At 45.5% G+C, this 64548-nt stretch overlaps 6 protein-coding genes and 2 non-coding genes across 13 annotated transcripts; 4 read left to right on the top strand and 4 right to left on the bottom strand.

Annotated features, from left to right (window-relative positions):
• Positions 1-2483: 2483 nt before the first annotated feature.
• Positions 2484-5401, top strand: LOC117840580 (ethylene-responsive transcription factor 1). The gene is made up of 3 exons (XM_034721104.2): positions 2484-2868; positions 4193-5079; positions 5157-5401. The coding sequence occupies exons 1-2, from the start codon at positions 2607-2609 to the stop codon at positions 5032-5034; spliced, it is 1104 nt and encodes a 367-aa protein (XP_034576995.1). The 5' UTR covers positions 2484-2606; the 3' UTR covers positions 5035-5079; positions 5157-5401.
• An 11419-nt stretch (positions 5402-16820) lies between these two features.
• On the bottom strand, positions 16821-18534 carry LOC117839916 (probable calcium-binding protein CML24). The gene has a single exon (XM_034720355.2). It carries the CDS (start codon positions 17498-17500, stop codon positions 16913-16915), a length of 588 nt encoding a protein of 195 aa, XP_034576246.2. The 5' UTR covers positions 17501-18534; the 3' UTR covers positions 16821-16912.
• Positions 18535-20355: 1821 nt separating this feature from the next.
• LOC117840564 (phosphoinositide phosphatase SAC2) lies at positions 20356-29667 on the bottom strand. Its single transcript, XM_034721084.2, has 16 exons — positions 29132-29667; positions 28042-28246; positions 27797-27962; positions 26094-26319; positions 25766-25842; positions 25494-25675; positions 25289-25386; positions 25067-25194; positions 24865-24987; positions 24336-24744; positions 23477-23598; positions 23245-23346; positions 21885-22088; positions 21598-21726; positions 21102-21177; positions 20356-20972 (listed from the first exon to the last, which is right to left on the bottom strand). Exons 1-16 carry the CDS (start codon positions 29210-29212, stop codon positions 20886-20888), a joined length of 2415 nt encoding a protein of 804 aa, XP_034576975.1. The 5' UTR covers positions 29213-29667; the 3' UTR covers positions 20356-20885.
• Positions 29668-35788: 6121 nt separating this feature from the next.
• Positions 35789-36989, bottom strand: LOC117845070 (18.6 kDa class III heat shock protein). The gene is made up of 2 exons (XM_034725958.2): positions 36400-36989; positions 35789-36294 (listed from the first exon to the last, which is right to left on the bottom strand). The coding sequence occupies exons 1-2, from the start codon at positions 36643-36645 to the stop codon at positions 36019-36021; spliced, it is 522 nt and encodes a 173-aa protein (XP_034581849.1). The 5' UTR covers positions 36646-36989; the 3' UTR covers positions 35789-36018.
• An 8297-nt stretch (positions 36990-45286) lies between these two features.
• LOC117840556 (uncharacterized) lies at positions 45287-49522 on the top strand. Its single transcript, XM_034721075.2, has 6 exons — positions 45287-45656; positions 46218-46311; positions 46500-46570; positions 46647-46709; positions 47497-47799; positions 49138-49522. The coding sequence occupies exons 1-6, from the start codon at positions 45516-45518 to the stop codon at positions 49285-49287; spliced, it is 822 nt and encodes a 273-aa protein (XP_034576966.1). The 5' UTR covers positions 45287-45515; the 3' UTR covers positions 49288-49522.
• Positions 49523-49695: 173 nt separating this feature from the next.
• On the top strand, positions 49696-49768 carry TRNAA-CGC (transfer RNA alanine (anticodon CGC)). Its single transcript has one exon. It is a non-coding gene; the product is annotated as a tRNA-Ala (tRNA).
• A 1223-nt stretch (positions 49769-50991) lies between these two features.
• LOC117840517 (probable NOT transcription complex subunit VIP2) lies at positions 50992-63559 on the top strand. 6 transcript variants are annotated; one of them, XR_011898979.1, is made up of 17 exons: positions 50992-51200; positions 51993-52092; positions 52748-52853; positions 52943-53106; positions 53283-53643; positions 54246-54452; positions 54527-54628; positions 57461-57546; positions 57621-57698; positions 57806-58225; positions 58500-58552; positions 58645-58686; positions 59122-59266; positions 59351-59436; positions 59520-59607; positions 59718-59965; positions 60227-60473. XR_011898979.1 is itself a non-coding variant. In XM_072295657.1 (12 exons), the coding sequence occupies exons 2-11, from the start codon at positions 52075-52077 to the stop codon at positions 58372-58374; spliced, it is 1557 nt and encodes a 518-aa protein (XP_072151758.1). In that variant the 5' UTR covers positions 50992-51200; positions 51993-52074; the 3' UTR covers positions 58375-58412; positions 58500-58552. The 6 variants fall into 6 exon arrangements, 3 of the variants coding, with proteins under 3 accessions (XP_072151758.1, XP_072151760.1, XP_072151759.1); XR_004637025.2 differs by lacking the exon at positions 59718-59965; XR_004637030.2 differs by lacking the exons at positions 54246-54452; positions 59718-59965.
• Positions 52776-52853, bottom strand: LOC117841799 (small nucleolar RNA snoR35). Its single transcript, XR_004637381.1, has one exon. It is a non-coding gene; the product is annotated as a small nucleolar RNA snoR35 (small nucleolar RNA).
• Positions 63560-64548: the final 989 nt, after the last annotated feature.

Raw genomic sequence — 64548 nt, 5'->3', positions numbered from 1 at the left:
GGGCTCGGCTAGCAGCCGTGATCGTCGATCGGGCAGTTCGGCACGGGTTGCTTTCGCCGCCGGCCGACAGGGAGATAGACGAGAGAGGACGGACGGTCTAGCGGTAGACTCACTCGACGGCCGAAACGTGGGCGAAATCGCCAGGAAGACGTCGAGAGCACGAGGGCTGCTGCTTCTTCGCTGCAAAAGATATTTTTGATGGATCTTTTCTCCCTTCTTTTTTCCCCTCCCGAGGGAGGAACGGAGTCGCTGACGTTGACTATACGGTACGGCAACATCTGACTGATGGGTACGGTACGGTAGCTGTTGTGACTAGTCGTCGTGTCCCAAGTACGAGCAAGAGTTTCTAGCTTTGGTCGAAAATTTGAAATATTGACACGACGATCAAATTTTAGGGGAGATTCACGGACCTCGAGATCTTACCTATTGCTTAAAGGGTATATATGTAAAATTACACATTTGCAAAAGAGGGAAACATGCAAATTTCACCCGCTACAGTCACCATCCATACTTTTTTTTTCGTTTTCACTCCGTACCCTAGTAGGCTAGTAGCTTTCGCTTCACGCTGCTTTCCGTCGACTAATGTGGGACCTCACCGCGTGTCCAAGCCCACCCAATTCACGCTCTCTAGCATTTCACAAGTAAGGGCAAGTACATTGTTACACGTCAGCGGTCTCATAAGTCGTTTCATGCAGTGTCACGTAGGATTTTTGATGATGGTGGAGAGGAGAGAGCGAGGAGAGAGAAAGAGGTCGTTGCTTCGAGCAACGACCACTTCATGAGCTAAATTGTAGGACTACGAGACAACTTAACAACTATTGTACGAGTTATTGTTGCCGCAACTCATAATATTTTATTTTTCTTATACACAAATTAAGGAATTATATATCACTACCAGACAACTTATAGGACAACTCATTGTACAGGTTACCTGTTGAATCGTCTCAAGATTACATGTCAATGCATGAGATCACCTATTAGATGACATCAATGTACTTGCCCAACCCATTTACCTGACCTTGCCCGCCGCAGTTTCGTTGCCGTCGCAAGTTCAGTTGATGAAATATGTGTTAAGTTTTTGGCGAGAAAATCGAACGCCAACGCTATGAAGATGTCTATACGAATGCGGCATGCTGAAGGTACAGTTAGAAAACTAAAAATAATGATCAAAATTAAGTACAGCACACTTAGCTTTTTGGCTCTAATATCGGGATCTTGCATATTGCTTAAGAGCAATATTCGTAAAATTATACGTCTGCAGAAGTGGAGAAGCATATAGATTTCAGGCCCTGCTGTTCACTAGCACCATCCGTACCTTTTTTGTTTCTACCCTGTTCACTTTCACTGACACGCTTCCACTGGCTGATGTGGGGACCTCACCGCGTGCCGTGCCCCACTTAACGTTTCACCTAGTACCTTGGACATGTTCGCTTCAGCTTATAAGCCGGCTGAAAAGTCGAAACGGCTAATTTATTGTGAGAGAAAAACACTGTTTGGTGGCTGATAAGCCGGCTGAATAAGCTAAAGCGAACAGGCCCCTTGCCTCGCCGCGGTTTTGGTACCACCGCAAGTGTTGGGACGCCAGGTCATAAAGTTTATGACATGTCACATCGGATGTTTAGATACTGATTAGAAGTATTAAATATAATCTAATTACAAAACTAATTACACATATGGAGTCTAATTTGCGAGACGAATCTATTAAGTCTAATTAGTCCATGATTTGACAATGTGGTGCTACAGTAACCATTTGCTAATGATGGATTAATTAGGCTTAATAGATTCGTCTCGCGAATTAGTATAGGGGTTCTGCAGTTAGTTTTATAATTAGCTCATGTTTAGTCCTCCTAATTAGCGTCCGAACATCCGATATGATCCCTCCTAAAGTTTAGTACCTTGTATCCAAACACCCCCTAGCAACATGAAGTACTATGCGTTAAGTTTTTGGTGGAAAACATCCAACGCTTTACGCTATGAAGATGCCTATACGAATGCGGCATGCTGAGGATACAATCCGACAAGCTAAATAATTGCCAAAGTGAGGACGGCGCACCGAGTTTTCGATGTGATGATCTTCATATGTGTTATGAAGATGCCTACACGAATGCGGCACGTTGAAGATACAATTTGAAAAGCAAAATAATTGTTAAAGTGAGGATGGCGTGCTGAGTTTTTAGCGTGATGATCTTCGTACGAGAACGAAACATGCCCTCTAAACCTCGGAATCTTGCATTCTTGCCTTACTGTTTGAGGGATATGTTCATAAAATTATATATTCACAAAGGGGCGACACGTGCAAATTTGGCCTCTACAGCCTACTAGCACCATCTACTACACCTTCTCCGTTTCTCTTTCTACCCCGTCGCTTCCGCTTCACGTTTCCGCCCGTTCGGCTGACGTGGGGACCCCACCGCGCGTCCCAGCACCTGCACACTGCTCCGAGCGGCGGCCAGCCAATATATATATATAGGGCCCACCCAGTCCGTGCTCTCCAACATTTCGCCCAGGTAAAACTCGTTTACCATTTCGCTCTCGCGACTCGCGATTTTTTTTTCACTGTGCTCGTTCCGGCGCGCGGCGGCGGAGCTCCCGACGACGACTGAGCCATGTGCGGCGGTGCGATCCTCGCCAACCTCACCAAGCAGCCGGGCCCGCGCCGGCTCACGGAGCGGGACCTCTGGCAGGAGAAGAAGCCCAAGAGGGGCGGCGGCGGCGGCGGGAGCCGCTGGTTCCTGGCGGAGGAGGATGAGGACTTCGAGGCCGACTTCGAGGACTTCCAGGGCGAATCCGAGGAGTCGGATTTGGAGCTCGGGGAGGGGAAGGACGACGACGTTGTCGAGATCAAGCCCTTCGCCGCCACCTCCAAAGGTATCGGCATAGCTTGGGGCACCCTAGTTTCTGTTCTTATGTGTGCCTTTTGTGCTTGATTGATGTAGACAATTGGAATCTAGGGGTGGATTGAGGAATTTCAGGCAGTAGGTTGCGGGTCTGACTGGCGATTTGGTGGTTGGATTGGGGAGGAAGAAATTGGGGGGTTTGGTGTTCAGAGGTTGGATTTTAGGGGGTTGGTGATTATGGAGCTGATTGAGTGTGCTGGAATGGTCCGATTTGGGATGAAGCTGAGGGATTTCATCCTTGTACGTGCTAGGATTCTGAAGCGTGTAGCAGCGTACGTTGTCTGGGGGTTCTATCACCTGGGATTCCAGTGAGGACAAAATCGGTTTTTTTTACTGTTAGATCTGGGGTTTCTTCCATTTGTGGGCTTGAATGGTGACGTTCATCGATGATTGCATTAGATAGAGTTTTCCATTTGTTGCGTGCCATAGTTTCAAGCTCCTGGTTAACCGGTATAGCTGTTGACTTGCGTCATGGTTTTTTCGGACTTTGTTCACCTCTTCGTCTACAGGATTTAGGTGTTAGGCATAGAAGCATATTTTCGCATGCATCTAGTACTTCACATGGCTCCGTGTATGATTTTATTCCTTGTGAAATTGATCCGGCAATGTTTGGGGTCACTGTCTTTGATTGCATTAGATATGAGTTCTCTCTTTGTTGCCTGACATAGTTTTGTGCTTCTGGTTTCACTGGTATAACTATTGATTTGCGTGAGGGTTTTTTCTGGACTTTGCTCACCTCTTTTAGCCTACAGGATTTAGGTGTTGAGCATAGAAGTATATATTCACATGCATCTGCTTTTTCACATGGCTCTGTGTATGATTTTATTCCCTTCAAGATTGTTCCAGCAATTTTGGGGCCACTGTCTTTGATTGACTACCAATATTGTAACTATTAGGTAATGGAGAGTCAAATTGCGATTTTTTGTTGTGACTTTAGGTAGTCATATTTCTAATCTCTTGCCTGGAAATGAGTTTGTTTTTGTTGATGCGGCATAAACCTGAATGTAGATTTTGCATCTATCCTTTTGATGTGACAATGAAATATCTTATTTGCTGCATTCTCTACAGTGGAAGACTGGGAGTTTTAGATATGAATGTATAGTGATGTCACCAGGGTTGTTATTAATATTCCTTGCCTTTCCTATTTATTGTGACTTGAGCTGTGCCTTCTGCAAATATGAAGGCGTTATGCACATGATGAATGCGATTTTTGGTTGTGATCTTTGATGTACAAATCAATATATATTTGACCGAAGAGATGATGTTACTTAGATAAGCCGTGTTCCCCTTTGCAGATGGCTTAAGCATCATGACTACTGCTGGTTATGATGGCCCTGCAGCAAGGTCAGCCAAAAGGAAGAGAAAGAATCAATACAGGGGCATCCGCCAGCGCCCTTGGGGTAAGTGGGCTGCTGAGATCAGAGATCCTCAGAAGGGTGTTCGTGTCTGGCTTGGTACTTTCAATAGTCCTGAGGAAGCTGCAAGAGCCTATGATGCTGAAGCACGCAGGATCCGTGGCAAGAAGGCCAAGGTTAACTTTCCTGATGCACCGACAGTTGCTCAGAAGCGCCGATCTGGCCCACCTGCTGCTAAAGCACCCAAGTCAAGTGTGGAACAGAAGCCTGCTGTCAAACCAGCAGTGAACAGCCTTGCCAACACAAATGCATACTTCTACCCACCTGCTGACTACACCTTGAGCAAGCCATTTGTTCAGCATGAGAATATGCCATTCCCTCCAGCAATGAACTCTGCTAGTCCTATTGAGGACCCTATTATGAATCTGCACTCTGACCAGGGAAGTAACTCCTTTGGCTGCTCAGACTTGAGCTGGGAAAATGATACCAAGACTTCAGACATATCATCCATTGCTCCCATTAACACTATAGCTGAAGGTGATGAGTGTGCATTCGTCAACAGCAATTCAAACAGCTCACTGGTGCCTTCTGTTATGGAGACCAATCCTGTTGATCTCACTGAGGGGCTGACAGATTTAGAACCCTACATGAGGTTTCTTCTGGATGATGGTGCGAGTGAATCAATTGATAGCCTTCTGAATGTTGATGGATCTCAGGATGTTGTGAGCAACATGGATCTCTGGAGCTTTGATGACATGCCCATGGCTGGCGATATCTATTGAGGAATTCAAAGCCCTGCAATAGGACTATGTACATAGGGACTAGGGGTAAGCATTGTGAGCTGCTAATTTCTCTGAAGATACATGCTGTTTTCACTGTTCTGATTTTTTGTTCTGTGTTTCAGGAATAAAGACTATGGGAGATTGGGAAGCACCTGCTTGGCACCTTGGGATAGCATATGCTTGTGTCTAGCTCAGATGCAAAAGTTGCATTCTGAAACTCTTTGGTTATGGCACCTGTTCCCTATTTAACCGTGTTTGTATGACAGCCATTTATGAGACTGAAAACCATTTTGTCCACCTTTCTATCGTTGCTACCATATATGGTTTTAACATTATGGATTTGTGGCCAAACATGCCTTAATATGCATTCGATTGTGTGTTCCTCCTGTGATTCCGAATTGGGAATAGTAGTACTGCTGTGGCGATTGGTGTCTCCCGGCAAAAAGACTACCATACCTTGTTATTGATCATTTGTTACATCTGAGTTAGCTAGCTATGTATTCTTTTATTATTGCTATACATAGAACAAAAAATATTAAAATTTCATCTTCGCATTTGGCAAGGTACCAGATTTTTTTATGCCTGCATGTTTCCGCATGCTGATTTAGGATCAGGTTCTATGATCATACATGAATCAAGATGTCTGATGTAATGCTTTCGTGTTGTATCTCATGAAGTGCAAAAGAAGATGGCGAATCAATTTTTTTTGTGTATTCCCTACCGTTTTCAACAAACGCTGCAGCCTTGGGTCTTCAGAAATTTCTGGAAAAATAGGACGGAGTTCAATGAAAAGACCTCCCAGTTTATTCAGATATTTTTAGACCAGGACGGATTGTACAACTACATGACCTTCTGAAATTTCAGTGGTGGTTTCTCACTCCACTATTGTAGAAGGTCTCGATAAGAGTCAAATATGATTGCTTCTCATTTGATTAGGTCAGTGCAATTACAATCTTACCAACTCCAGTTGCTTGATTGATTCTTGATTTGACTAGATTAGTGCATACCACCACCTTGATTTGGATGCTCCACTCATGGCCTCTGCTTTTCTTTTTTGATATCGTTCTCTCTTTTCTTAGTGCTCGTGATGTCTTCCACCTAAAGAAATCAGTTATGCTGTAGTATTGAAGAAAAAAAAAATCTTGTGCAAGCAGTGCCTATGAAGATTTGCGAAATGTGACGGTGAGCGCTGACATGGCTTGTGCGAAGCATCTTTCTTCGGTTGCACCAACCCCAGTTCCAATCCCATTTGATCAAGTAGATTCTCAGTTTCCACTGCTTAACCCTCTTCCTTTACCCAGGAAAGCTCGAAGTGGAAACAAACATGTTCGAAACTCGTATTTGCTGTGGTTTTGGACCCCTATGTTGCACCATATCCACATCCGACACTCCGCTATGATGGATAGGATGTTGGGAGGCTACCGACTACCTACACTATCCATGGTACACATGGAACTATCCTTGTGGTGAAAGTTTTGAAGGTTTTCCTAATGCCTACCAGTCCAAAAAACAGAATGCACTCAACAAGGTTCATGGTCTTTACAGATTTCTAGTTTACATCAACCATAATTTTCTATAGACGATGGACACTAGAGGTTGCTTGTTTCTGTCCAGTTATATATTGCAGAACTCACGTACTTGTTGTTTCTTCCATTTGAAGACGAATGTGTAAGGTTTGGTGCAGTGCATAGCCACATACGTGGTCTGAAACATGTCCCACCTGAACAACCCTCATTCAATTTGATCAACAATCACCCCAAGTAAAATTTCAGAGGGACATAGAATCTTTGGTAATTTATTTCTATGGCTACAAAATATTGATTGAAAGGGATGATGCTACTTATTATATAAGCTGCATTCCCATATCCGTGTTTGATGAATAAAGACTGGGAGATTGGGATGCACCTGCTTGGCACCTTGGGATAGCATATGCTTGTGTCTAACTCAGATGCAAAAGTTGCATTCTCAAACTCTTTGGTTGTGCACATGTTCCCTATTTAACCGTGTTTGTATGACAGCCATTTATGAGATTGAAAACCATTCCGTCCACCTTTCTGTCGCTAGCGTATATGGTTGGCACTATGAATCTCTGGCCAAATATGCCTTGATATACCAGCAATGCTGGGTATAGTAGCATACTATAGCATGATCGGTGGCTCCTAGCAAGATATCACCATTCCTCTCATAACTGTTCATTTTTTGAATTCGAGTTTTGCTAGTGTATGTAGGACTCTTACTGTACATGTAAAGAAAATATTCACAATTTCTCCTTTTCCTTTTACATTTGGCAGCATGTCAGAGATATTCTTGGACCGGGACGAATTTTACACCTACACAACCTCTGAAATTCCTGTGTCTGTTTCACACACTACTATTCTAGATGGTCTCGACGAGAGCCAAATATGCTTTTGCTTCTCATTTCATTCGGTTCATTGGCTCTTGATTTGACGTAGATAGTGCGTATCACCACCTTGATTTGGATATCCAATCATGGCCTCTGCTTTCCTTTTTCTATATATCGTTGTCTCCTCTTTTTCTGAGTGCTCGTGATGACACATGGTTTCACCTAAAGAAAACAATCACGCACAGGGTAACTTTCATCAAGGGGCGATCAATCCATGATAACTTTAAGCACGTCGAGCAGGCTGCCAAGTTGCTCTACAGAAAGAAAAAACCATCGCTGCTGTTGAAGCTTGACATCTCCAAAGCTTTTGACACCGTGGACTGGGTCTTTATGCTACGGGTTCTGGAAGCCATGGGGTTTGGCAGACGATGTCGAGACTGGATTGCTTCTCTAACCTCATCTACTTCCACTAGAATCCTTCTGAATGGGGAACCTGGGAGGACAATTCACAATGCAAGAGGGGTGAGGCAAGGGGATCCATTGTCTCCAATGCTTTTCATCTTGATGATGAAGGTGCTGCACCGTCATATTAGGAAGGCAGCCTAGGAAGGCATTCTGTCGCTGCCTGCAAGCCCGGCCATACACCACCAATGTTCAGTGTATGCCGACGATGTCATGTTGTTCCTTGCACCGAAAGTGGGAGATGTGGTGGCAATCAGGGAGCTGCTGCTTTTCTTTGCCAACGCCTCCGGCTTACACGCAAATCTGCATAAAAGCCTCATTGCTCCGATTGCATGCTCTAAACTGCAGATTGGCAGAATCATTGCCGGCTCGTCTATCAGACTTCCCAATTCAGTATCTCGGTTTGCCACTGTCAACAGGCCGGTTGCGAAAGGTGCATTTCCAACCTCTGGTGGATAAAATCTTGCGCAGCATGCCGGCCTGGAGAGCTCCTCTTATGAACAAGGCAGGTAGGCTCACCACTGTTAAAAGTGTCATGAGTTCAATTCCAATTCACACCATCATCCCCTTGAAGCTGCCGGACTGGGTTATTCATGAAATAGACAAACGCCGCCGGGGTTTCTTGTGGGCGGGGAAGCAAACTTGCCAAGGAGGACACTGCATGGTGGCATGGACAGGGACTTGCAGGCCGACAAGGTTTGGAGGATTGGGGATCCAGGATCTCAAGTTGGCCTCCTATGCACTGCGGCTGAGATGGCTTTGGCTGCAACGCACTGACGCCAACCGACCATGGAAATATCTGCAAGTTCAGTTTGCAGACGATCCGCTCCTCCGTCAGATGTTCCAGGCGTCGATCACTGTGCGACTAGGAGATGGCAACCTAGCGCTGTTCTGGAAAGATAGATGGAATGGAGATGCTTTCCCATGCGACATCGCACCTGATCTCTGTAGATTGGTAAGGCCGAGGATTGCCAAATCGCGAACGGTTGCTGAAGCTCTGATGGACAAACGTTGGGTGTCTGATGTTGTCGGACAGCCAATAGTAGAAGCTTTGTTTCAGTATATTCAGTTATGGCACTCGGTCAATTCAGTCGTCCTTCAGCCGGGGGTTGAGGACACTTTGTCATAGAAATGGGAAGCAACAGGCACTTACTTGGCCAAATCAGCTTATAGATTCCTATTCCTCGGAGCCACGACTTTCCCTGCAGCCAATGCGATCCGGAAGACTTGGGCACCATTGAAAATCAAGTTCTTCATGTGGCTAGCAATCAAAAACAGGTTGTGGACTGCAGCAACGAGGCACAAACGAGGCCTCGAAGATAATTCAAATTGCGCACTTTGTGACCAAGGAGTGGAGACCACCGATCACCTCTTCATGGATTGTTGCTACACCAAGGAGGTTTGGTATGCAATCAGCAGACTACTCAACATCCAAACTCCTATTCCAATAGGGTCGCTGGTCGACTAGTGGATGCAGATGCGTCTGGGTTTTAACAGGCACAAACGAAAGGGCCTCGACTCCTCTTTCATGTTGATCTCTTGGACCATTTGGCGAGAACGGAATGACAGAGTCTTTGGACGATTGACAGCGCAGTCAACTGCTCAGATCACCATGGCCATCACCCAGCAAGCACAGCTCTGGATAGAAACCGGTGCTACTATGATGTCAGTTTTAGGATGGCCGGCTGCAGCTGAACGAGCTTCAACACTTAGCACTTTAGCTCCCTGATGGTGCCTGTGCTCTTTTCTAAGTTGTTTTGGTTTCGCAATGTAATTTCACAACATGTAAAATAACCGCGTGCGTGCGTCCGGGAAGACCCGCGTTGTAAGAACTATGTTCATTTTTCTTCTTAATAAAAAGATATGCAGTTCTCCTACGTATTCTCGAAAAAGAAAACAATCACGCAGTAATAAGAAATATGATTTTATTAAAAGACATCAAACATGAGAGCAAAGCGATAACTGTAAGATTTGTTTTCCGGCAAAATTCTACCTCGCCAGTTTGTATGAAAGCACACCAATGCTCTAGCTGAAACCACTTTTGCTCGAACTTTCATTCTTCAGCCGCAGCAACCTTAACACAACTTCCATCCCGCTTGGCCAAACAGATTTGCAGTTGTCACTGCTTAACCCTCTTCACCTTATGTTGCGGGAAGGGGAATGGAACATGTTCGAGAATGGGTTGTGGTGGTTGTTTTGGGGCCTATGCTTCAAGGCTACAGGAGAATGCAAAGCTGCCCGATTGCTGAAGTTGGACACTGTCCATGAGACACATCGAACTATGCTTCCGGTGGAGGTTTTACTGGTTTTCCGGATGCCTCCCGATCCTAAAATGTACTCCACAAAGTTCATGTTTGCAGATTTTGTTTCTCATCTGCCACTTCTCTCTAGACAAGGTGTATGTTTTTGTCCATTTCTTTTAGAAACTTTCCAGCTTGTTTCTTCCATTTGAAGGAGAATCAGTTAGTTTTGGTGCAATATATAGCCATACCCACATATACATGATCTGAAACACGTCCCATCTGACCAGCCCTCTTTTTTTTCTTCCATCTGACCAACCCTCATTCAACATGATCTGCAATCACCCCAAGTAATTTTCCAGAGGGACATAGAATCTTGGGCAATTTATTGCTGTCTACAAAAATTGCATAGTTATTGCTAGTTTGCTGCTTAGTGCAGTCTCTGCAAAACATCCTCAACAGCAAATGGCTTATTGTTGCTGAATGCCGAATCAAGTGAAAACAACATCTAGAAGTGCAGAGCATATGCTTCGTGGTTCAAGCCTTTTTTAAAAGATAAGTAGAGAAAAAAAAGAGTTTTGGCCTTTTTGCACGTCTCGTGCTTCATAAATTTTTAAAGATAATGGAAAAAAAGAGTTTCACAGCCTTTTTCATCGTCTCGTGCTTCAGACCTACGTGGTCGTATATGGTTGCATCGATGCTGCTGCCTTCTCTTTCATAGTCAGTGTCAGTCATTTTGGTTAATTTGTTTCATCTGCAGTCTACTTCAGATTGCTAGATGGAACCATATTTCTTACCAAATTATTGTGCAGTTTTTCCTGCTGAAGGGCTGGAGATAACCATCTCTGTTCCATAATTCAGACACTGCAGTCTGCTTCTTATTTTCCATGGAGTAGTATCATCAGAAGTTCAGAACCGAGTATACGCTACGGGTTCTGATGTGCTTGCACGGCTCTGTTGCCTCTGGCCTGTGAACCTCAGAGAACCCGCCCCTATCCACTACTTCCGGCGAACTGAACAAGGAAATGGTAGCGGCCGCCGCGGAGACATGCCATTGCCGGCAGAGGTGGAGGCGGTCGGCATACAGAGACGAGCGCAGTTCGGCCCGGTATCATTCTGCAGAAAATGCAGAGCAGAAGCGAGACCAACCGCCGGTCGTAGTTGCCGCCGTGAGGGCGGAGACGCAGCGCCCACCTGCGGCCTGCGACGGACATTCCCGGCCTCCGCGCGACCTCGGCTGCTCGCTCATCTCGGATCCTCGGCTACTGCCGACGAAGCGAGCGCCGGAGGCCTTTGCTGAGGGAAACAACGAGGAACGGACCGGAGCGCTTGTGCTAGGGCTTGAGAGGGTGAAGACAGAGCTTCCCGATTCCGGCCGGGGGCACGGTGGCGGTGGCGGCTGGCGTCTAGTCTAGAGCTCGGCGGTTGCCAGAGACGGTGAGGGTGCATGGAGCCTGTAGCTCTCCGATGGCGCGGCCTGGCAGAGTGGCAGCGTGTGTTCCTCTTCTTCTCAGGCCAACGGCCAACCCCTTCGGCCCTTCCTCTGCCAACTCCTGAACTCCATGATCCGCCAACGCCACAGATATTGGCTAGGATTTTGGATTCCCTGGGCCTTTGGTGGAAGCTGAGAAATGCTTATTTGTTTTTCACGGGCAAACATGAATGATTCAGAGGATACTCTGTTGCCGCAGACGTCTTGTGTCAGGCAACTCTGAAGCTTTCCCCGTTCACTTCGTCAGTTTCGTCCGTCAGCCAAGAGCAACCAGAGCAAGCCGGCTTCTTCTGCAGCCGTTGAGCGACTTCAATTGATGCCGGCGTCAACGTCGTGAGAAGGAACGCGCGCGCCACGGCGACAGGAAGGGAGGCCGTAATGGCGGCCATGAAGACGACAACGACGACGACGACAGGGGGAGCAGCGTCTGTTTGGGTGCAAGCAGGCGTCGACGCAGCTCCGGCAAGGGCAAGTGCTTCAACTGTAGCGTCCGCAGTCACTTCTCGAGGGAGTGTCCCAAGCCAAGGAAGGAGGAGGCGTTGTTCGCTGACGCCGACGATGAGCCGACGCTCCTGTAGGCCGGGACGCGCGGCGTGTCGTGGTTTAGGGAGAGTTCGTTAGGAATAAACCACGCCATGGTGTGTGCCTAGCGTGCGTCGTGTCGCGTGCGTCCACGCTGAGTCAGTTAGTTTGTTTGGGTTTGATCGAGTCCAGGCGATCGACTTGTGCGGCAAGTCCGTTGTGCAGCTGGGACGGAGTCAGTTGGCGTGCGTGTGGCGTGAGGATTGGGCGAGTCGTGCGTGAAGTTGGAGCTGGTGCATACGACGTGCCGGATCTCGCAGATCACAGCTTGAACACCGGGAGAATGGAGTCCGGGCTCTAGGCATGTGTGTGTTCCCAGGTCTATAAAAGGCCACTGTACTCTCAGGTGTTGGCGTTCGAGTCCATTTTGAGTTGAATAGCAGGCTAAGATTCAGGCCGTTCGGCGGCCGCAGCGTTCGTCGCCGGAAATTACTGTTTATCTTCCTCCTTGCGTCTGTGCGTGAGCGTGAGTGATCTTAGGGCTAGTTCCAACACCTCTTCTCTGAACTATTCCTCTTTTGCATTCCTCATGGATTGGAAGCATTGATTCGAAAAAAAAAGGATCGGTGCAGAGCCACATATATCCAATACGGAGTAGTACTGATACTTTCAAGCTTCTAAAATTTTAGTGTCTCTTTTTAGCACTCATGCTAAAAATAAAAATCACACAATAATTGTGAAAAATGTGCCTGTATCGAGACATCAAACACATGATTGCTAATCCAGTCGTCTGAACCTGGCGTCAATTGTGATACCGCCCTGGCATTGTCCAAACATCTGGAGCCATGAATCTCAATACAACAATTTTGTGGTGCGTTGCTCTTATGCCGGAGACGCCGTGCATGCGCACGGAGTGGTGGGCTAGCAAGCCATCTTCCTATCCATGCGGGATATATCGTTTCCTTCCACGAAGTCCACGAACATTTGTGGACAGTCGCGAACCCGCAAAAATACGCTAGCGGCAAGCTTTGCGGGGTTGCGGCCAGCCCCGCCTGCACGCCTAGTAGCTCACAAAGCTCATAACCTTGGGGCTTGGGGTTGCGGGGGTTGCGCCACGGCCCCATATGGGTCGAGCAATGTGGATCGACGACCAAAGGCAAGGTGGGTCCGTCCCACCTGACGGGTCAACACTCCAGCACAGTCCACACCGCCGTGCCGCGGCAGTGCGCACTCGTGCAGCCGCAGCCGCAGTCGTGGCCGTGTCTCGGCTTGGTCTGATGGTGGCGTGCCGGCCGGGAGGCACTTCCCGGTGCTGATGGTGCTGCTCCGTGCGTGTTGCCGTTTGGACACCGCTTCTCCGTCCGGCGTGGGCAGAACCGGCACTTCGCAACTGCTATGAGGGAATGGTTACAGAACGAGTGAAAACGAGATTTGTTTGGTTGAAGCATGTAACGGTATCTGATAACGGGTATTAATACGACCCCTGCGCCTGGTCCAACACTAGCCATACGGCAGAAATCCCTTGCAGGGACACCGCACAAAAAATTGAGTACACAAATTGAAGCAATGATTTCCCTGCACAGCAGATTGAATTGATCAGTACTATCCGTTATTTCAACTTGCAAAGAGAATCAGCCATCGACGCCAGGATCAGTACTATCCATTTTGAAGCATAAAGAATTGTGGATTTATCAGTTGACGTTACAACTACACCAACCAAACGGCACCTGAAGTTTAGTAGCTTTAGTCAAACGGGACACATATTTTTCGGGTTAATCGTTCACTGCAGGCTGCAGCCCAGCCATCTAACATTGGCCACATGCAAGATACACTATCTTGAAAACAGTGTAGATGGTTTCATCCCAATTTGTACTTAAACAGTGAAAGACAGATTCTAAAACAGCTTAAACCCACTCATCTTCGCTGAAGGTATCTTTTTCTGCAAAACAAACAGTTTGTACACGAGTTAGCGATTGCCACTCATCCCAGCAGTACGGTAGCACCGCGAGATGCTGCTCAAAGTGCAGTAGAAATTAACTTTACCGGCACTAGCAAGGACTGTAACCATGGCCCCTACATCTGCCTCGGTCCGCTGCCATCCCTGCCAAGGTATCATGTCTACGGTTTAATAACCAAATGGTAACAGCAATGGTGCAGAAATCAGTAGAGTACCAGAAGAAATATTAAATTCATATTACCTACTACGCGGAGTGAAAGCACCTTTTGGGGCAAACTCGATTTTAACAACATAACCCCCGAGATCCTTGCCATTTCACGACGTGCCTTCAAGAAGACAAATTTGCATGATTTGTATTAGCGGGCACTTGGAGGACAGAACTTTAAGCAGGAAAAAAACTGCATAATTGCTTGGCTCTTAAGACCACAAAATACCAGAAACAAAGTAAACAAAATTAACTTCTTGGCAGCTTTCTTTGTGGCAAATGCCACATAGCAAAAGCCTTTACTCTGTCCAGCATCATCGACAGGAAAGTCGGCGTCAATAACCTCACCATCAGCTCACAAAAATCTACCCTAAAAACAAAAAAAAGTGTTAGCACACCTGCTGCACCACTAAAAAGGCTAAGATAATGTCTCCTCCAGACAAAACTTACACGTCATCAAATTCAGCGAACGGGTTCAGATCTGACACAAGAAGGATTTTGGACTGCAAGAATGAAAGTGTAAAATGTTGCATCTATGAGACTTATAAAAAACTAATGGTTCAAGAGTTGCAAATCGATACTTTTTTACTTGTAGATAGCTTTTCATTGGGGCGCACAGGAGCTTCCTGAAGTTTTCATTGAAACAAAAGACTGTAAAAACCATTAAAACAAAAGATACCATAATTAGATTGGTGCAGTGACAATTGAGAAAAGATCCGTGGAGATTTTGAAAGGTTCTCATAAACCTCACATCCACTGCCTGCCAATTGTTTTGGTGGCTGATGTAGCATTTAATTGATATTAGATAACATAAAAAATGGGTCTGCCTATATCCTGCTTGGGTGATTTGGAGTCTTTCATCACTTAGGTGATTTGGAGGTTCAAATCACTCAAATCTGGTGTTGGAAATTGAGGTGGTCTTAATACCCACTAATCTGAGGACCTACACCTAGGACACCAATTTACTTTGAAGTCGATCAGCCCTTTTAATCTTTAGTTAATTAGTGCAATGGGTTCTTTCAACAGCAGAGCCGCCTTCTCACTTTCGGGTGGCAGAGCCTACCAACAGATGAAGCTAACTTTCAGACGGCGGAACCAACCTATGATGAAGTTCAGACCCTTGTGATCCCGGGTGATAGAGCCAACCTTTGATGAATCACAGCTTATACACTAAGTACTTAGAAACTATATAGCCCAACTGGGAAATTAACACTTGTAAGAAACATAACTTTATTACAATACAACAATATTACACAAGAGTGTACAACATCTTCTCTTTAGTGGCTAGCCTAGCACTCACCCTTTACTTCTACCATACTCCACTCATCTACCATGCTCATGGTTGAATGGCATGGCAAGGAAGGGGCCTCTATTTATAGGCTAAGAGAGTTCGTAGGATGATGACATGTGTCTCCTTCTAGAGTTTTCACTAGACAAATCTTTATGTTCTGCACTATTATACTTTCTTCGTGGCAACAACATTTAGTGCCTTCATGGAAAATATCATGGATCATGAGTTGTGGGGAAGGCTATAGAAGTTTGTATTGCTTTCCTTCAATAGTTGCAAATAAAATTGTCTTATAAACCTACTTTCAACATTCAGCAAACAGATCATGTAAAAGGTATAAACATTATGTGCTCAATCAACTGAACTGCAACCGCGACCTCACGGTCAAGTCTACTGTGCATAATTAGAACATCGTTGGCTTAAAGAATGATGTTGTGCACCATATTAACATTAGAATTTAGAATCACTTCCAATCTAAATGCTAAATGGTAAAGAAAAGGCAGTCACATAGTAAAAGCATATTTCATCAAAAGAAAGAATAATTAAAAAAGTAAATTTATCAGCCAATGCCAACAATGTTCAACAAGGATATTCACAACCCAAACGTATTTAAACTTAATTCGGCTGCATAAATAGCATGGTACCAACGACAAAAGACATTACTAATACAATTTGTTATCACGTAACAGATGACCTTACAATATAGCAGACAGCAAAGAAAAGCCCGATCTACAGCAACTTAGTAAAGTCACATTTAATAACACAAGGAAGCGCAAAACATTACTCGAAATTCCTATTTATGTATTTGATTTTTGAAATTCCAGTTCAGAAGAAAGGAAACTGTAAGGTCATTAAATAATTTAAATTGCAGAACCTACTGTGCTGCATACAGATGAACCAAACATAATTCCTGTGGGAGTTAAACTTATATCTTAAATTGACATAATTAAAAAATTCGTGATAACTATATAAAAGAATCGTTAATCTTGATTCTCCTTAGAGATGACGGCCACATCATGAGATTGTCCTTATTGAGATGATTGCCTCAACTTTCTTTTCTCTTTTTTTATTTTGTTACGTGCAGCATTTTTATTTCTCCATCCAAGTCTCATCCTCCATCCACATGACTGTCCTTTGACAGGGGTATACTTTTCGGTGAAGTAAATATTTTTTTTTAGCACTCTTCAAACAACATCCAAACCGCTTCAGGCATTTGTTTGCGAATGTCCTCATCAGTTACATATATGTATACAACATCACAATGCTTGTGAATAATATTCAATTTGTTGCGGCAGAAAAGTAGTGCTATTGCATAATCAGTTAACTCCGCGGGCAAAGAATTAAACCCATAAGAAAAGAGTTGCTGAATTAAACCCAGACGGTGATCCCCTGCATCATGCACTTGAACTCGCTGAAGTCGACGCGGCCGTCGTGGTCGCGGTCGACGTTGCAGATCATCTCCCGCACGTTGGCCATGCTGCTGGCCTCGGGGAGTCCCAGCTTCTTGAGCACCTCCTGCAGCTCGGCGGCAGAGATGAAGCCGTCGCCGTCGACGTCGAACACCTTGAAGGCCTCCCGCATCTCCTCCTCGTCCTCGCCCCCCTTGCCGCCCTCCGCGGCGTCGTCCTTGTCCGCCAGCGCGCCGAAGAAGGCGTCGCCGAGCGCGCGGTGGAACGTGTCGAAGTCCTCGAAGCGCAGCCCCGCGGCGCCCTCGGGCACGTAGGCGCCCACGGTGGCGGCAAGGCTGGCGCGGTCGGCGTCCAGGCCCAGCGCGTCCAGCGCCTGCGCCAGCTCGTCCACCGTGATCTCGCCGTCGCCGTTGCGGTCGAAGAGGTCGAACACGCGGCGCAGGCGCACCGCGTTCAGGCTGCCGTTGCGGAGCCGGAACGAAGCCGACGGCGTCCCCTTGGCCAGCGTCGGCTTCACCGCAACCACGCCCTGGTTCATGCCCGCCATGGCGTACGCTTGCTGGTTCTCTCCTCTCCTCTGTTGGTGTCAGAATATTTCGGTAGGGAGGACAGCGCGGGGAGAGCTTTGGCTATTTATAGCAGGGAGGGTGGAACGCGTTCCAGTGGCGTACGCTTGCTGGTTCTCTCCTCTCCTCTGTTGGTGTCAGAATATTTCGGTAGGGAGGACAGCGCGGGGAGAGCTTTGGCTATTTATAGCAGGGAGGGTGGAACGCGTTGCAGTTGCAGCCACCCTTCTCTTCGGCGATGGGACGAGCGCGTCCGGGGGACGCGGAGCAAATCGGTGATTGCTTGCCCCTCATCTCGTCTCTGTTCCTGGCAAAGAATTAACTCCGCGGACCATCACAGACTTGGTCATTTTATCCTTCTAGATCACAGATGTGCTTCAGCAACTCTTCATGAGAGAATCTGAAGTGAATTATAGCTACTAACTTTAGGATTTAGAACCCACCCATGCAACACAGTTAAACCCAAAATACGACATAGCAAGTATGACGCATTAGTCACAAAATGCATGTGACCGCTCAGGCGTGGTTGTATAGAGAAATCAGTACGAATGTTAGAAAGCACATGTTTAACTTCCATTGCTTGAGCGACTGAGATGCCTTCTACTCCCGGGTGACAGAGCCAACCTTCGATGGATCATAACTTATGCACTAAATACTTAGAAACTATATGGCTCAACCGGGAGACTAACACTTGTAAGAAACATAACTTTATTACAACACAGCAATATTACACTCTTGTGTACAACACCCTCTCTTTAGTGGCTAGCCTAGCACTCACCCTTTACTTCTACCATACTCCACTCATCTACCATGCTCATGGTTGAATGGCATGGCAAGGAAGGGATCCTCTATTTATAGGTCAAGGGAGTTCATAGTATAATGACATGTGTCCTTTTCTAGAGTTTTCACTAGAGAAATCTCTATGTTCTACACTATTCTAATTTCTTCATAGTAACATCATCTAGTGCCTTCATGGAAAATATCATGGATCATGAGTTGTGGGAAAAGCTCTAGAAGTTTGTATTGCTTTCCTTCAACATCTAGTATGTACCATAAATTGAGTGTGATATGATGGCTTTCTTCAGATGTGTGAATTGACCCATCAAATCACCCAAATCAGAGCGTAGGGGATAATTAAAGGATGCAAAGAACAGTATTGCCCAAATTTGATTAATAGGAATCAAATACAACAAAGTAAATACATAAAATAATAAATGTAGTCTAGTTATTGCAATATAAATTTACATTGATACTAAATCCTGGAAATAAAAACATCTAAGACCACAGTTTTTATTTGAAAGGAAGACAAAGTTTACATATGAAATATAATTGTCATTTCAGTACATGATTACTGTATTAAATTGAATTGATTAATGCAATGTCTTACAAGATCGCGTGATTTTTCAGAGCAGGTGAGTCAGTTCATATAACATGGACACAAAGTCCAGGTAAAAAGGAGAGATGTAGCATGTGTAGCAATGAAATGGATGTAACTAACCTAACATCTAGCATATTATGTAATTTACCACAAATAAATCCGTAAACGGAAGTATATTAAGCTAACATAAATGAGAGTAAACCAGCATTAGAAACACATCATACTAGCCAAGAACACATAATGCATAGTCCCCGCACAAAAAAAATCGGTACCTGCAAAAATTTCAGAACTACAAAGAAAATCTTCATTAAGCTTACTAGGGCTAGTAAGGGGCAGTAGGCTGCCACAGCAATCGCCACCATGTAGCTATACAAGAATCTCATTTCATATTCCCACATTACACACGGCATCACATGCCATATTGGATAGGAAAAAAATCGAGTGACAGTGAACTCCAAATCACCTAAGTGAGCCGAATTTGTAAACTACCTTGAGGAATTTGTTTCTTCGTTTCTTTCTTTCTAGCTTCTTTCTTTGGGCAACAAGTGTTCTGAGCCTGCAATGCTGACAGGGTGTGCATTTTGCAGATGGTTTGATACACTACATGATCTAGGCTACTCATTGGACGGTGATGTGAGGCTAGGGAAATTTGGAGTTGATGATATTGGCTTTCTGAAGGATGATTACTGTCTGTTATTCAAAGTCAAGACTACATGATCTAGGTGGGAACAGAAGGGGGCATGACATGCTAGCTTTAGCTCAAATTATTGAGCAAGAAATTTATGCAAGGCATGGGAATGTTGGTCTCCCAGAAGATTTGATGGAACTGTTGCTACTTCTAAGAAATTATGGAAAAAAAATTATCCTCCCTTATGAGGAATCATTCTAGTCACGAGGTCGAGGCAATAAAGTCTGTCTTGGTGATCAAAATGTATGACAGGCTGAATGTCATAGAAGTCACTAACAAAAACCGTTAAAATCAAATCATTTAGAAGATTGCCTATGGAAGTACTTGGTTCAGTGTTGCGTAGATAAACGGCCACATTCAGAATGTAATGAGGTTTAGTTACACCCGAAAACTCAAAAAACCATGAAACCTCAGCACATTCGTGCAGAACTTCCTTCTCACCAGTATTGGCAACCAATATGTTCCAACTGCTAAAAGTTTGCTACATTGTCAATTTGCTACATTGTCATAGAATTGGTCAGGCCCATCCGGAGGCTGACTATTCCATTGACAATGGCAATGAAGAAGCGGCTTTGTTTGGAGCGTGTGCAGCGCTCGTAGTATACAGCCAAATTACAGGTTGCCTCGAGATGGAATGCCGCCTAATGTGGCCACACCTGTAGCAATTGCTATAAGTCTTGCTCTTAGTAATAAGACTTTTGGACAATGGATAAAGGAAGCCAATGACCAAAGGCGTCGACAAAGAATATAACATTTTGGACATCAGAATATACGCTCGCAATAAAGTTCACTGTACATGATAAATGATAACCAAGCAGTTTTTTCTTAACAGACTGTTCCGCGAGACCAGAACAAAAAAGGAGGGGAAAGATGTTGGGGGAATAAACGGTGGTTTGCTCTCCACCTCCACTAAAGGCACCTCAAGCATATATATTTACACATGAAAATAGAAGTTCCCTGAATAATGATACAATTTCAGATGAATAATAATCACCACGCCTATTTCTATTTTCATTCAAAAGAAAAGGTATATCTACCTACTCGCCCATAGTAAAAAGGATGTGACCAAATAAACAGATGTTATGCTTCCCTAAAGGACTCTTTTTTTTCGAATCTTGCCTAAAGGACTCTGGAATGGTGCGGGCATACAGCAAGGGAAATGCCTGAACTGCTGTACCATCATCTCATTCTCACCTCCTAATCTCCTACTCAAATCCGTCCAATGAGTACCCAGGAAGAGAAGCTGGATATTCCAGGTAGCCAGAAATACATGAGAATATGGGACAGCATCATTGTAATCTTAAAACCAAAAGGTGTCCCCGTGATTGACCCACTGCACAAAATCCTCAGGTAACTTCTGAGCCTGAATCTCAGCAACTTGGTTTTCCTGAAAAGCACCACCACAAAAAATTATACATTTAAACTTTCTAGAAAATTGTGAACAGATTCCAATGCACCAAAATACTCAGAAGGAATTGTTTTATAGACAGTATGGTTTTTTGAGCCATATCCTCACCACCACGTCAGGAGTTATGCCACTAATTACATTCTCGGTTGATAGGTTTGCGTCTGGTGTGCTAGTTGCAATAGACCTGTTCAAGCACAGTTGAACAAAAAACTGTAAGGAAAGAAAAGTGTTTCTGTTGATGTCTACAAAGCAGCAGCAATAAGCGAAATGGAGCATGAAAAACAAAACATGTCCAGCGTGGTTCTCAGGATATAATATTTTATTAAATGGTACTGAAAAAGGTTGTACAGATCTGTGATTAGTACTGAAAAAGCTATGTGATTGCAAGAGCAAGGAAACTTTATATAAATAATAGCACAGACAAGTTATAATTATCCTTCAAATTTTTTCTCCTTTCCCCCAGTCAGTTTTCCTAGCTCAGGTCCTAAAAGAAAGAAAGGTGCATACAACATTACAAAGAAAACTTTCTGCTGAAGGCTACGATGGTATTATGCATGAGAAATGAGAATTATAGATGATAAAGCAAAAAAGTTGAAAAGTTGACCTTTCATCACTTGAGTTGCCTGAAGTAGAGAGCCATTCAAGATCCAGGAAGTTTGAATCACCAGAATCATTGACATATTCAGTTTCAGCCCTTGGTACATGAAGTATATCAGAGGCTGTGGGAGTATACCTAAAACAAATATTAGAGAACAAAGAAGCTGTCAAGTAAACAGGAAATCTCATTATATGAATTCTAAACCACCACATTCTCACGATCTCATACTAAATTATTCTGGTAACTGTAAAGAAGATAGATGAAGGTAAAATCCTAAACGAGCATAAATCTACCTTAGGTGTGATACCCCACTTTCATAGCCTGATGAAACTTCATTCTCATGAACTGAATCAGATTCCAAATTTGGAACTTGTAACCCACTCTGAACATCAGGCTGTGATTCACTCAACGGTTCATTATGGCAATGACCCGAGCCAGATATAGATGCATTGCTTTCATGAAGAAAACCTCCATCTGATTTTATTCTTTTCAATGTACTGTAACATCAAAATAAACAGTCAATGATAAGAACGATGCTCTAAGTTACCACATGCATGCTTCATTCAAAGGTTCAAACTTTGGGTTATCTTCAGATGTGCTAAGGAGTTCCTCGTGTCTCATGGTGTTCATCAGAGTGTTAGACATAAATAGAAACAGTGCTTCAAATTCAAAAACATTCTGCAAGATATTTTTTTTAAGAAAAATACAACTCAGGCCTCAGCTCTACTGAAAAACACTAAAACCTCCAATCAGTCACTGTATTTTTTTTAGTTACTGCACAGCAGTACCAAGCCTTTATCATGACAAGTGCCGCTTGGACGGTTGCACTAAAAGTTAAAGCACCCTTGTGTACTCTTTAGTAGGATATCATTGTCAGCTAATTTCAATCAATACAGGAGGATACTTAATGCGCCATGAAAAAAGATACAGACTGTTCAATCCAATCAACTAAGCTTGCCGAAGGAGGCCTTGATCTATCCATACTGTGACCAAGAAGAGTACACACAAAATGGCCAGCATGTAAATAGGATCAGAAAATGGTGGTCTTGAGTAGGATTAGCTGTAAAGGAAACATCTTAGTAATATGGGTCCCTGGTGCCTCTAGCTTTTATTTTATCTAGTCTAATTCACAAAAGGATTTTAGTGCCATTTATATTGATTAAGGACTGAGCCAGCCTTTTTCTCAAAAAGAAAAGTAACTCGGCAACAGAGCAACGGCTGCAGATAATTTGTAATGTTTCTTTTAGAAAATTAAATCACATGAAGTTTTTCAATCCTACATAATGAATCAATGAAGATATAGTTTCTTTTATTTTACAATGATAACAGAACATTGAAATTCTGCTTGTCAATTACTTCACATGTGCATATATTCAGTACAACATGAAGATACTCCAACATAATAAAATAAAAAAGTACAACCTCAAGAAAGAATATTAGATCTAGTTCATTGAATACAAATGTCTTTAAATAAACTAGTTTTACTAGACATCAGCATAGGCTCATATTCCAAAATGCTATAGGCTGCAAAACACATGAAAAGGCATTACAAGAACCATAGAACACGAATATGAGCCACTTATGTAGTCACTGTGCATCACTACACTTAGGGCTTTAGAGGTACTTATGTTGTCACATATAATTTTAATTTACCTTGGGTGGTCATCAAAAAGTTCATTGTTATGCTCCCCAGAAGATGATTCTAGCTCCCAAAGTGCAGGTTTTTCCTGCTGCGGCTGAAAGTATCCCAAAAATCTACAAGAAGGGGAACACCAGGTGATAAATAAAAAAAACATCAAAACACAGTTAACGCGCACAATACAACACATTAATAAAAGGAAAGAAACTCTCTGCTTAACACACATTGATACCCAGTAAAACATACAAGTTTATGGCAGCCTGTTTGTTAGCATCTATACAGGTGTTGCTGTAGTGCCGTTGTAGTGTCCTGAAGAACTCTTGTGACTGAATAAAAAGCTTCAAGTGACCTCTCTTTGCAGAGAATATCTTCAGAAAAGGACAAATCAAAGAAAAAATTAGAGCAATGCCGAAACCAAACAGCTAAACATGAAACAGCACATAGGATAGAGGTAAAAAGAAGACTTGCCACAAAGCAATGCAGATACATTTTCATTTGAGGAAGAGTAGCTTAGCTAGTTGAAAATATGGGATTAAAATTAAATGGGCCCTTTTGTTTTAGCTTGATCATTGAACTGCTAGGTTATTAGGAGATTTGAGTAATAAAAAGATGTTCATTATTTTATGCATAACTTTTCCCCTTTGCATATAGAGTTATGTTGGTGCCATGATCAGTCTTCATCAAGGTTTAGTGAACAGTTATGCGTTTAAAAACTGTAAGCATATTATGTGCTTCCAACTTAGTGTCAGTATTTATAAGTTCCAATTTTATATTCCTCCAAAGACCAGCTGCCGTGGCCCCATGAGAACACTTCGTGTCTAGCATCTTGAAAGTCTGTCTATGGTACAAATTACAGATGTCCATTAAGCAGATAGGGCTCTAGTGTGACACACTATTTTTCTTTCCTTACAAAAGCAATGGTATCAAAACAAGCAAACTCATCCATGATTGGTTCTAGTGTATGCTGGTTCTAGTGCAAGCATCTTTGTATGCTCATGTGTTATACTGCAATTTAAGCTAATGAATTAACCAGTTCTAAATCCCCCAAACCAAATGTTATATCTCATTCCTGACATTACAACCAAAGAACATGCCGCAAAATTACCTTGTTGTGAGCAGCCGAACCACTGTACTGTACAGCAAGTGTGTCCCCCATACTCTCATAAAAGTGCATCAAGTGATGGGCCAAGGGAGCTTCTAAACCTAGCTCTGGAGATTCTATAGAACCAAGCGCATGCAGTTGATGTCCAAGAGCAGCTAAACCATACGCATACTGAGCAACATTTGTACGATCCAAGCAATCTATACAGTTTGTCCGCAAAACACCTTTTTGGAATTTTGGAGGTTTTAGTGGTGGCAGTTCACTATTATCAACTTTGTCTTCTGCAGTTGCATTACCAGAGGAATCAGAGCTGCCAGAGATATCCTCTTGGGATATATCACCAACAATCTCAGTGCATTCTGTGTTGTCACTATTGCTGTTGTCATCACATAAGTATGGATCAAGACCACTCCTATAAAGCACGAATGAAAAAACAAATTAAATTTTTAAAGAACAGTAGTACCAACTCTTGAGGTAGCGCAGCAGAGGTGAACTGTATAGTGAACAAGCTAGTACTGGGAAAAAAGCTTACAACAGAGTCGGCCAGTGACCAGCAGTCTCCGAACTTGGTGCAATTTGACAATAAAAAAACTCGGTTAAACTTAGAGCCCGAAATGCCACTTTCAGTAGAACATCAAGCACATTTGTAGGTTTGCTGAAACAGAATACTTCGATAAAACACACCACAAGACAATGACAAATAGGAAATGAATGAGAAATATAACAATGAATACCCTTGAGAGTTTTGATGAAGATCCCAATGTAAGAACCTTAGATGATTCTCCTCTGATAAGCCCTTGTTTATTATCTTGATTGCCTTATCAAATTCACGGCGAAGTATAGACTCTCGCCTCTCACGTGTCTTCCAATAAACAACAAAGACATGGAGAAATTATCATTCATGCACAGATATAATGAAAAGATGCTGCTACTCCAGAATAAGAAGGTAAACTCACCTTAATCAAGTTTAAGATAATGATAGGGTTTCCATATCTTGCTCTAAGATTTTCAAAATGAAGTTTGGTGGCTTCATAATCGCTGTCCATTTCATGCACTGACAAAAATGGGAAACTTTTACACGCAAAGTTGATAAAAGCGTTGGTTTTGATTGGTAATCTTGAGTTGGTGACGGATGAATCATAGAAAGGTTTTGGAACTTACAAATTATATTAGGTTTAAGATTCAATTTTGATGTCTCCTGAGACCAGAATAGTGGGATTGAACCCCTGTTCTGCACAACAGAACTTACTTCACTAGGTCCTGGCACAGCTTCATAGACAATTTGCTCAGTCTCAACATCATTTGCTACTCTGCCCTTCTCATTCACCCCCCTTTTTAAATATCTGCTCATTATCCATTACAGTAAGCCCAAACATCATGCCAAACTAGTAAGGGGAGACAATTTATTTAACAAATAAGTTTCAAGCACAAACCTGGTCCCAGCATAATGTCTTGAGCGTCTAGCAATGAGTGTGAGCATGATATCCTTCCCAGAAATTGAGAATTTATCCTTAAAACATGTCAACAGGACCTTTTTTAGTATTCAGAGGTAGAATCTAAGAATGTTATTTTTGAAATGATTGCGGTACAGAAACTGAGGGAAGAAATAAATGCTAAGCAATGTGATTGTGTTAGACAGGACAACCAGATGTAACCCAGCTGATTTGTAGCACCTCTTTTTTGGAATAAAAGCATTTCTAGTATCTTCTCATTAAAAAGTGACAATCTGATTCAAAGGAGACTAATTTATTAAGCATGTACCTGCTTAAAGAAACCATGGACCAATGCAACGGTCCACAAAGTATTTCTGAGACAGTTACGGATCCGACGTGTCAGAAACTCATTCCAGACAAACATTGTCTCATATAAGGTCCATCCTTCCTGATGTGGATCACTCAAGTTCTTCTGAAGACTTCTCATGATGTGGTATGAATAACTGAAAAAGAAATCCTTCCTAAGATCAAGTGCGTTCAAGATCTTCTTGTATCTGCAGGATTAGATAAAGAGATAGATTATATTATGAAGAATTGCAATAATTCAGTGTCAGCAGAAAAAAAAAACTTGAAAGGATGATTCACATTTCTTTTATTTGGTTCAAAAAATAGTACTATACGTAGCTAGCTGTAGATCTGGAGAAATTGAATTAAAAAAGAAATAAGCTGCCTTTGGACATAGTTGATGACAATAAAGTTTTCTACTGCCAAGCATAGTTATTAGGACCGGACCGGTAAAAGACCGAACCAGAGCCTCCAACGGCTTGGTTCACTTAAAAGACCGACACCGCAATCGGACCGGTAAAAACTGAACGAACCGGCCGGTTTTCTACTGAACCGGCGAACCAGACGGTTTTGATTTGAACCGGATGGCTTTTGACCAGTGAGATGTGCATTCCAATTTTCATCTGGTGGACTCACACGCTAACCTTATCTTTTTGACTTCTCACTTCAATCCTTCCCTTGAGCCTGGCGGCGTGGAGCAGGAGCCATTTCCTCTTCTTTGCCGATGCAAGCGGGGTGGCAGCGAGCGGCGCGACGGCGCGGCCGTGAGTGGCGAGCGAGGCAGCAGCGCAACGGCGCGACGACGCGGCCATGAGGAGCGCGCAAGGCAGCGGCCGGTGGCGCAACGAGCCGATGACGAGGCCCTGAGCAGTGAGTGGGGCTGCGGTGTGGCTGCGCTGCCATGAGCGGCGAGCAGGGTGCGGCATAGCAGCACTCAGTGAGCAGGCATAGAAGGCAGTCCGCAGGCTGCAGCAGGGCCAGGCTGGGAATCGCTGCTGCGTGCTACCTACCTGATGGTACTGCTTTTTGCCAAGTTGCTATTGCTAGAATGTAAATTCCTTTTCCTGCTATCTGCTACATATTTGTGATTGAAATTCCTACGATGATCTATAAATGGAATGCGGTTATACTTGAAATTGCACGGGAATTGAATAATTTGCACCAAAAGATTTGAGACTTGATATAACGGAGCTGTAAATCCTCAAGTGTTAAGAGAAAACAGTTTTAGTTTACATGCGGACAGTGGTGTAAAGTGATTTCTTAATCTACTGTTTTATTTGAGATCGACTATATATTGCTAATTGTTAACTGGATATATGCTCCGGTTCTTAAGTATTCGTGGGCGGTTCAATTAAACAGTCCAAGATTATTGAACCGGCGGTTCAACCAGCTCGTAATGGTTGGACCAATGAGCCAATGAACCGAAGCTCTTACCGGTTCGATGACCAGTCCGGTCCTAATAACTATGCTGCCAAGTTGAGTTAATAAAAAGTGTAAACTAAATAAGCTAAAAAACAATGGCATCCACAGACTTATTTTTGCACATTGTTTTTTTCCTTGATTGATCCAACCATTTTAAGTTAATGAAGAAAATAGTAGACGTCTACAGCTACTATTTTGATACATCTAGTTTTCCTCGATTGATACAGCATTGGTACTTTGATACTAAAATGAGGCAAACCAAACCTGTTCTCATCCTTGGAGCTTTGAAAGGTAGATCTTGTCTTAGAATTTGCTAATTCAACCATTGCAGTCCTAGTCACCTGGTACACTGGATGACCAAAGATCTCCCCAATTTTTTTCTGCTCAGTAATAATTAGCATGTAATATGGTCCAAGGAACTTGATGAAACCTGGGAACAAAATTTATCATCAAATGTGTGTATACAGATTAAATGTTTCTCAGTTTGTAAAACAAAGAAGTAAATTTACCAATTATGCCGTAAAACTTTGCAACAAATTTTACTCCGCCAGTTGACCTGTGGTCTTCATCAAGACCTTTCAGCAGGTCATAATGTTCACTTTCAGTATATACAGTAGAACACTCATCTATAACAAGCTCTGATGGCTCTGATCTATCAATCTTGAGTAATCTCCAAAGTGTTTTGTCAGAGTTAGTTCCAAGAATATAAAGTGTCTGCAAAGCAAAACATACTTAGCAGTTAGCACTAATGTCAAATGTGATAAGGAAGTGCATCATTTGTTGAACGGATAGATTAATCAATTCAATCAATGGTTTGAATACTGATTTGCAAACACGGTGACTAACAGGTGATTACAGGTGGAATGTTCAGAAAAAAGGACAGAGGGAAATTTCAACAAACTCCTAAGCCTTAGAAGTTTTCCTCCTTCCCACTTGATTCTATCCAGCACCACTTAAACTCTGTACCTATTATTGCTAATAATGGCCTTACAAGGCATATATATATGCAGATGTGATCAGAAGTAAAAACTAATCTGCTTTGTCCACCACTTTGGAAACTGATGATCTATCGTGCTAGAAATAAGGTTATCACGGAATGGAGGGCAGATTCTAAAATATGAAGCAGGACAATTTTGCATTACCTTCAAATAAATTGCTAAATCTAACGTTTTACTATATGTCAGCAGATCAGAGTACCATGTGAATTCATTACATACACACAAGTAGAACAAAAACAGAAAAGGTTCTGTATGATAAACATTTCCACACATGTTGCCATACCCATAACATGCGTGAGAACTAGTATTCTAATCATCACAACGGCGGATAATATGGGAATAGCATAGTTTTGCAGCGAAGCTTCGACACTATTTGACTCAGAAAACACTAGGCAAGAATCGATGAGAAATAGCGATTCCCAACGACATGAATACTAGAATTCATAACTGCTGGATTCGAATGTGTACTCTGGGTTTCTGGTCCATCCGGGATCAACCGATCCGAAGGCCCGAATACTTCCCTCAGCACGCAACGGCAACGGCAACGGCAAAGCAGCAGCTGCTGCAAACACGAGCTGAACCAGCGCATTGGTAGGCTTACCGACTCGCTCTCGTGGAGCTCGAAGCTCTGCAGGCAGGTGGCCTCCGCCTCCTGCTCCATCGCGGCAGACACCGCCGCCATGGCCGGCCTCCGCCGGATCACCCGCTCGCGCCACCTCAGGCCCCACCACCGCCGGATCCCCGCCGCGCCGCCCCTGGACGGAACCCTAAATCCCCCGCCGGCAGCTTGAGGTAGAGCATTCCCCGCGGCGCCCCCGGCGAATCACAGCAGCTCCCGCGCCGGCTCTGAACCCCCACGCAACCGCAGCAGCGCCTCGGGGCCAAAGATCCAGGCCTCGAACCGCGTCCCGGGAAGCTTCTAGAGCAGGGAAATTCGTGGGAGGACGAGGTGGTGGTGGTGGCGAGGAGAATTTCGCGAGGCGAAGGAATCCGTGAGCCGGAGGCGGGGAGGGGTTGGAGGAGGAGGAAGCCACAGGAAGGAGGAGGAGGTTGCGGCGAATACAGCTGCTGCACAGCACAGGTAGGCCTGTTACGGCGTTGCGTTTTTTGTTCCCCGTTTAAATTTGGTTGGAATCCGTTTGCCCTTGGTGCCCTGCTGGGACGGTAACACCAACCAGATAAGCACAGGCCAGATGGGTGAGGAGGAGGCATCTTTGGAAGGTGACATTAGCATGGCAGGCTACGCGACGATGATGGGAAACATGATTCGGGGCAATTTGAGTGGTACGGGTCGATTTTCTGCTTGCAATTTTCCATCCAAAAGCTTTGTTTTAGCATCTGACATTATTTGCTCTATATACTCTGACACAAAAAAAAAAGGTAATCATTTGCTTTTACAGTGATCTTGGAGGAAGAGTAGTTAGCTGCTGACTAGCTAGTGAAGGCTAATGTTATAATATATTTTGCTTATTCGTCTCCAAGAAAATATCTTTGCTTAGGGATCACGTTTCGTGTTGTAGGGAAAGAAAGAATTTAGCAAATTGGGAATTCGAGGGACTGCCTTTGTTTATTCAATAAAATAGTCCTGAGACTTGCATTGAGGAGCAAACCAATGCCAGCCCAAGCAAAAAGGATGCAAGATTTCCAGTAGAAACCAAAAAAAAAATGCAATAAGGTTGCACACTCAAATGGTGTAATATTCTACACAACAATTGTGTTACAATGTTCTGTACACAATTAAAGCATTTTATAATTATGACCAAAAGTAGTGATCCTATTTTTTTCTATTAAAGCACTTAAGATTAAGAAGAATTTAAATAGAAGTTGTAGTGCTTGGCCTTCGAATTACCTTCGCTGGCCCATCCTACATTCTTCCACTGACCAAAAATGAGTTCGTGTTGACAAAACATCCTCCGGTCAGCCACAAATTCACATGTGTTTTTGTTTACAATTTACCAAGCCAGAACAGTTTTTATAGATAAACCACGTGAAATTGAGATCGCATAGTTTTCATGACACATCACACCAGTGTATCACGGCGAGAAAACAATATCATAACAATGTCAGCGGGTGTGAGTTCAATAACATGCCACGAGCTACTGCTCCTAATCTCCTACTCATTGACAACTCACAAACTCACAATTCATCATCTCATGTCATTGATTACGCAACCAAAACCCGTGCACGAAGGAAATCAGGGCTGACGAGATGGCGAGACATGGCCAAGTCAACTCGGCGGGTGACCAGCAGACGTGGCGCCATCCTGTTGGGCTCCTCAAGGTTTGCGTGTCGGGGGCACTTCAATCATTGGGCCCTCGACGAGAGCACCCGCCGAGCCCGAGCCGCACGTTCTTCTGTTGCGCCACCCGCTGCCTACAAAAAGGTGCACAGCCTTGTTGTTGGGTGCACACAGTGCTAGCTACTTCTCTTGTGCTTTTTTTTTCTTTTGCTAGTAGATTGCCTATGTGAGTATGTGACTCGTTGGATTACAGATCGTTTTAGCTTTTCTAGATATATAAATTTTATTATGCATCTAAATATAGAGTTATATCTAGATGCATGGCAAAACTTATGTATCTAGAAAAGGCAAAATGACCTACGTTTCGAAACGGAGGGAGTAAAAGAATGTGAAATAATAGCAAACGTTTGTGAGGATTTAAACAAATGTTAAACACAAAGGACTTGGGGGTGGCGTCAGCATGTAGTTGAATTGCTCTCGGTAGCAACATGGATGCCATTATTGGCATGTCATTATCTCTGCAGCAATTATAAACACCATATTGAGTGGGTACATGTGCATAAAGTCCATGTACATAGACATACGGTAGGTAGCTAGTAGGCATGCTCCACATATTTCACAATTCACACAACCATTTGAGTTTACTACGACCAACGAGATATTTTGTGAAACGATCATGTGATCCTCAGCTCGCAGCACTAACGTCACGCACACTTTTTTTTTTGGTTCACAAGTTGGAACACGGTCATCCATGATTCGTGATGAATTGGTAAGAGTTAAGATTACATTAACATATAACCTGTCGATTTCGGCGATGAGCGACCGGGAGTTGTAGACGATGGATCGAGAGGACGACAAAGGGCAGGGCACCGGACGGGAATGGTCGAGGCGTGCACGCCGCACGCGAAAGCGAGAGGAGCGAGCGAGGCGCAACATTAGAATACGCCCTTGACGGTTCCCATGCATGTGCTAAGTAAATGCGAGGAAGAACACAAGAAGCTAGCGCGACGAACGAGGCACACGCGGATACACGTCGCACGTAGTACAGTGCCGGTGATGTTGCGTAGCGATATGATCGTGACGGCGATGTGTGCATGCGATTGCATGTATACATCGGCCGCCGGCGTTGGCGCTAGCTTAACTGCTTAAGGGAAAAGCACGAAAGCTTGCTGCAATGCTGTGATGGTGCAGTGTTCGATCGGCTGACGTGGTGTTTCTTCTTTTTCGCCGGTTTCAGACAGCGCTAGCTTTGGGACCGAGGTGATGCGTGCATTTTTTGCATGTGAGAATTGCTGTCCACGTCAGTCGTCATCTCACGGATCATCGGCTCACAGAAAAGAACATGCAGTGTCAACAACGTGCTACAAGCTACATTTTTCAAGGGAAAAAGGAACTAATTAGTGATTCCTCTGAAAGTCATTCGAAACTTCGGCCTTTAATCGTTTGTTCAGGCAAGTCATGTTTCTTGCTAAGAAAATGGGAGAGAACTGAGTTTTAATGTTTTGATTATTTCCCCCTATTTAATGGGTCACCACATATATAAATAAAGTCAACTATATGTACAATCACAACTTGATACACATTGATACGACATCGGACATCGGTACGCATCGGAGAATTGTCTGGTACGATGCCTGTTCCAACACTGTCTTGGCCCTTGGGAGGTCATAAAATTTTGTACCGGGGAACTCCACCAACTACCTGATTAAAGTTTAGTTGGCTAAAGATTCATTTAGCTGGTTGAACTTAGCTAAACTCAGCTAAACGGCTAAATATCAAATTGCCCGTCCACCTTCCTCGGAAAAAATTTCTAAAGTGGAAGGGAGGGGTAAAATAGATAAGTAGCTTTTCAACTATCATTTAGCTTGTAGATCCAAACATCCCTAGCTAGTTATAAATTTTAGTTGGGTGGATACAAACGGGACAATAATCTTGCTAGAAATCACTGGATAGTTCTTCATTAAAGATGGAAATTAAAGACAAGTGATTATGTAAGTCACATCAGCGAAATTTCTTAATTCTTTCAATAATGAATCACGCAGTAAATTTTATAGCTAATAATAATGGAGCTTTTACTCATTGCCATTTTCCTGTTTATATGCTTCAGAACCAGAAATAAAATCCCCTACTGACAACTGTCCGGCTATGTTCCATTTTCTGATTTGTTATTAACAGTGTCGCATCACGTGATCCTTATTCTTTTCCCGATCTCCGTTTCAAGGAGTAAACCAAAAAAAAAAAGAAGATTGAGTGGCTTGAAACGATCAGCTCCAATAAAAATTCATCAATAGGTAATCATTATGAGTATTATTGCACGTACCCTGAATAATACGCCAACTGAGAGCCACGCGTAAAGCAGGATTATATGCATGTACTGCAGGAGTGCACCATTTTTCCAGGGCAACAAGACCTGACTGAAGATATCACCGGGCAGGAACACATGGGCGGCCATGGAGGAGAAATTCATGACATGTCCAAAAGCAGCGATATTTCTAGCATATACGACCGTGGACATGCACACACAACCACAGCAATATAATCATGGTCACGAACCATCTCTACCCTGTCAGATCCTTCATGATACGAAGTGATAACGTTGCGCATGAGCACAGGATTTCTCTCAACCCCGTAGGATAGGACGAGCAAGATCACGCGAATAATAATCGTCTTGGCCAACCCATCGCACGAGGCCCATGCGGTCATGCCATGCCATGCCGCGAGAGCCTCAAGAGACGACTCGAGACAGCGATTCCAGAGGCATTCAGCGGTGAGTAGGCGACACGTACACGCAGAATTGGGACAGGCGGGCGGGGGCCTCAGGTCAGTGCGATGAATGAATAGATGGGTGTGCACGATAGGAGTTGCAGAGATTGGATGCACGGCCTGCAGAGAAACCGCTTCGCAAGGGCACCGCTGCTTTTGCTGCCGGCTGGGGGAGTCATCACTCATCAGCAAAGCCTGCCTGGGGCACAAGCAATCGACGCCATGGCTCTGTGCATCGTCGTCAGCCGGCCAGCAATCACGATCGGATTAGATTGGATTGGTCATGTGTGATGTATCCCCGGACGATCATCCGCCGTTCATGTCAACCTCGCACGGCTCGTCAGAGCAAAGCAGCGCCAGCTGCAGGCTTGCAGCTTGCCTAGTAGACCTGCACGGCAAACAAAAGGGCACTAGCAGACTAGCAGAACGGAGACCATCTCGTGCTTTGGCAGAGAATCAGCTGCATGGCGAGATCACTCAGGGAGTGTTAGAACTGAACTCTGTATCACATCAATACTAATTAGAAGGACTAAATATGAGCTAATTATAAAATCAATTGCACAGACGGAGGTTAATTCGCGAGACGAATCTATTAAATCTAATTAGTTCATAATTAACAATGTGATGCTACAGTAAATATGTACTAATCATGAATTAATTAGGCTTAGTAGATTCATCTCGTGAATTAGCATCCATCTGCGCAATTAGTTTTATAATTAGTCGTTTAATACTCCTGATTAGTATCTAAATATTTGATATGAAACTTTAAACTTTAGTCGGTGGAACGAAATAACCCCTCAGTTGATTGATCAAAAGAACGGCACTTCTTACGGATCAGTCATGCTGCCTCCAAAGTCCAAATTAGTTGATCCTGAATGCTGTATCTATCCAAGAAGCAACTTTCCTGATAAAACAAGAGCGGCGGCGCCACCGCGCCACTCCAAGCCTTTTGGGCCGTAGGCCCGCCGCGGTGGTTGCACTAGCAATAGCATTCCACGTGAGGCGCGGCCAGTGCTACCGCGAAAAGGCGTCCAATTGTCTCGCGTGGCGCCGCCCTGCTCTCTCGCCGGCGGCGGGCAGCCTGCCACGTCCGGCAGACCACGCGTGGTGCGGCGGTAACGCCGGTGGCATGTCAGGTCAGAGTACCAGACAACAGCGCTCTTCTGCTCGGTCACTAGAGTAGAGTAGGCGGCTAGTGTTGTATGGTTCCCAGTTCCCACATGATGCGGGAAAGAAACTGAAGGAAGGGTCTGGAGACTGTGGACTCTGGAGACGTCGGGGGCTCGGGTCGTCTGGTCTGGGACCCGTCCAGTGTCAAGCAATAACGGTGATCGGAGTTTCCCTGTGCGTACGAACGAGAGCGTCTCGCGAGTTCTTCAGGAACAGTAACAGGGTGACAGGTACCGAGCCGCATCTGAGGCCCGGGTCAATTCTTGCGGTCACCTGTAGCACACTCACCTCCGTTTTGGCTAGTCATGCCATTGCCGGAGAAGAACCATCTCAAATTACGCCGTAACAGTTCCTTCTGTAGTGACTGTGGCCCAAAAAATATCCATGCAGCGGGCAACATTAATTCCTCAACTTCTCCAACGTCAACCTTGCCGCGTTTAGTCGTCGCACGAGGTGGGAGTATGGTGCAGCGAGTCCAGGACAGCGCCGTGCCACGGGAGCCTGGACAGGTCACTGAATTTCCAGACGAGCATTCCTCGACGTTTTCGTTTTCTACTCGTGCTGAAAATGCGGTGGTCTTGACCGCTGGGACGAGTGGATGACGCATTTCGGAGGCTCGCGTTCGCCAAACTGGCACCGAATCGAGAGCGCTGCATCTCTCGCTCTTTATAGGCACGGAGACACGATCCTCATCAGGAAGCGGAATTATTGGAGGCTTAACGGCGACGTCCAAGACGAAGCCAGCCAGTCGCCCCACCGTGATTCGCAGGCCATACCAAGCGGTTAATGCTCGATTCTGACCCTGCCGGGGCCAGCTGGCAATCGGGCGCCGGCTGAAGCTTTCAGGTGTCGCCGTGCCTTTCCTGCTCACAAGGTAACATCGCGCACCACTGCTTTGTGCGCCAGCAAATGTTCCTTGTCTGAAACATGCCGGAGGGACATCGATGCTGTAGGGACGTCGATGCTGTTGCCATGCGAACGCGACACTTCGCCTTCGTCTATCTGGCTAGAAAAAGTTCTGAATTCCGTTGTAAAAAAAGACCGGAATACTGGAATCAATTTAGATCAGAGAGAAGAGACTAACAATTACAGGAATACTGGAATCTCGTGCAAGTTCTAGTGATAGCAACCGACATTCGGATCCATCGTTCCATCCCACAGCGACATCCACAAAAGACGAACAGCCACGCTACCAACTCGGCAACGAACTCCCTACTCTCCAGTCTCCAGAACACAAACAGAGCATCCAACGTTATACACTCCCTACTGCTAGACTGCTACTGAAAACCGACTGCTCACTCCCTCGCGCGGGGCGCTCAGGCGATGGTGACCTGCACGGACTTGGTCTTCTTCTCCGGCGGCGGCTGCTTCTTGACGGTGACCGTGAGGACGCCGTTCTCGCAGCGCGCCGCGATGCCGCCCGTGTCCGCGTCCTCCGGCAGCCGGAACTTGCGCACGAACGACCGCGGCGCCGCGCGCCGCTCCAGCCGGATGTAGCGGCACCCCTCGCCTTCCTCCTCCTCCTCGCGCTTCCGCTTCCCGTTGTTGCTGCCGCCCTTCATCACCAGCACCCGGTCCTCCTCCAGCGTCACCTGCGCCCAGCAAATGCACACGCCAAAGATGTCATTTGTTTCGTTCCTGGTCCGGCACGAATCTAATCCAACGGGGCGGCGACTCGCATGTCAGCATGCGCGTACCTGGATGTCGGACTTGGAGAGGCCGGGGACGTCGAGCAGGAAGCTGTACTCGCCGGGGGTCTCCACGATGTCCACCGGCGCGCCGCCGCCGCCGCCGCCACCAAGACCGTGGACACGCGCGTGCCCGTGGTGGTGCGCGCCGTGGTGTCCGCCCGAGCGGCGGTCACCGTCCGCGGCGGCGAGGCGGTCGAGCACCTCCGGCAGGTGGAGCAGGCTGGTCACGGCCGTGTCGAACAGCTCCGTCATGGCTTCTTTCTCCTCACTCCCTCGCTCAACGCTGCGACTCGATCAACTGCGAGTGGCGATGGATCTGCTGTGCGTTCTTCGATTTGGTGAAGTGCAGGGTGGAAGGGGATGGCCGGAAGCCGGATGGGTATAAAGTGAGCGGCAGCGAAAGTTCGAGATGCTTCAGAGAAGGTGGTGTGCTGTCGCGTCCAGAAGGACCGGGAGACGACACTTGGAAGGATGCAGATGCATTTGGAGTCATGCCGCAAGCAGAGTCCAAGCATTTCAGCGGCAAGAAATTCTTGGCTGCGATTACGCCAATTTGTATTGGGCTGGTTGGGCTATGGGCTACAAAACCCTTTGTACAAATGGCTAGGCCGGCCCCTTAGTGATGATTTTGGAGGAAGAAGAAGGTTGGGCTCTTTTTGTGAGATCACGTAAGTTGTTGGTTGGTTGTGCTGGGCCGATCGAAGTATGGGCCATCTCGGTCCACTGTAAAGAAAATTTCTGCTCGTTCCTGTCAGGTTGTCTGGTTGACGCCAGGGAGAGATCGCGCGTCAGCTACTACGTAGGTAGACTTTGCGGGGGATCAATGGATACCGACATCGCGCGTGAGCAACTAGTACTCTATACTACTCCCCCCTCCTATAATTCTATTCGTGCCATAAAAACTACGTATAGTAAAATATACATCCGTTGCTATGGTAAAAAATTAATTATATTTTCCAAACTAATGATATTTTTATTTTCATCACTAAATTTTTATTCCACTTATTGGATGTCTACACATTTAATTGAAAACTAAAAGAATTTTGACTTAATTATTTCCTTCAATTCAAATATCCATTAAATTAAAATATTTTTTTATTCAAGCAAGTCCTCTAGTTCATTATTAAAAATGTAAGAAGCTAAAGAAGATATACAAATCATCATACTTTAATTTACAAGTTACCACAATTTGCCAGCTCCCAAAGCTAAAAACAAAGTACAATAGGAAGAAGATAACATAGTATAACAATTAGCAATGAACAGGTGATAGGTTATTAGCCGAATTTGGGCATACCTTATCAACGATAACACAAACTTCAGTGAACAAATGTTCGGTATAGAGTACATGTTCAACACAGCCTAAAGAATTTGGGAAAGCAGTGGCTAGAAGATTGCCTAGCAAAAATGCCGGAAGCTTCCTACTTTCATTGGTTGATCCACCATCAGGGAAAGCAGTGGACTCTCCACCACTGTCAGTTTAAGCAAAATTATAGCAGGAATCTACACATAACCATCGCCACTCAATAACTCAAACTTCTCATCAGACAGGATATCATTGTTGACCCCCTATATGTAACATCTGTAAAATTTACTAACTCAAATCACCCGCTAAAAATTTATTTCAAAATCTTTCGACCGTTGACCTCCCGAAAATCTTTTCCTCCTCGGCGACCCCGCCGTCCCGGCACCCAACACCGACAGTCATCCTTTTCTCCCTTCGCAAATTTCGCCGCGTGCCTGTCAAAATCCATCGCGTGTGCCCGACCATTTCCACATTTTTCGCCGACTCCCCCTCTCTCCCCGTTTTCCTTTTTCCCCTTTCCCTTTTTCCTCTTTTTCTCTCCTTCCTTTTCTTCCTTCCTTTTCTTCCTTCTTCCTCCCTTCTCCTTCTCTCTTTCCTCTCCTTCCTTCCTGGCGCGCACGCTCCCTTCCTTCTGGCGCCTAGCGCATGGTGCCCCGACCCCGCGCCTGGCCCGCCCGTACCTGGCCGCCCGCACCCGCTCGCCCGGCCCCACACGCCGCCGCTCGCACCTGGCCACTCGCCCCGCTCGCCCGGCCCCGCACGCTGCGCGCCCGACGCCTTGCCGCCCGTCACATCGGCCATCGTCGCTGTGCGCCCCCTGTGCTCCTCGCCGCCCAAGCCCGGCCCCTCCACGTCCTCCACCCGGAGTTCCACTCCAGCACGCTATCGGCCGATATTCCCAACCACCATTGAAAGCTCGCCGGCCACCGGCCCCTGCCGCCCTGTTGCCGCTCGACGCCGCCCCCTCCCGCCGCCTATAAAAGGGCCAAGGCCCGGCCGTCCCTCGCCACCACCTCACCCTCACCTTCCAGCTCGCCGCCCCCTGCTCCACTGTCCCTACGCGCCGCCGCCAGGACCGCCGCCGCCGCCTCCCTGTCCACCGCCGGCGCCCCCTCTCCCATCATCATTCGCCCAAGGTGAGGGCCAAAATGGATCCCCCACACCCTCCTCCGCCTACCCCGCCGCCCGGCCTCACCGCCGGCGAGCTAGGCCGGCCAGCCCGCCGCCGGTTTGCCCTCCCCCCTCCTATACCAAGTCAAGGAAGGAGAAGGGAAATTTCCCTTCCATTTCGATCTAACCCCTTATTTCTTCCTATTCGCGAAATAACCCTCCCACCTCTCTCAAACTCTTTTCACAGATCAGCCCTCCCACCTTCCAAAAATCATTACAAATAGGCCCCTGGTTCTCGCAGTTTAGTCCTAAACCTTGTTTTAAGCCCCTAACACTCCGTTAACTCATCATTTCATGCGCCAAACTTCCTCCAATTAATCCCAAATTCGACCATGACATCCTCCAATATACTTTCGCTGAGGCATCTCCAAATTTCATGAAAATACTCATTCCTTCTATTTTCCGTTCGCATTCTCTGTTCGAAGCTCGGCGGGTAAAACCTTAATTTTTATTTATTTATTGTGTGCTCGATTGTGTGTGCCATAGATTGTGGAGTACCCGAGGGGGAGCATGAGGAGGAGTTTGACCATGAGCCTGAGCCCGAAGACCAACACCGCGAGCAGGAACTCCCGGGAGGCTTTGAGGACGGCAAGTCCAATCTTACCCTTTGATGCATATTTATCCTAGTTTTTCAAACATAACCTATTGGCCTGTTTTATAAATTGCATATTGTTTTACCACTGAAACATGGTTGGATAGCCACCCCTTGATTGTTATGATTATTCTTTGATGTCCTATAATTATCTCTAAATATGACTTGCTTTGTTTGGATGATAATTACTACTGGAATGTTTAGGACCTTGTTACTCAATTCAATCATGACTACAATGTGTTTCGTCAAAAATAAATAAATCTGTGAGTGTTTTTAAAAAGGAAAAATTGGTTTCTGGAAATAAAGGAAAGAAATGCTTAGATGAGATGGATGGGTGTTTCTTGTGTGAAATACCAATGAGTTGGGCTTATACCTTTGTGGTTGAGCAAAGTTGGGAGATATCTATCTTGTCATGGTTAAGAATCGAGTTGATGTGTCATCTTGACTAATCTAACCATCGTGCAACCACTCGACCGTTGTATGCGGCAACAGCTTAGCATAAATCCCACTAGTTAGTCTGATAGTCATCAGGTGAGCTGGTGAGCAACGGGAGACCATGGAGAAGGAATAAGATCTTTGTGACTTAGGTCCGGGTTAAGACCTCATTGGTAGGTCATTAACCCCTTGGTTGCTTCCTTTTGGCTAGCTAGTCTTAACTAAGGTGGGTAATGGCTTTGTTAGGATCTGCACCGACACTAAGGTGATCGTGTTGCGGTACCCTACTTAGGGAAAAGTGTACAACCTCTACAGAGTTAAAACTTATCCGGGTAGCTGTGTCCACGGCATTGGATGAGTTACGGCTTGATCACATAACTAGTGTTTGGAGATGGATGATTTTCATGGCGTGTGTTAAATTTCGGAAGTGTTCGGCAGTTATGCCGTGAGCTACCGCGAGCAGGGAGTCCGGTAGCATTAAAACTTGGATCCTTTGTGTAGGATCAACCCCACTTAATGATTCGGATACAAAAAGAAATGCTTGGGAAAAACTCTTTTGAAAATGAACCCTTGCATGTGTTAAAATCTAGCTTTAATGCAATTAAGCCTTAGCCATATCCTTGTTATATCCTGTGCATATTCTCGATTGTTTCCCCCTCTGTGGTTGGGGTTGGACTTGTTGAGTACTTTTGTACTCACCTTTGTTTTGTTGCTTCAGAGGAAGACCCGGACTTCGTCGCCGAGGATTTCGAGTAGGAGGTCGCTTCCGCACCCAACGCTGTCTGTGGTCTTGGCCTTTGCAGAATGCTTCCGCTGTCGCTTAGTTCCGATTGCAGCCCGGGGTACGACTGGACTGCAACTTGGATCTGGATCGTTGTTGGTTTAGTTCTCCTTTGGGTGTGGCTTGCCCGCCCGCTCCTTCGGGAGTTGTACGGTTTTTGAACCATCTGTTGAATAAATGTGTTATCAGCCTCCTGGGATTAATATTTGTATCACATTTAATCTCTACTTATGTGGAGATGCTTCACTATAGCTTGCTGCTCGAAGGGAGCACGTGATTCAGAAATTGTCAAACTGAAGTGTGTAGTGCAATTCTCTTAATGGTAGCAGATTTTCAGTGCGATAAGTAAAAGAAAGATGTTGCTTCATCCAGTTGATAGCATCTCTTCTTGATCAGACAAACCTACTTGCTTTGAAGGGACCAAACACATTGATGCCATCCATCAAACTCACATCACTTCACATCTGCAGTAAGAAAAGAAAATGATCAAAACAGATGACAACTTGCTCTACATGAACCAGGAAAAAAGATAGACTTGGTACTGACAATCAATTGCGCCCACAACTTATCTTCTCAACCTTTCCTCTTTCATTTTGATTGCACAGGGTTTCTTCATTCCACCAAAGCTAGATGCTAGAACAGGCTAGCCAACGTAATCCTCAAAAAGCTTCTTCCAAGACATCAGTTGCGCTTTCATAATATGGTCCCTAAAATGCTAAAATACCATGCTAATACAACAAGAGAGAATCAATAGCTTGAAACATATATAATTTCAGACCAATATCCAAACAGCTTTATTGGCTAGAAACAAACGCCATTCTAACTTCCATATGAGCATAGCTCATTGTTTACTAATTTTCTCTAGAGATTTCAGATTGAAAGATACGATCTGATGGCCAGCACATTTTGCTTACCTGCTTAGTGACATCGATATACTCGATGGCCAGGAGCTGAGAGCAGAGCATGGAGAGGATGCCGTGGTGGACGACGACATCAGCAGCACGCAGCATAGTGTTGTAGCGCAGAGATACATGATGGTGCGCACAGAGAGCGGAATCATGTCGGGGGCAGCCTCCGCGCCATCGTCGTCGCCCCGCCGCACCAGCGCCCGCGTGTCCACCTTCGTCAGCACTGCCACGAGCGCGTCCTGCCTCACACCCTCCGCCGCCACCATCTGATGGAACCTCCCGAGTCCCGACCCCATCGCCATCACCATCCTTGGGCTCCTCGTCCCCATCCGACTCGCACGACGACCCGCCATCCCCGGGAGGTAGAGAAAGAGAGGGGCCGCTCATCCTGCGCCTCATTGTGGCTGCCGTCGCCACATTCTTCCTGGCCGACCAGCCAGCTCACCCCGCGTAGTCGGCGCGGCCGGGGTCGGGGAGGCGGCTCTGGCGCAGTCGAGGCCGAGGCGGTGCGACCGCCCACGCTGCCGCCCGCTCCCGCCGGATCCGGACCCAGATCCTGCGTGGGAAACCGTTTGTTTCGGTTTAACCCCCTCCCTTCCCTCCCTTTTCCACCCAATGTTGATGAGGGACTTTTTTGCAAAATGACCACGACGGATGAAAAAAAGGAGGCCTTACTTGTATAGATGTAGATATCTAGATGCATATCAAAATATATGTATCAAAAAGTCGAGTTTCACTCAGTAATTGCGCGGTAAAAAGAACGCACGACATGGCAGGATCCTTTTACCTAAGGACTGGGGTGACGTGTAGTTAACCAATCAGATAGTGTTTGGTTGGACGATTTGTAACGTAATCAGATTCCGGAAGTTAACAGATCCCGTTAAATATATTTGTTTCGACACAGTCAAACACCGCGTAATCCAATACCAAGCTACTCATATCCGATTACCCCATCTGCGGCTGTTATCGCTTCCCCGCCTCCCCGGTATTGCCGCCGCTTGAAGAATCGAGCGCTGCCTCTTCGACTGCCTCGCCATCTTCCTCCCGCCCCCCTGATCCCTTGCGCTAGAGCTCTGCCGGTGACCATGGCTACCTCTGCCTCTGTTCAGCGAGATCATCCAATACCCACCTCTTATTCTACCCATCCTTTTCATGGGCGAGGAGCTCTGGCCCCTCGCGTTCCATAAGGGAGCAGTACACCCCTCACCATCCCCTTTGTAGAGGAGCTCCACTGGTGACCAGCTCACCGGCACCCTGCCGTCTCCAGCAAAAGCACCATGAATTGCTTCTTATCCGGCAAAAGAATCATGAATCACTTCTTCCCCCTCCTTCCAGATGTATTTTCTTCTATATAGCTCTTGCCTGCTGCTGCTTCTCAGTGATACCAACGAGCGGCGGGCGGTGGCTGGCGTGCTTCAAATGGTGGAGCTTGCTAGCGTCTTCGAGGTAGAGTGGAGCTCCACCCCTACGTTACCACGACACTGCTATTTGGGCAGGCCAACGGCTGATAACTCTGATAGGGACGGTTCCTTCAAACGTACTCTTCTCTTCTACGTGATTTGCTACCGTTACATTTAGCAGCCAAACAAAGACAATAATCACTTATCCCGCGTAACTGATTTCATTTCCATTTGCGTTACTAGAGGTTGAACCAAACACCGTCTCAGTTTGTCACACTCTCCGTCAGTCCATCAGAATGTCACAATGGTTCATGCAGGTACAACCGTCTACCGGTCGCTTCTTTTAGAGCGGTCCACAAGAGGTTCATATTATACTACTGACGAAACAGGATTTCCTTATGTCTCCGAGGAAACACGAGTCCCACGGGGACCGATTAGATTAGCGACCACTAGCCGTATCATTAGCAACAGCAACAAGCCCACTGCCGACTGATCACGACCCATCACCAATATCAGATAGATAAAATAAGGTTCTGGGTGATTCCTAAAGCGCACCGTCCCGTCCCGTCCACCCCCTGCTCGCCTCGTCGCCGTCGTCGGCGCTTTACCGGGACAGAGAGACCAGCGCCGCCCCGCCGTGCACCCGTTCCACGGTGAGCCGCGGCGTACCGAACTTTCTGGGCCTCGCATGCAGGCCCTCCCCTCCCCCCCATTCTCGCTAGCCGCCGCCGTGGCACGCGCGCCACCACGTCCGCAGCGTGACGCGCGAGCCAGGCTCACGGCTGGCTGGGCACCTGGAGTGGCGTCGTCGTAGTTTCACCAGCAAACCCGTGGGCCTACCCGCCTAGCCGAGGAGGGTCGCGGGCAGAGGCGCGTGGGGCCCACGGGCCGCAACGCGCGCGGCGCTCCCCCCGAGACGCGGTCAGAAAAGCGCGCGGGCAGCCGTGCGCGCACCGGGAACCTTCTGGAGGCGCGCCTCCGAAAATATCTCTGGCTCCAAGCCCCATCTCGGCCGTCCGTCCCGCGTCATCCGCGCCGGACGGCCCGGATCGCGTGCCGGCGCGTGGGCAGAACCGGCACTTCGCAACTGCTGGCGCTGGGGCCCGCTGGGCTCTCGATCCTTCTTGTACGAAGTTGTTGCTGTGTGGTGCTGACTTGCTGCTTGCTGTGTGCTTTCTGGATGCTGGCCCCAGTCATCATTATCATAAAATAGCTTTGTTGTTTGTTTGTTTTTTTGAGGTGAGCTTTGTTGTTGGATTAGAGGGCCTAGCCCCTTCCTTTTTTTTGTCCCTTCGAATTTGTAGAGTCACGAAACGAGAAAATTAAAGGAAATAAAGGCAACTTGCGGATGAATAGACGTAGAGCTAGCTGTACGGGAATTATGGCTTGGATCGTGTCTTTATTTTTGGAGAATCTTTGCGTTTCGCTTTCGGAAAAAGGACGCCGTAATTAGTACTAACACAGGCTGAAAATGACCGGCAAGCTATCCGTTTGCACTATCATTACAAAGAGATTCCAATCAAATGAGCTTTTTGGTTGAGATCTCACTCGTCCAGTGCGACTGCAGTGATCGATGGCTGAACGCTGAACACCGATAGTGGTGGAATAGTCAGCGAGACCATAATTTAACCTTTCTGCCTGTCATGTAATAGGCAATAGCTGCAATATGAAGCATATGTAAAGCAGTTAAGGTTTCTTCATTTGAAGAGGTATCTAAAAAGCTAAGCGACCGGATGGAATATAATTTAAACTGCCACGTATTAAACAAAAACTAAAGTCACTACCGTACCAAAAGTTTATAGAAACTTGACGCTCCTTCGATGAACAGTGTACAGAGGGGAGATGAGACACGCCCAAATTGGATAGTTTCATTTTTCTTATTAGATATACAACTTAGTACTCCATCCTTCTAATGAAGAGGAGTATTGGAGGAGCTAGTACGATTTTATTCTATCCGTCCTAAATTATAGAATGTTTTAGTTTTTCTGAATACATTGATATTATTATGCATCTAGACATAAGTTATATCTAAGTGTATAACAAAGTCTACTAATCTAATAAAATTAAAATGACTTAGATTGCAACTGTAGTCAACAGTGTGCACAGAGATGTCTGATTACGTGAATATGCTAGTATAATAGTTTTATTTTTTGCTAAATAACGGCGCATCCTTCTCTGTCTGCTGCACAGTACCATCTGGAAACAGGGCCCAGTTGGCTCGTAGTAACGTCCAACGGAGCACGCAAAAAAAAAAAAATCCTACGAGGAGAAATATTTAACAGGCAAGTGGGCATCATGGCCGTGTTTCTGGAGGCTTCCTGGGGGTGCGTGTGGAGACAGAGGGAGAGGTGGGGAAGAACGAAGAAGAACAGGCGCCATCCGCTTCCTTCCTTCCTCCTTCCTTCCCCCTCTCCCCCTCCCCCGCCGCCGGCGTCTCTCCGCGCGTGCCGACAGGGCCTCGCGGGTCGCCGCGCCCGTACGTAGCGCGCGCGCGCGCGTGCCGGAGGAATTAGACGTCTCCGGCGACGACGGCATGGACGCTGGGGGAGAGAAGTGCGGCGACGCGGCGGCGGCGGCACCCGGGGAGGCCGGCAGCGACCTGTACGCGGTCCTCGGGCTCAAGAAGGAGTGCTCCGACGCCGAGCTCAAGGTCGCTTACCGGAAGCTCGCCATGGTGAGCAATTGGATTCGTCCGGTTTCGCAGCGCCTTTCTGTCATCGGTTGCTGCTGCCTGCTGCATGTCGTTCTTGATTTGGCTATCGAGTTGTGTGCGTGCCCTGTTGGTGTCGCTGTAACCTGTCGAGAAAGGAAACGTTCTTCGCTGGTAATTTGGAGTGTGCACTAAGATAGATTGGCGCCGAAGTTCATATTTGATCTATCCTATCTTACTGCCTATTTTCCTGTGCCGATAATTCGATGACCTGTCCCGGTAGTATTTCCTTTTTTTTTTCAGATAATTATACATAGCCATTACGATCTAGCAATGGTGATTTTTATTTGGGAATTTCGGGGCTGAATTTATTATCTGTATCAACTTCAATTGTGCCAATTTTTTTTATTAAATGCATCAATATTTCATATACTAATCAGACACATCTGAATCCAAATGCATGCCAAGACAAGTCTGGCCTGGGCAGACAAAAGCTCGAGTGATTGCAGGCAGTTATTCTGTTCAATTCTAGAATATATGTTCAATGAAAAGGATTCCTAATATTTCTGTCCAATTGCTTTCCAGAGATGGCACCCGGACAAATGCTCCTCCTCCAGCAGCGTGAAGCACATGGAGGAAGCCAAGGAGAAGTTCCAAGAGATCCAGAGCGCCTATTCCGGTCTCAATCTTCCTTCTACTAGCACCCGCCCCCCTGCTCTGTTCCATATTGGCAAACCACCCCACTTCACCTGTTACAACGACTAACCAGCATCTAATAAACTGAACACCAGCAAACAGACCAATATAGCCTGTTGGTAAACTTATTGCATGGAGCCCCCGGGCTCCCATGCTATTGTTCTTGTGCAGTCCTCTCCGACGCCAACAAGCGGTTCCTCTACGACGTGGGAGTATATGATGATGAGGATGACGAGGATAGTGTAAGCATCTATGCTTTCTCTTTGTCACATAGTTCTGGTCACGACAGTAGAGTGATGTTTCCTGCTGCTGTTGCAGCTGCAGGGGATGGGGGACTTCATTGGTGAGATGGCCCAGATGATGAGCCAGGCACGACCGACGGTAAGAGCCGATAGAACTACGGTCCTAGTTCACGGTGCTTCTTTGTAGCGTCAAGGGCATGACTTAGCTACTATGGATGGTGATTCGCTGCAAAAGTCATACTTACATTTTATTGTCATGTGCATGAGGCTTCAGCATGAAATTCCAGCTAGCACATGTTGTCACATGCTAACATCATCTCATTACAGACTCGTAATATTATTAATTAGAGCTATGCTTACAAAGACAAACATCCTCGGTTCTACCGCTTCCTTTTTCAGAAATTGTTACTCTAAACAAACGCACATTCTTCCTTGTCTCTATTATGATCCCTATCCTGATTGTTAATCTTTGTCAGAAATTCTTTATGCTTATTCTGGGACATAATACTGGTTTTATGTGGGTATATGCAAAGTTCTTCGTGAAGTGGCAAGGAAATAAGACGTTGAACCTTTTTAACCATGGACATGACCTTTTGTATCCTAAAAATGTTAGGATATGCTACCAATGTGTTCCCGAGGCTTTGCTTTGGTTTAAACTAAACAACATATAGAAAACTTCAATATCTTTATATAGTTTTTGCTGGAATTTGTATGTTTCGTGTTCATGTACACAGGCTTAAAAAAGAAGGAATTGTTATCAAAGCTCCGTGTCCTGCACGGTTTTTAGTGGATACTAAAAGCTGAATTTTTAGGTGATTTTTTTCGGAACCTAGCTGGAAACCGACATCTTTTTCCTGGGCCTGATGTATCAACAAGAGAGGGAGAGAGAATGGCAACACAATAACCATGGACTGTTGGTTTTGCAGAGGCAGGAAAGCTTTGAGGAGCTGCAGCAGCTGTTCGTGGACATGTTCCAGTCTGATCTTGATTCAGGATTCTGCAATGGGCCAAGCAAGGGCCATCATGTGTACGGGCAAGCCCAAAGTAGAACATCCTCAACCTCACCTTCATCATCACCGTCTCCTCCTCCGCCTACTAAAGTAATGGACGCAGAGGTGCCATCATGTAATGGCTTCAATAAGCGGGGTTCATCAGCAATGGACTCGGGGAAACCTCCAAGACCTGTTGATGCTGGGGTGGGTCAGAGCCAGGCTGGCTTTTGTTTTGGGGTAAGTGCACCCGTCATTATCAATTTACTGTGCTTGATAATGATGCCATGTGGCAGGAATCACAGCTACTTACTATGTAGGTAAATACAATTTACTTCTGAAGATGATCATGAAATGGACGATTAGGCATAATCCAATCTGATATAGGAGATTGTTTATAAACAATGACTTTGCTTTGACATTTTGTTTTATGCCTTTCTTTTTTTTGGAAAATGATTGTGGTGCTTTGTGTCTTTCTGAGCATATTCCAGATGCCTGTAGATTCGCTTGCAAAGTATGAGGTCTCTAGATGTCATAAAAAGAATTGGGTGGCTATGTTATCACTAGTTACAGAAGTCCTGATTTCGCTTGATAGTATGAGCATCGTATAGTTGCATGTCTTCAGTCTGCTATCCTAGATGTTGATTTTGCAGTTGTTCCTTCCAATGTCGTGGACTACAAATTTTTCCCATGGATTTGGAATTTTAAGGTCTATGGAAGAAACACAATTCCAGCATGGCTGCTCATTCTTTAAATAAGTTCTTTTTAGTCAATAACTTTTTAGTCTATGCTTTTATTCATTGGCTGAAGGCTGTAGATCTTGGGTTACTTAGTGGACCCTGTTACATGTTTGGACCTAAGCCCTTCATGGTGTTTAGTAGTCATAACTCATAATGATCACATGATAGTCCAATAAACTGTTGAGATACCGTGAAGGGGCTAGGAGAAGCTCCACTACTAGATGTATCTTGGCATGAGGACTTGCTTAGCAGATATGACGTTTCTGGATAAGGTATTTCAATGACAGGTAGACCATTGCTATTGTTGTGGTCCATATGGTACCAGTCCACTGCCCACCGTGTATAGCTGTTTGCAATTGGATTTTTCGTATCCTCATGATGTGACGTCTCATATTATATGTCATTTTGAGTGGTAGCAAGGTTTCGACTCCCGATGAGTTTTATTACCTTCAGCGTCAGAATGGATATACGGATCACGCATCTCATTTTCTGTCACGCATCCCTTTCTTGGACAATTGGATTCATAGTCGTGTGCCTTTGCTGACTTGTCCGTGTGCTTTTGCTGTTGGAAGGTTCACGCTCCAAGTCATACCTTAAATTGCCAATCGGTGGTGCTTTATGATAAGGCTGAATCTATGCTCTGATGTTCAATATTTGTTCTTTTTCTTGAGAACCCAATTGAACTAGTGGCGCTAGTTTCTTTGGCTGTTGCTGAGCTTAGACAAGCTTGTGGTGTACGAATGACATATTGACTGTTGCACTAAAGGTCCACCTCAGCTGGACTGATTCACGAATCTTTGGCACTGAAGGTTGCTCATTTCATTTTGCCTTTTTGAAGATGAGTGACACGAAGCAAGTGCCGCAGACCAGAGGCCCGAACACCAGCAGGAGGAGGAACGGCCGGAAGCAGAAGCTGTCGTCGAAGCACGATGTTTCATCAGAAGATGGCACCGCAGGTTCCCAGCACCAGCAGCATGTAGTAGTTTGACCCGTGTTGTACTCATTTGTTGGTCCTTGGCCGTGTCAAGGACCCTATTGCAGCCAGCTGCTGGTAGGGCACAGCATGTTGCCTTTGCCAGTTGCTGTGATCTGAAGAGGAGTTTAGATGATCGTAGGCCCTACCTTGAGACCTTCATGTGAAACTCGTCGATGCTACCGCATTTTTCTTTCTCCATCTGTGTTGCACCAAGACAGTGACTTCCAATTGATTCAGTTCTTATTAACATCTAGTCATAAGTTGGTGCTTGTCGATCGAGTTAAGACATTAGGATGGTCGTCAACCGGCATAGGTAGGATTGGATAGGATAATTGGCAGAGACAGTTCCTCAAGGAGCCATGGTGTACCAATGTTCATTTTTTCAGTAATCAAATTATTGTTGACGAAGATAACATCTACGGGGACGTAGCTCATATGGTAGAGCGCTCGCTTCGCATGCGAGAGGCACGGGGTTCGATTCCCCGCGTCTCCAAGACTCCATTTTCTATGTTTTTGCCAACTACTTCGTATTTCCTCATCACTACCGCTTATACTAGCTGATACACGTAGGCAGACATCCTTCTAATATATTTGCTTAATATAACACTCATGAATTGATATATGCTTCTTCATGTTTTTTGCAAAAAATTTTTACCTCTCATTTGCCACCACTTATACTACCTGATACGTAAAAAATCAACTTAAGCAGACCTCTTCATAATATTGCTTGACTTAATATAACATGCAGAGGGATCGTCATAGAGGAAGCAAGCTAAAGGCGCATCAAACAATCTAGACGCCTCTTGTAGCTACAGATCAGGCTAGGGGAGGTGGCCGATACGGAGAAGGCAACAACGTTGGTGGTGGCCTACATCTAGAGAACGAGGGTACATCTAGAGGAGAGGAGAGGCAACAGCTGATAAGAGAAAGAGGGTACTAGAAGGGCTAGGAGGGAGAGGGAGGAGCCGCCGCGCTCATGTCTTGGTGGTGGCGAAGCAAGCATCTCCGATAACCTCTTTGCGGTGGTGGGTTAGCGGTAACACATTAGAGGGGTGAGACGCATCGTGATATTAGACCATTGATGCCTTGTACAAAGCCTGGTCCAACTATTCCTGTGTGTCCACGAAACCAGGCTTGATGGTCTTCCTCGCATTAGGTGGACCTGGCTAGAGGGCTAACCGAATAACCAAACACCAAGAATGTGCTTTGCACAAATATGTCCAGGACCTAAGCTAGGAAACCAAATAGATCCTCAGGAGCTCTGACCATCCAAGCAAGATATCACGAACGTAGTCGTGTGACTAGTGAGATCGACATGGGCATCCAATATATACATACAAGAGATTTGGAGCAAGCCAAGCCTACGAGCTGGGAGTCGGAACTCTTGACCGGACGCTCAACGGACTGCTACTGTACGATTGCGCTACGAGCATGTTCTCTTGAGATCTGTCCCAAATTATTAGTCCTTAATTTATTTTTTTAGATTTATAGATTTTGTTATATGCAGGATGGAGGGAGTAACTCGTAAGTAATAAAACTGTAATACCTCAGTGCTGCAATTTAACGAGCGAAGGCAACAGATCAGGCCCGTTTAGTTTCGTATCCCCCACAGCCGCCACAAAATAAGTCCATTACCAAGTACCGGCCCACAGCCCACAGCCCAGATCTCCTAAGGATCAAAAGTCCAATGTAACGGACCAAAAGTCCAAAACCCACCTACGGCTCCCCCACTCCTCCTTTTGTCCTCCCCTCCGCTCCCCTCGTCGCCTCTCCGCGTCAGCTACCATCCCCTCACCGTCGCCGACGCCGCCCTTCTGCCCCTCCAGGGGCTCCACATCCCCCAAAATCCGCAGCGCACACCGCCGCCACCGCCGCCGTGGAACCCGATCTTCTTCCTCCCGCGTGACAGGCGCGGGCTCCCATCGGTGAGCAAGCCATAGCCCCGCTTTGCCCTAATTTCCCCGACATAGCCTCCGCGATTCCGCTCCCATCCAACTCCTTCGCGCACTGTTCGCGTCCTTTGATTTGATTCTACGTGTGTTCCTGTTCGTCCGTGCAGCGATTGCTTGTATGGAGTGGGATTGTGTTATGCGCTTGCTGGAATTTGCCTTCCATTTGTGGACGTGTGTTATATTGAGATCGGCGTGCTCGTGCGTGCAGGGTTGAATCGAGGGAATGGGATTGTATTCTAGGGGTTCAGTAGTTTCAGGGTATACTTTGTGTAGTGTGTTGCTGTCTTGTTGTGCTGATCAGGTTATTCTGGAATGCAGTCGCGGTGGTTTACAGCAGAAAGCCAGAAATCAGGCTTGCAACTCTTGTACCTATTCCGGGCTGATAAAAAATTTGGCACGTTTTCATACGATGCTGATTTATGCTGCAGTTTAGATATTGTGAGAAGTAACATTCAGTTTCTGAGTAACTTCCTTACATTGTTGCATCTATCCTTTCCTGGCGATTAAAGTGAGCCTTTTTATATTTTTATAGAAGTTTCTCTTTTTTTTGGTTGTTCATGTTGGTTTTCATCTCTAGCCAGTTGGGATTAAAATTTTTTGTTACCGTTGTTGTTGATGTGGCATTTCAATTGAAAAGTTAATAACTGATTAGTGGTATCTTTCATTGCTGTACTTGCTATTGTTTAACTTGTTTAAATATTAGTCATCTTCCTAGGATTCCTTATTGTACTGGCTACTTACAATCATATCCCCGTTCTGTTTCAGATTGGAAGAGCTTGCTGCATTATGCATTTTTGGTGGATAATCTTCATTTACTCCTGACTCTTCACTTGTTGTTGTCTCCAAAATGTCAGGCTTGCTGAATGTATGTACTTACACGATTGTACATGCCTCTTTCTTGCTATCATTATGTATTCATGTTGTATGTTTCTATTTGTTTACTACTCCCTCCATCCCAAAATACTATTCGTTTTGACTTTTCTAGATACATAACTTCTGCTACGTATCTAGACGTAGTATATATCTAGGTGCATATCAAATGCTATGTACCTAGAAAAGTCAAAACAAATAGTAATTTGGGACGGAGGTAGTACCTTAGGTCCAGAGTATATGTTATTCTTGAATGAACAGATTCAAGCTTTCATAACCATCGCTAGGCATATTTTAAAGGGATATCACTTAAAAGTTATGAAAGGAATTGTCAACAAAAGAACACCAAAATATCACCGCAATTTTTTCATGCTCAATTTGTGCATTGGAGACTGTATCAACAAGTAAATCATGACAGTGGTATCATTACTTTGTGATTTGGTAGGTTACTGGTTTGTTTGTTTAGCTGCATTTCTTTTTGTAGACAGCAGACGAGTATTTCATCTTTGAACTCTTTGATAGCCGTTTCATACTTGAACATCTTTAGGAGCCTGCTTAACTCAATATGGACTTGCACTTTTGCTTGAGGTTTACGTAACTTAGTATCCTATATATTTTTTTATATAATTCAATTCTTCTTTCCTTTGCAGTCAAACCTTAATAGTTCCGCGTCAAATCTTACGGACTCAACCGGAAGACCATTTACTGCATCCTTTTCGGGTCAATCCGGATCAATTCCAGGCTTCCATCATTCTGGTTAGCATATAATACTAAACTTTTGCTAGTCCAGTTATATTACACAATGTTGATGAAGTAAAAGCCTTCTTTTCCTGATATTTTCAAAGGTTTGCACAACATTCATGGAAGTTTCAACCTTCCAAGTATGCCTGGACCACTTGCACAAAGGAATGGTGCAATGAGTGGCCTTCCATCCTCTGGGGTTCAACAACCTGGAGGGAGCATTTCTGGGAGATTCACTTCAAATAACCTTCCGGTTGCCATGTCTCAGGTCCTAATGCTCACTTTAATTCATATTGCAGTTCCTTTTCTTATTCTGTGGTAAGGATACATTCATGTTAGTGCCTTATCGAATCCAAGGACCAAATTTTTGAAGTTGAAGTCGCAGTGTTCTCTTTCTATGCATCCATGCGGAGCAAGATTTTTTATTATTTGGTCCTGTTGCAGATTCCACATGCACATTCTGGTGTCAGTGGTAGAGGGATGAATGTTGGCGCAGGTCCAGCATTTAGTAGCAGCATGAGTATTGGTGGTAACATTCAAAGCTTATCCTCGAGCTTGGGCGCCGGTGGTAGTCGCAATTCTGTTCCTGGGATGTCAGTATCTCCATCTTTAGGAAACTTGGGTCCACGGATCACAAGTTCTGTAGGAAATATTGTAGGTGGAAGTAATATTGGAAGAAATATAAGCTCTGGTGGCTTATCTGTGCCAAGTATTGCATCACGGATGAATCTGAGTGGCAATGCTGCGAGTGGTAGTCTAAATGTGCAAGGATCCAGCAGGATTATGAATGGCCTGCTTCAGCAAGGTAATTGATCACACAATACACATACCCCATAAATATGTTGAATATCTATTTTTTATAGATGGACTTCATGTTTCATTGTTGGTTGCTTCTCGTCTGTTTAGTTGTAGCTTAACTATACTTGAAAATATTTTTGATATGTTGGTTGTCCACTTGCTTTCTTAAAGTTACGGGAATTTGGGCATATGAAATAAACAGCCAACACCCCATTATGGCCAAAAGATATAGTTTCTTTTGTAGCCTTTTGTATCAGCATGTAGCTTCTGCTTCGGTTAAATAGGTGGTGCTAGAGAGCAAATTGTGAGCTAGTTTTTGTAATTGTGACAATGAGCCAAATAAAGTGAGAGGCAGAAGTACTGCCTCATGAAAGATTCCCTCAGTTGAACACTTGAACCAAGTTTCGTACATTTCCAGTTTTCTCCTTGTCATGTACTGCAGGGCAACTCTTGTAACTCAGATGTATATAGCATAAAAGGATCCTGATAAAAAATTGTGTATTCTATTATTTTGTATAATAGTGAAATGGTTAATAAGGAGTGTGCATAGTACTTATCTGTATATCAGAGTGCATGTCTCATCCAGCCCCCTTTTTTATCTGAAACCAGCATCCCCTCAGTTGATAAATATGTTTGGAAGTTCATATCCAACATCTGGAGGGTCATTATCACAGAACCAAATTCAAGCCGGAAATAATTCTCTAAGTTCTATGGGTATGTTGCATGATGCCAATGATACTGCTCCATTTGACATAAATGATTTTCCCCAATTGACTGGTCGACCTAATTCCGCTGGTGGTCCACAAGGACAATATGGTAAAAGTGCTGGAAACCAATATATTTCTTATTATGATTTGGAGGATGCTTTTGCTGATTTCTTTAAATTGCAGGATCATTACGCAAGCAAGGAGTTGGTGTTAATACCATTGTTCAACAAAACCAGGAATTCAGCATTCAAAATGAAGACTTCCCGGCTTTGCCTGGATTCAAAGGTTGTTACGATCAAATTTGTTACTATAAATTGTCTGTTGATTTAGTGGGATTTTCTCATTTTGGCAATGGCGGTGCATTGTCTGTTTGATTGTGTTACTATAACCTTGACCTTCGTCAGCTGTGTGCCTTTTACAATTTGGTGTTAAACTGGCTCTTGCTACTTTGTACTTATGTTGAGCAACGTCTGAACTGTTTAGTAATCAACAATATGGTCCTGACTTGTGTTTTGAACTCCATATTTCCTTCACTATTTATAGTTTGCGGAAGGCTGCCATGTTTTCATGTTTTTTATGTGAGATCATTTTTACCATCTTGATGCAATTGATGTGAGATCTTCTCACCATCTTAATCCGATTGATGTGAGATCTTTTTGCCATCTTGATGTGAGATCTTTTGTTGATGCAGTGCACTAGGTCCCTAACTTTAGGTTATGCTGGTCACTTTAGCTTTGTCCTAAGTCAAACTTTCCCCAACTTTGACCAAGTTTATAGAACAAGCATCAACATGTACAATATTGAATTAGTTTAATTGAATTCACCATAAAATATGTTTTGATAGTGCACTTATTTGGTATTGTAGATGTTAATATATTTTTCCAGAAACTTGGTCAAAGTTAGGGAAGTTTGACTTAGGACAAAAGTAAAGTGACTATTAATTTGAAATGTAGGGGGGTAGCTTACAAAGTCTTAACTTTGACAGATCCTTCGAATAGAAAGACACGAGTAGTATCCAGATGAGCATTTGCATGCGTTGACAGCAAACCTACCAAAGGTATAAGATGATGTCAATTGTCAATGGTTCTTAATGGCAAACTCGCCACCTTGCCACCCAAAAAATGGGCACTTCATGACTTAGGGTTGTTCGTTCACGGGTTTAGCCAGTTTGGTAGCAAAAAACGAACCCAACAGGACCACATTTGGTCTCACTAGTTTACACGGTTTAAACCAGTGCACTACAACCCACGTACACAGGCAGGGATGCTCGCCGCCATTGTCACCAGGTACAACGTCTCTACCTGCCTTGGCCCTTCCTGATGGTGTGATTCCCTCCATTTTCCTCCCTGTGGTGCCCTCAGCCCTCCTGCTTTCCCCCAATATCACAGAGCAGCTTTTTCACCCAGTGAAGGATGCCTGCCACAGGACAGAAAGGAGCAGAGCATTTATTTCAGAAATTCCTCCCAATAGAGACAGCAGTAGTGAGGATCTTCGCTTCCTGAGGTCAGGTCCAATAACTCACGGCCAAGAGTTAGCCGGGGCAGTGGCCTTCTTGCATCAGCCTCAGTGCCACGGTTGCCGATTCGGCATGGCTCCTTTGGCGTGCCATTCCTATCCCCTGCTGCTCTTGCAATGCATCTGCCTGCGGTAGCTGTTGCGCTGTGCCGGACTCGTTGAACACAGGCTGATGAGTGATGACGACTTGATAGGTGGCTTGATGTTTCTGCTTGCTGCCTGGATTAGACGGGCTAGCTGGTTTAAGCTTTGATCCAGCTCAACCTGTGCAGAAACCATAGATACGGTTTGGATGAGCTGGTTTAGCGGTTTGTTTGGGTTTGGAACCAAATCACAAACGTGGCTAGCACAACTGTAGTGCTACATTGGTGATAAGAAGGGGTCAATATTGGGATTATTCATCAATCAATGGTCAACTGGAATTACCATGGACCATCATTGTTTGATGGTCAATAAGGGGAAATTCATCAACAAACGGTTCAATTATAATTTATAACTCGCCAACTTGTGTGTACATGCCAGCCAGCCTGTTATCCTGCTGTCCTGTCAGCATTCGAGTGATAAAAACAAGTTCCTGATATGCTGGCTAACTGCATTGTATATACAATACATTGTTGGACACTAGCTAGAACACAAATTGAGTACATAACTCCTGAGTTTTTTTTTTGAATGATGTTGGGAATCATCTTTTCACAATTCACACAGATAATTTATTGTATGATCTTGTCATGTTGTGCTTGTAAATGGGAACGACATGAGTGCTACACTACAATCCATATTAGACATGGAAGGTAAATCAGGCCATTATGAGGTATAGCACCTGAAGCATCCAGAGATGTTCTAGTCTTCTCATGAGACCTGGCCATTTCAAGCAAAATAGCGCTAAAGAAACCTCCTAATGATGAGATGCAGTTGCTACTGACACAATGTTGCCACCCTTTTAGCTGGGAATACATACCTTGAGCTCTGTACTGTCTGAAGTGTCACAGCCCTTTTTTTTGTTGTGTCTTTTGTGATGCACCAAAATGATAATACATGTAGGAAAAGAAAGTTTTGCAGTAAGGTCTTACTTTTGGCCCAATTTTTGCCAGCCTTTTTCCTTTCGTTAAGAAAAACATGCACCTTGGTTGATTGCATCTAATCTTCGCCTTTAAATCATTTTCCGTAAAAAGGGCTGATTGTTTTGGAACTTGCCATATCAAAGGTCAATTCACATAGTGACTCTTTCAATTGTGTTAGCTTTCTTGAATGGTTGCTATCCAAAAACCTGCCTTTTAAGCTGTTTCTTGCTCATCAGAGCCTCAGTGCTTCCAAAAAAAAAAAAACACGACCACGGGAGGAGACTCCCCCGGGCTTTGTTCTAAGAAGGTGCCGTCCTTCGAACCCGGGTCAGGATGGGAGTTTCAACGACCCTTGGAGTTCAACGCTCTAACCGGTCCACCGTGAGAAGCTTGGTGCCTGAGTGCTTCATAAACCTGCACTCTCTTATGTTCTATTGATTCAAACATTGTTTTTATGGACATTGCACTACCTTAATGCAATCATCTTTTTCTAACTCCGTTTTAACAAGTTGGACAATATAATAGCCTCTCATGTTATCAGGTAACTCTTCAGATTATGCTATGGAGTTGCATCATAAGGAACAACTTCACGAGAATGTGCCCGTAATGCAAACACAGCAGTATCCTGTGGGTTCTTATTTCTGAAATTTGAATAATCTTTCCCTTGATTCCTTTTTGACATAATATGCACATCTACACAGATGGCAAGGTCAGTTGGCTTTAATTTAGGAAGTAGCTACCCACCAAATCGTCAGCAACACCTGCAAGGTGCTAATTCAGTAAGTATGCTAGGACTTTCCTAACACAACCATCTGATTAACCTCATGATTGAACTTTGATGCTCCTTTACTGAACCATGGTAGTAATCTCAATTATGTTCTATCAGGTCCAGAATGCTGGAACCCAAAATATTGGACTAAGACCACTCAGTCAAACTCCTAGTTTGGCATCATATGATCAACTTCTGCAGCAATACCAGCAACCACAGACTCAAAATCATTTCAGGATGCAGCAGATGCCTTCAGCTGCACATTCATTTCGGGATCAGATTCAAAAGATTCAGGGTGGACCGTCACCACCTGACCCATATGGCTTGTTAGGATTACTGGGAGTTATAAGGATGAATGATGCTGAATTAGTATCTCTTGCTTTAGGAATAGATTTAACAACATTGGGTTTGAACTTGAATTCACCTGATAATCTATACAAGACATTTGGCTCACCCTGGTCAAATGAGCCAGCAAAAGGGGATCCTGATTTTCATATTCCAGCTTGCTACTTCTCCGAGCAATCTTCACCATTACAGGTAAGGCCCTGATATCTGCAGGCTATTTTGGATTAGCAAGATTTTTGAAACCACGCTATCTGATATAACCCCTTGAACTTTCTCTTGATGTGTCTGGTTCATATTATATCGTAACAAATTCTTTCTTGTTGCAGCAGCTACTTTTTTAGAAGTTTTACATATTAACACCGTTTTACATCTTCTATAGGTTAAAACTACACTATATGATATAACCCCTTGGATTTTCTGTTGATGGGTCTGGTATCATATTGTAACAAATTCTTTCTTGCTGCAGCCCCTAGTTTTTCAGAAGCTTCACATGTTAACCCTGTTTTACATCTTCTACAGGTACTTATACCTTAAAATGCTCTATCTGATTGTATTAGGCCCGTCATTAGTCACCACATTTTAAGCTAATTATATATTTTTTCCCCTTGCAGCATGCCAAAGGATGAAGCTCAGCTATATGCTGCCTATGAACTGTGAGTACATGGCTGTCATTTCTTTTACATATCCTTGTGTTATAGTTATCTGAGTTTGCGTGCTCCTTGCTTTTTAATGTTCCTGAACACTTTCATCTGTTATAATATTGGTTTAGTCAATGAAGTTTCCACTTGTTACAATATTGGTTGTGTAGATGGTTTTCCAAGTTCGATGAGTCTCTCTATAGCATCGCAATGTTTCCCTTAAGTTTTCCTCTAAGCTTAGCTATTTTAGAGATTAGCCATGCATTATATTCCATTCTGTCTTCTATTGAATAACAGCAGTGGTATCTTACTATATTTGCCAAAAGCTACCTTCTTATGCCATACTTGACAGCCTAGTGCAGCTCAGCTAAACCAAACAGAGCTTAAACTAGGTTTTTTTATGTACCTGTGTATTGTAAATTGTAAAATATATTTGATTTCTGTTCTCAGATGTAATCGAGGATGGTTTTACCATAAAGAATTACGGTCATGGTTCACAAGAATCCCAAATGTGGAGCCTCTAGTCAAGACTCCTCTCTATGAACGTGGGTCTTATGGTCGCTTTGACCCACAGATTTGGGATACAGTCCGTAAGGTTTGGTCATGTTGACTTATACTGAATGAATATGCAGCATCTCCAATGCACTTGCTAATTACAGTTCATCTTGCCCTTCTGCAGGATAACTTTCTTCTCCAATACGAGCTGGTAGAGAAAAGGCCAGCGCTGCCTTCTGTAGCGCAAAATGTTAGATGAAAAATTTCTGGGTAAGACTTCCCATAAACCAAGTTTTTTTTTTGTTTGGTGTTCCTTCCATATTAGATAATGATTCCATTGTTATTTTTATCAGGTACCTCCTTGGTCCCGACTCAATTTTGTCCCAGCTGGATGGGACAAAGCTCATATTCACATCAGGGCATCATTACCTAACTCTTAAGGTAAAGTCTAAGATGACTTAGGTCATGCATATCTTCCCATCACCAGAATTAAAAAAAAAATCAGTATCAGTATTCCGCAAAATGGAATGACGGAAAGCTTTTGTTCCAAGGGCTAGGTATTATGGGTTTGATTAGGGGATTTAGGTATTGGGATGAGGGCTTACCTGATTCCGGCGGGTTGGGAAGGGGACTGCTTTGGTGGCAGGCGTGGGTGTCATCCAATGTGGTGGTGATGAGAGGGGTGGGGGCGGTTAATGGTGCCCCGTTGGTCAGGTGGAGTAGGGTTAAAGCGGCTGAGAAAATCTGGATGATCAGTAAATTCAACGGCATAGAGCAGTGAAACAGAACCTCGCTCAAGGTGTATCCCTTTCTTTGTCTATCATAACGTTCAATTTGATGTTTCTTAGAAAGATGCAGCACCAGTTGGCATCTTTTTTTATGTGAACAAAAAAGTGATTATTTGCTTTTTATTACATGTAAGCACAATTAATCATGCATTTCATCTTATCTAATCATTATTTGGTCTGTTGATTGTTTATGAGAAAAAGTGAGTTGATTGCAGTTAATTTTGGGTGCAATTTGAGCATAACTTGTGCCTTCGCTCATTTCACTTGGACAGGACGGGGAGAAACTCAAACTAAAAGGTTGTTCTGATCTGCTGTGAGGAGGCTGCAGAACAGAAGTGGGGGGATGTCCAGCTGACAGCCCTTGTAATTATACTAAACCAGTGGTAGCGAATGTTGCTTCTTTTTTTTTGATCGTGGGGAGTGCGTACTCCCTGTAAAGGTTCCTAATGTTCAGGATTAGTTCCGCCTCAAATGACAACACGGCTGCTCTTCACAATGGAACTTCACTGCTCTGCACAATGTTCAGTATTGTGGTGCGGGAGGTGTGTCCACTGGACATCGCAGAACACGGTGGGTAGTGGGAAAATACGGGATGTCGTGTTGTGTTATCCCTTGACCCTTGGCCCTGAGAACCGACTCGATCGGCCCGGAGCTTCCGTGCCACCCAGCACCTGGCGTCATCGACAGGTAGGTATGTAAACTATCGGGAGAATGGGGTGGCCATTCCCCTCTTGCCTCGTGCATGGACGTATTCAGATTCATACTTTTTTTCTATTTACGTGTCTGTCGGTCTGCTTGCCGTGGTCACCGGGGGTCGGGCGGGTCACAGTCGGCTAGTGTTCGAGTTGTCAATGCCCGGCTTACGGTCACGGAATACCCCTGAATTAATCTCCAACGGTGATTTGGAACACGTACACGATTTCCTAGAGAGCTGAATTTTGTCAGGTGGAGCTGTTTTGGCACTAGAGTTGCGTGGTCTATGGGTTATCTAGTCATCTGGTCCTATGGGGAAGAAGTTTCCGCGACCTCAAGACCCGACATGACGCCTCTACATATAGCATCTGATGTGCATGCTGAACTTCTGGGCAAGGCTGAACACTGAGAGGTCAAGTGGTCTGTTTCTGCGCTGGTGTGGTAATGCACGCAAAGAAGAAAAGGATGGATTTGCCAGTCTGGTATCTATCATTTTTTCTGCCCCGAATGGTTTCTGATTTCATGTGCCAGATCCAGCAACCAAAGTTCACAAGCTGACAAGCATTACAAAAGTAGTATTAGCTCTGCTGCAGTACGTGCGGAGCTGTCGAAACTACTCGAAATAAGACGTGCACTGCAATGGCAATATTAGCTCTCCAGTAGTCATGGGTCATGACCCGAAATGCAGAATTCCCTGGGAGCGAGTCAACGAGCACAGAATTCCGAGGAGCCGAAGCCGTTTCTTGAGGAGGAGAAACGGGAGAGTCCGGTCGTGCCAACCAGAACCAGCTGCCGCCGCTTCCACTTCAAATGAAGGCCTTCACGAAGCTATGGCCGGCGCTCGCGGAGAGCAAGCTCGCCATCGGGGTGTTCGCCGGCCTGTTCGTCGGGGCGGTGGTCTTGTTCTCTGTTCCGCCGCAGTTCCCGCTCCATGGCGCTAACGGTGAGCCGCTCTAGGAAATTGCCAAACTTGTCAGAGTCATGATGTATGGCTTGGTTCTCACACTCTCGATCATCACGGCCTTGTTTTGAATTATCGAAGTTCTCTTGCGGGGCTCGCCGGGAAACGGCGGTGCAGGTTCGCGGGCGGATGAGACGAACGGTCCTGCACAGCCGCCGCTAGGTGAGTCTCACTCTAGACAAATGTTTTCTCGCCCTCCAGTCCAGTTGAGTTCATCGTGCATGGCTGCGGCACACACAAATCGCAGTCATGTTCGAAGAGATTTCGCTTCTTCTGAATTCATTCCGAGCAAAATTACGTATGCTGATGCGATAGCTTTCAGCATTATCTGAAGAATGATCACTGGCTAATTTTGCCGAAGATTTTACAGCCGATATGTCAGCAGAAGCTCCAGCACCCACAAAGCAGGCCCAGGAAAAAGAAGCCACGAGTTCTCCTAAAAATTCCACTGGTTCATTCACATGCACTTCTCCTCAGCAATTTACAGTGGCTTGCCATTACAGCTTAATTTTATTTTCAGAAATTTCTCTGCATTCATTTGCAGGTAAAGAAATTGCACCGATCTCCGTTCTACCTCCTCTGAAGCCAATCTGCGACCTCTCCGACCGGCGTTACGACGGCTGCGAGATGTGGGGTGACGCGCGCACGGCGAGCGGCGCCAACAAGTCGTCGGTCTACTTCATCCCACCGCCGTCGCAGCTCGCCACCGCCGCGGCAGCCACCTGGAGCATCCGCTCGCAGTCCCGCAAGATGATCGGCGTCCGCGAGGTCACCGTCAGGTCCCTCGACCTGTCGAGCCTCCACGAGGCGCCCGACTGCACCGTCCGCCGGAGCGTGCCGGCCGTGGTGTTCGCGCTCGGCGGCCTGACGTTCAACTACTGGCACGCCTTCAGCGACGTGCTGGTCCCGCTCTTCACGACGGCCCGGGCCTTCGGGGGCGAGGTCGACCTCGTCGCCACCGGTGCCCAGGCCTGGTTCCTCAGCAAGTACCGGCGCGTCCTCGGGGCGCTCTCGAAGTACGAGGTGGTTGACCTCGACGCCGACGGCGAGGTGCGCTGCTACCCGCACCTCATCGTCGGCCTCCGCGGCCACCGCGACTTCGACATCGACCCGGCGCGCGCCCCGAACAACTACGACATGCGCGCCTTCCGCCTGTTCGTCCGGGGCGCCTACTCCCTACCGCCACCAACCGCTCCGCTCCCATGGAGATCGTCCGGCGGCAAGAAGCCCCGGCTCATGATCATTCTCCGGCGATCGACGCGGCGGTTCGTGAACGAGGACGCCATCGTCGGCGCGATCGAGCGGGCCGGGTTCGAGGCGGTGCGCATGGAGCCGACGGCGGCGGCGGGCATGGACGCGGTGTCGCGCGAGGTGGACGCGTGCGACTCGCTCGTGGGGGCGCACGGCGCCGGGCTGACCAACATGGTGTTCATGCGCACGGGTGCCGTGGTGGTGCAGGTGATCCCGTGGGGGAAGATGGAGCCCTACGGCGAGGGGTTCTTCGGCGCCCCGGCGGCGCACATGGGGATCCGGCACGTCTCGTACAGTGTCGCCGCCGAGGAGAGCACGCTGTACGACAAGTACGGCAAGGAGCACCCGGTGATCACCGACCCCGACGTGTTCTACAGGAACGGCAGCAACGCGAGGCTGTACTGGCGGGAGCAGAACATCCGGCTCAACACCACCAGGTTCGCGCCGACGCTCGAGATGGTGAAGCGGATGCTGCGAGAATGAACTGCTGCTCTTGATGATGTAGCATTGTTTTGCAATTAGCATACGCGGACAAGTAATGTATTTCGTTACATTTGCGCCAAAAAAGTTAGTATCTCTGTATCTCACATCTCAGGAAATGTATCAACATTCTCCAGTTTCCATCATATTTATGGATTCTATAGATAGAATACAAGTTTGTAACTAGCACTAGTGTTTTTATTCATAACATATTCAACTAGATCAGCTAGAAAATACGCAGTTCGTTTACCGCAAAAGGGTCGATTCAAAGTTCGACGTGCCAAAAATTGATAGCATGCCAGCATTAACAATATTTAACTGATTCTTTGCTTTTTGGTTACATACTTAGCTGTTTGGAAGCTTTGAACTCGTCTGGTGTACTTGACATCACCACTGGCATGATCGTCATAGCGGTGAAGCTCATGTAATGACAGATGCAAGCCAGGAGCCAAGGGGTCTATAGCCGCACTTGTTTCTGAACATGCATTGACAAAGTGAAGAATTAGCACTACAGTTTTGGCTTCTCCTATCTATTACGGTGATGAGGTGTCCCTCAGATTCCAGAGCGTGTCATCCTCGCTCATAGCCTTCTTGCCGTCTGCCACTGTTGATGGAGCTTAGTCAGCGCCATGCCGACACATCTGATGGAGTTAGCTAGAATGGAGTTCGGAGCTTTTGAATTCAAAGGGGAGCACATGATAGTTCCGTTCGTAGTTATCGATTCCCAGAATTAAGACAATGACCGCAAAAGTAGGCAGGAATGTAGGTTTATGCTTCTGCACGCAACGTGAAATTAGGCAGTGAAATTGGCTGTACATACAGCATCACAGCGCCAAACAATGGAAAATCCTGGAGCTCGAGGAGATTGCGTCTTCTGTCCTGAGATAGATTGTTTGGTATGGTAAGTTATCTGAAATTGACGAGGACCCACTTTGGCGTTGAAGGTAGATTTGGCAACCTGGAGATTCCACGCCAACCATCAGCGCCGGCGCCGTGCGTCCCGGCACGCCGATCGATCGTGTTAGCTAGTAACGAGCAAGCGATGCGGGCGTGGGAACTGGGAAGGATCGGCCTGCACGCGCGCGGATGTGTTCGGCCACGATTGCAATCCCTGGCCTCGGACTCTGCCTCTGTTCTGATGAAGGGCGCCATCCACGACCTCGCCGATGAGGCGTACGAAGGTTCGGCACGCACTGGCAACCTGAAAAA

Source organism: Setaria viridis, chromosome 1 (assembly GCF_005286985.2).
Source record: "Setaria viridis chromosome 1, Setaria_viridis_v4.0, whole genome shotgun sequence".
In the NCBI taxonomy this organism is placed as follows: Eukaryota; Viridiplantae; Streptophyta; class Magnoliopsida; order Poales; family Poaceae; genus Setaria; species Setaria viridis.
The sequence above is the reverse complement of the archived record's forward strand: the minus strand, read 5'-3'. Positions and strand labels throughout refer to the sequence as shown.

Coding starts and splice junctions, on each gene's coding strand:
- LOC117840580 (XM_034721104.2), top strand. CDS start 2,607: ATGTGCGGCGGTGCGATCCTCGCCAACCTCACCAAGCAGCCGGGCCCG. Junction 2,869..4,192: donor CTTCGCCGCCACCTCCAAAG/GTATCGGCATAG, acceptor TCCCCTTTGCAG/ATGGCTTAAGCATCATGACT.
- LOC117839916 (XM_034720355.2), bottom strand. CDS start 17,500: ATGGCGGGCATGAACCAGGGCGTGGTTGCGGTGAAGCCGACGCTGGCC.
- LOC117840564 (XM_034721084.2), bottom strand. CDS start 29,212: ATGGCGGCGGTGTCTGCCGCGATGGAGCAGGAGGCGGAGGCCACCTGC. Junction 25,387..25,493: donor TCTTAAACCTAATATAATTT/GTAAGTTCCAAA, acceptor CATTTTTGTCAG/TGCATGAAATGGACAGCGAT. Junction 24,988..25,066: donor CTTCATCAAAACTCTCAAGG/GTATTCATTGTT, acceptor ATTCTGTTTCAG/CAAACCTACAAATGTGCTTG.
- LOC117845070 (XM_034725958.2), bottom strand. CDS start 36,645: ATGACGGAGCTGTTCGACACGGCCGTGACCAGCCTGCTCCACCTGCCG. Junction 36,295..36,399: donor TCTCCAAGTCCGACATCCAG/GTACGCGCATGC, acceptor TGCTGGGCGCAG/GTGACGCTGGAGGAGGACCG.
- LOC117840556 (XM_034721075.2), top strand. CDS start 45,516: ATGGACGCTGGGGGAGAGAAGTGCGGCGACGCGGCGGCGGCGGCACCC. Junction 46,710..47,496: donor TGAGCCAGGCACGACCGACG/GTAAGAGCCGAT, acceptor TTGGTTTTGCAG/AGGCAGGAAAGCTTTGAGGA. Junction 47,800..49,137: donor AGGCTGGCTTTTGTTTTGGG/GTAAGTGCACCC, acceptor GCCTTTTTGAAG/ATGAGTGACACGAAGCAAGT.
- LOC117840517 (XM_072295657.1), top strand. Junction 52,854..52,942: donor TCCAGGCTTCCATCATTCTG/GTTAGCATATAA, acceptor ATATTTTCAAAG/GTTTGCACAACATTCATGGA. Junction 54,453..54,526: donor TGGTCCACAAGGACAATATG/GTAAAAGTGCTG, acceptor TTTAAATTGCAG/GATCATTACGCAAGCAAGGA.